The 63,057-nt window shown below is 42.2% G+C and overlaps 1 protein-coding gene across 1 annotated transcript; it reads left to right on the forward strand.

The window, feature by feature from the left end:
• Positions 1 to 18,283: 18,283 nt before the first annotated feature.
• NDRG1 (N-myc downstream regulated 1) lies at positions 18,284 to 59,050 on the forward strand. The gene is made up of 16 exons (XM_087745601.1): positions 18,284 to 18,361; positions 32,014 to 32,092; positions 34,857 to 34,892; positions 42,163 to 42,268; positions 43,956 to 44,076; positions 46,133 to 46,195; positions 47,882 to 47,942; positions 48,401 to 48,487; positions 50,068 to 50,124; positions 51,075 to 51,178; positions 51,565 to 51,621; positions 52,568 to 52,619; positions 53,390 to 53,437; positions 55,007 to 55,042; positions 56,397 to 56,448; positions 57,192 to 59,050. The coding sequence occupies exons 2-16, from the start codon at positions 32,030 to 32,032 to the stop codon at positions 57,455 to 57,457; spliced, it is 1,209 nt and encodes a 402-aa protein (XP_087601727.1). The 5' UTR covers positions 18,284 to 18,361; positions 32,014 to 32,029; the 3' UTR covers positions 57,458 to 59,050.
• The last annotated feature ends 4,007 nt before the right edge of the window (positions 59,051 to 63,057 follow it).

Consider the following 63,057-nt stretch of genomic DNA (forward strand, 5'->3'; position numbering starts at 1 on the left):
TATCGTCTTTATGAAAATTTTCTAAGGCCAACACATATGAAGAAGGATAGCAGATGAATCTGGGCTGCAGTGTAGTTTGATTCCGCTCTGTAAAGCAACAGACGTGTAGGAAGAAGTGTCACTATTGTGACAAATGTTTCTGCAAATTAACAAAAGTTATTTCTAATCAATACATTTATTATAATTGATTCTTTTTACACAGAACTATTCCAGGGTATTTCTGTTTTTTTTAAAACCAGACATATTTGCAGAGAGTAAAACAAAAGACCTTTGCAATTTTTATTTTATTACATGGAATATTCATACTCATTAGATTTCTGCTTTCTATTCCCAAAGGGAAATCCTCCACTTCTAAAGATAATAAAATATCCAGCTGTACTTATATAGAACCTAGACAACAACACATTTTTTCTCTGTTTTTTCTCTGGCTTCTTCCTACCTCATATGCTGCATAGTCTCCTCTGTCTACCAGCCCTGATTGCTGGGATTGTGCCTGGCATTAAAGACTTAACAGAGACCTTTTGTTGCTAACTGCATAGTTATGACAAATGGCAGATTGTTAAAGCAGGAGCTGTGTTATCAAAAGTCATTCAAGAGTGTGCCAAAAACTCTAGCTCCTTGTGCAGAATTCAAATGTGGAATAGGGATCATCTAGGTTGGAGAAAGAGGCAACTCATAAACCCTGGCCAAATAAAAACCTTAGGAAGAAAGAGGAACACAGAGGTGTGCAACTGGAATCAGCAAGAATGTCACCAAGTGTGTTCTTGTTTACTAGCTTTTACTAGAAAAATCCTTAAAAGAGGGAACCTTTAAAAGTTGACCGCAGTAAGATTAGCCCTGAGGACTTAGGGGAGGTGAATGTCCTATCTGTCTTTATGAAGGTGGAAGTAAAGAAGAGGAACAAATCCAAGGAATTCAGCTGAATGTGGAAAGCTACTGGAACAAATTATGAAATGGCCTGTGAGCACTTGGATGATAATACGGTGCTAAGAAATGGCCAGTGTGGTTTTGTCAAGAGTAAAGCATGTCAAGGGAATTTTGTTTCTTCTCTGACATGGTGACTCATTGTACAGGGTTCATGTGGCAAGGTTTTGGTAGCGGCGGGGTTGCAGGGGTGGCTTCTGTGAAAAGATGCCAGAAGTGGTGCTTATGGACGTGGTTTAGTGGTGGACTTGGCAGTGCTAGGTTAATGGTTGGACTTGATGATCTTAAAGGTTTTTTCCAACCTGAATGATTCTATGATTCTATTCTGTGATTCTATGTCAGACGGAGCCAGGGCCAGCCAGCTCCAAGACAGACCTGCCGCTGGCCAAAGCTGAGCCCATCAGCAACGGTGGTAGCATCTCTGTGATAACATATTTAAGAAGGGGAAAATCCTGCTGCACAACAGCAGCTGGAAGAGAGGAGTGAGAATATGTGAGAGGAACAACTCTGCAGACACCAAGGTCAGTGAAGAAGGACAGGGAGGAGATGCTCCAGGCGCTGGAGCAGAGATTCTCCTGCAGCCCCTGGTGAAGACCATGGTGAGGCAGGCTGTCCCCCTGCAGCCCATGGAGGTCCCTGGTGGAGCAGATATCCACCTGCAGCCCATGGAGGACCCCATGCCAGAGCAGGGGGATGCACCTGAAGGAGGCTGTGACCCCATGGGAAGCCCACGCTGGAGTAGGCTCCTGGCAGGACCTGTGGATGCGTGGAGAGAGGAGCCCAGGCTGGAGCAGGTTTGCTGGCAGGACTTGTGACCCTGTGGGGGACCCACGCTGGAGCAGTCCATTCCTGAAGGACTGCACTCCGTGGCTGAGACCCCATGCTGGAGCAGGGGAAGAGTGGAAGGAGGAAGGAATGGTAGAGACAACACGTGATGAACCCTCATTCCCCTGCGCTGTTTGAGGGGCAGTAGGTAGAGGAGTCAGGAGTGAAGTTGAGCCTAGGAAGAAAGAAGGATGAGGGGAAGGTGGTTTTAGTTTTGCTTTTATTTCTCACTGTCTTATTCTGTTACTAATTGTCAATAAATTAAATTACTCTTCCCCAAGTCCAGTCTGTTTTGCCCATGATGGTAATTGGTGAGTGATCTCCCTGTTCTTATCTCAAACCACAAGCTTTTCATCTCGTTTTCTCCCGCTGTCCTGGTAAGAAGGGGGAGTGAAAGAGCAGCTTGGTGGGCACCTGGCAGCCAGCCAAGGTCAATCCACCACACTCATCCAGCTGATGACAGGGAAGCAACTGACATAATGTACTGCATTTGTAAAAAAACTTTGGGTAAGACTTTGCCATAACAACATTCTCATAAGGAAAGCAGGGATGTATGGTCTACACAAACTACTATAAAGTAACCACAAAATTCCATGGCATAACTCAGAGCAGGGCACAATAATTGCTACCCAACAGGGATGGCACATCAAATAGCCCCTTTTAGTTTGTGATTTATATCACTGTAAAATAGAATTCCAATTTACTTGAGCAACTGGCACCAACCTGTGCAGGCAGGTTCAACACTCAAAATGATTCATTAAACAGAAGAAATGGCCTAAATTGATCAATTTATTAAAACTGTAGAAATGAGAAATCATAGACCAAGTAGGAAAAGAAGAGAAGCTCTCAAAGCAGCAATAGCACAGAATAGGATCTACAAACTGAACAGGAAAAAGTATGATACTTGGGTAACTAAGCAAATGTCAACCTGGGACGTACTAGCAGGACTGCTGTAAGACAAACACAGGAGGTAAACTTTGCCATTCATTTAGCCCCCTTTGAGTAACAAATCTATAGAGAGACCCTTCAGCACCTCTGAATTCCAGATTTCAGTGCCAGCTTTGGTTACTGCATGTTAAAAAAGATGTAAAGAAAATAGAGACACTTGAGTGAAGATTTATGAACCAGGCAAGTGCTTTAGGAAACAAGATTTATGAGGAAATGTTTTAAAAATAAAGTTTGTTTTGCTTTTCAAAATACTAAAATGGGAAGACAACTAGTAAAAATGCCACAGAAACACACAAAGAAGGAAAGCCTCAAAACTGCTAACCTTCCTGTACGGGGAAATGTTATCAGGAGCATTAGTTATTAGAAAGAAAATTTGTTCTCCAAGTGCCCTCAGTCTATGATAAGAAAGAACTAACAGGAAGCAAAAAATAGAAAAAAAATTCTTAAAGTAATGCATCTCAGAAGACATTACCTAGAGAACACCCAAACTCTACTGCTGGAGGATTTTAAAACAGGTTAAAAAAAAATTTATAAAGAATGGCTACATTACTTGATCCTTTTTCCAAAGAGGCAGACAGATTTCCATTTCAAGTCCCCTTCAACGCTAATTTTCTATAATTTGATATGAAAATACAGGTTCTGTTCTTTCCACTAGAAGCTGCTTGGCAGCCTTCTCACTTTAAGGGGAAAAAAAGTAATATTTGGAACATGCTGTGAATTTCTTTCCAACTCTGATTTCCTGTCAATAGAGGAAAGCCTTGATTCTTACGCAAAGCCTTGAGGCTAGTAGCCTGTTTTTTCAAATGTATACAGTAAGTCAGTACTTCTAGTAGTATTTTCATCTAGTGTCTTTTTTTAATCCCTTTTTATGCAGCACTGCAGTGCTTTAGGTACATCTTTTTTGAAGTCTTGTGCTGTTTAAATGGTTGCAAATACAAGAAACTGCCTAAGCTTCTCTAATCCTCTTTCTATAGGAAGCTGGCTGAAAACCTTTCTTCCAGTCTCTTGCACAGTCACATCCCGTTTTCCAGTCTCTCTGCACCTCCCTTCTCCACGTGCTCCTGCGATGTTTATGCCGTTTTTCTTCTCCAAATATTTACACCATCGGTAGATTAAGCACAAAGCAATAAACAGAAAAAGATATCTTCAGCTTCCAGAGTTACTCGGTTTGTGTCTACTTTGTACAGCGACATATGCCCATCTTGAGCCCAAAGCTCTTGTCATTTGGGCTACCTCCTTCCTCAGTGGAGTTTCCTAGACTTAAAACCATCCTAAATGCAGCTTAACTTTCTCAAAAACAGCAGCTATTCCTTGCATTTATCCTTTAAGTGAGAAACAATCTGAAGAACACGAAGTTGACTTTTACGTCAGCTACCAGATCCACCCCCCCTTTTTTTTTTTTGCTTCTTCTACTACATCCCTCCCTCTTCTGATCAGGAAAACAGGGATCTGTCCCCATCCAAAAAAAAAAAGGATTGAACAAAGTACCTGATACAATGTTCAGGTTTTCCTCCTAACGGTAAGCACCTCAAATCTTTGGTCAATCATTCAGGCGAGGATAGGTATGTCCTTCCTTTTCCACTTTTATAAACGTCCTATATTAAGGAGCTGATTTAAGTATTTAAACAGAAACACATGTCAATGACAACAATGAATCATTATTGTTATTTAACTGCAGGAAGGACTTTGGGTGTCACAGCATGAGTGAATATTTATCAGAAAAAGGTGTTTTAAAATAGTGCCTAATCCTAACCTTAAATATTTACCAGATCTGCAGACTCAGTATCACACCTCTGTGCCCTGGCTCAGCGTTTCTGCCGTACCAGGGAACATACTAACTGAGGCCCCTTAAGATTATTCCAGGGAGGTTTGATACTTCGCCAGGAAAACTCTTGAGTACATAGCTGCTGGATGTTGGCAATGGGCACGCAGACAATGTGGCTCTAAAAATGTCTAGTTCAGTACACTGCAGCTGCTGGAAAAAAACCAACACTTCCCCTTTTGGTGAAGAAAGTTCTGTTTTGACAAACTTCTAAGATGAGGCACTGGCAGCTGCTCTGAACCCAGGACACTTTTGGTACCAGCAGTTATCATGAGCCACATTGCTTGGTTTTTGTTTTTTTTTTCCCTTGGGCTTTTAGTGTGCTGCTGGTCCTGTGTACAGGCAGGGAGTACAAGTTACTCTGCAACGCTGACAGTGGCTGGTCCCCAACAGCTAGACACTGCTTTGAAGTCACTTGGATATAAGTGAAGATCCATTTTCTGCAGCACCTTCCCTAGACCAGCAATTCTGATAAGCTGCTCTTGCAAATTTGCGTGAAGGAGGATCCAAGCCAAGGATGTGGATTCTCTCATCTAGAAAAAGCCCTGAAGGATTTAACTTCACCATAAGGCTGTTTTCCAGCAGCCAAGGTCACAAATCTTGTCTTTTGGGCGTAGAATCCACCAAATTCCTCCATCACCCAATTGGTGAGCACACAAGCTTGTCATTACATGAGCTCTTGCCTGAGCTAATGAAGAGGTGGTAGATCAGAACTGGGTGGGCCTCCTGCAGGTAGCAGGGACCCTTCCTGGAAAATCATCACACCCACAGAAGGAAGGGCTGAGGTCTGGCTTTCATGTCTGCATCTGGAGCTTTTGGCTTGACCAAGTCTGGTGTTAAGCTAAAAACACTGACTTGATGAAAGGTCAATCAATAACAGGTCTCAGGCAGCTCAAGTCTGCTTTCAGCTTTTGTCTTGAGTTTCTAATAGTGACAGACAAAAAGGACCTAGAAAAACTCCTTTCACCATTGAAAATAAACTTCTGTAAAGCAGCTCCACAGCTGCCCGGGGCAGGCAAGATCTGTCCCTTCTCTCAGCCTCCATCAAATGCCACAAATGATAGAACATGAGATTAAATTTGGCTCCTGTGGGCTTTTGTGTCATGGAACTAATAACAGTGATAACTCAGTAGGAAGAATCAGATATGCCAATGGTTTTGTAGACAAAGAATCTAGTTAAAGGTTTTTGATTTTGTCCATGCTACGTAATACTATTTTTTAAAGCATGTTCCTCAATTTACTGTAATTTACAGTTTTAAATACTGCTGCAGACAGAGTTTTACGCTTTTCACAATGTGTTAACTAGTTATGATCAAGGCCTCCTTTCTGAGTCACGAAATATTTTCAGGACTTATTTAAGTTTCCAACAAGGTGTCTTTGAAGTTCTGTCCAAATATGGCTTGAGATATCACGTTTGAAAATTGACCATAAAAACTGCAACAGATTTTTGTCCTCTTAAATTCTGATAATTTTTAAAGAGCTTCTTCTGAGATGAAAATAGCCTACGATGTGTGGGACAAACAAAGCAATAAATGCATTCCGGCAGGGAAAGCATGCTAAACAGGAAATCTTACATTCAGTAACAAGTGTTCTTCATGTCATCCCTTATCAGTTTGCTCAGGGTCTTTCTGAGCTGAAGGGACACAAAGTGTTGTACAGGCAGTCTTTTCATATACGGGGCCTCAGAGCTCAGAATGTTTTGTTTCAGTACATTCATACTGTTCTCTCAGGGTGAAGTCAGTATTAATCATCCTTCTCAAATCTCTGATCTTGTGGCTCAGATATGTTCATCACCAAAGGTGAGGCAATCCAGTGAAAGCTTCATGATACAGGGTGCTGTTTTCTGGTGGTTAGATTCTCCCTTTTCACAAAGCTGTCTGGTACCACAGACCATGCATAGGTGGATTACTGCATTCAGGTCTTTCTAAAAAGGGTATCTACATATGCTCAAAATCTACTCATCCCACAATACTAATATTTGTGCTAGCTCCAATACTTGTAATTACTAATAACCTTGAAGTATTCAAGACTTAAACTCTGGCCTTGGTCCCCTATCTAGAAGATGATAGAGAATGTCCTCACCGTTTCAATAATGAGTGTTCTTGCCACAAACTGTCCCTCAAGATTCATTTTTAGTAAACCCTAGCAAAGCAGGATGCCTAACCTTATCTCTACCCAGCAATGTAATACCAATGCTAATGAATAATAATTAGCCACATTTGTAAAGCTTTGCTACACGCTATTAAACACCTGTGGCCTTGCATCCATAGATGCTTTATCTCAGTACTGAGTGATGAAAAGCTAAATTAAATCCTCAGTTATGCTGGCAGACACTTACAGAGTTCAATGAGGTAACAGGGGTAAACACAACCTTGCTGCCCAGCCTTTCTGAAAAGCTGCTTTTTCAGTTTGATACCGGTGGTGATCAGCCCACTGGACTGAGGATACGAGAAGCAGCAGCAGCATGTGTGCAGAAGTATTTCACTACAAACTGTGGAGCTCATGCCCACAGAGCTGTGGTCACTGCTGGGCATTACCAGCTATGTAGTACGCTATGTAGTAAAGCGAAATTATATGTCTGAGTACTGTATCTTCTACCAAGGCTATTTTAGGATAGAAACTGGAAGGACTTAGGCATCCTAGCTAATAAACACAACTAGGCTTTTAAGATGCATTTTTTCCAGCTACTGTTAACAGTGGTTTCAGTTGTTCCTTCTTACTCTGCTTGGCCTGTACTTTTCATTGGACTTTTTGCTATCTCTGTTCATTGAATACCCCCAAAGACAGCCCTGAGAGTCTTCAATGGTTGTGACATCCTTGTCCTCAGCATATTCAACTGAATTTCTTCCTGCTCCAACTGGTGCTCCCCAGTCTGGTGCCCCTGAATCAAGTTCTATTCACCAGTGAGCTCTTCCCCTTCCAGTGACAACTGGAGCTGGAAATAGGCTGTGCAGCCACCCCCTACCAATAACCTTAATCAGTGTTTTCCAATCTAAAGTCCACCCTTAGCTGTGGCTCTGCCAACGTTGATTACCTATTTGTTCAAAACAAAATATGATGTTTGCAGGTTTTAAGTGAGGTTGACCCGCTCACATTAAACCTCAGCTGCTCTATTAGATACTTGTTCTGAGCATTAAGACATGGGTTGGCAATGACCATTGTTCTTCCAAAATTGCCTTTGATTTTTAATTCTTAAAATTATTCGCTGAATTTTTTTGGTAGGGTCTAGTTTGTTCAGTCTAGCAATGACATTAAATGTCATATGTACTAGTCTCCTATAGACAAAATCCTGGAATTTTCCACACCCAGAGCTAAACCTAGGTCATTCTTCTCTCTTACTACCAAAACTCTGTTTGTTCTTGCAAGGTATATCTTTGGTCCTTTTTTAGAAAAGCACTAAGTCCATCTGCCCTTTGGGCATGGGATAAGTCCATTTACTGCTAATTGAAATATTATAGTAACTCAAACCTTATGCCTCTTTAATTTCTGCCTTAGGTTTTTAAAACTCTAAGCCTGCATCCCATATCCAGGGGACATGCTGCACTGTAGCATTTCAGACCAGCAACTGGTTATTTTGACTAGTTAGATGAAGTCTCCAGAGTTCACCTTTTTAAGCAGTCTTGGCACCCTTCATTGTTCACTCTGTTTTATGGTGGTAATCCCAATGTTGGTGTGAACTACCCTATGCCTTCCTGTGTTGGCTTTCCTTTGGGCCTGCTACTTCCACTGAGAAGAACTTATTTTTGTTTCCTTAGCTTTATGTTAGTGTCTTAAACTTCTGTCTAATCTCAACCTCCCAAGCCACAACTTGTAGTTGTTGCTCTGCCACCACTGAAAAGGGTTTGGCTTCATCATCCCTCCAATTTCCTTTCAAATAGAGGTAGGCTGCTATTAGACCACCCCTGAGTATCCTCTTGCCAAGACTAAACAAGTCCAGCTCCCTTACCTTATCCTTGAAGGTCATGTGCCCTACCCCCCTAACTATCTTTGCAGCTCTTTGTTGAGCTTTTTAAGGTTCTTGACATCCTGGTAGGTCCAAAACTGGTCTCACCAGGGAGCAGTAAAGGAGGTAACAATTTCCCTGGATTTCCTGGGCACACTTCTTCTGATGTAACTCGATGTGCAATTTGCACTATCTGTAATGAGAGCAGGCTATTGCCTCTTACTCATTCTGGCATCAACCACAAGCCCCAAATTCCCTTTCGTCTAGTCTCAGCCATTCAGTTCCCAACCTGTGCTGATGCGTGGGGTTATTCCACCCCAGGCACAGAACTCTGCACTTCTCCCTGCTGAATTTCAGGAAGTTCTTGTTGGCACAATTCTCATGTTTCTCAAAGTCCTTCTGGGTTAAAGCTTTGTCACTTAGTATAGCAATCACTTTCCCTCACTGAGCATCATCTTGAATTTGCTGCAGGGTGTACGCCCCTGGTCTCATCATCCAAATCATTGATGAAGACACTGAACAATACCAGACCACTGTGGCACTCCACTTGTTGCTGGCCTTCAGCTGGATATTAAGCCACTGATTATTACACACTTTAACCCTGGCAGTACAGCCGTTTTTCAAGCCACACTTATGCATCCCATACTTCCTCAACTTGAAAATAAGAATACTGTGGGTGATGGTGTCAAAAATATTACCAGAGACAACGTCTATTATATTTACCACTCTCTCTTCATTCATATAGCCAGACTTTTCAGCAGCAGCCCTTTTCCAGTTGTCAGGAACCTCCACTAATTGACATGATGTTTTGCAGATGACAGACATCAACCTGTCAATCACTCATCTCTGCTAGTTTCACTAGTTGGATGATTACCTACAGCAAGGAGCCTCCCTCCTTCTTTTAACCTTAGGCTGAAGAAAGCTTTCTCGAAGGTATGATTTGGATTGCAGTTCGTCTCTCTCTATTCTATTCTGTGGTATCTTGAGAGCTCCTTCATTTTCCTTTCACTTTTTCTTTCTGATAAAAATACAATAGTTATGTTTTCTTTATGGGAGTGTCTGTATATTTGTTAAAAAAACTTTCAGAGTTGCTCTTGAGTTAACTGAAAGCTGTTTAACACACCAAAAATTTCAGCTGCTGTGAGAAATAAGGCTACTGTCTTCCTTTTGGCACCCAATTTCAGGCAGATAGAAGCTGAAATGCTGGTGAAATTTCCCAGTATTTTCCACCTACCCAGACGCTGCCAGCAGAGATGGTGCTTCACCTGCTACAATTCTTCATTAATGAGAAGTTTTTGAGGAGCAGCTAGGGCTTGAGATATTTGCAGGGGCTGTCCTCTGTGCAGTGTCTAACTCCAGTTGGATGCATAGAATCACAGAATCGTTAAGGTGGGAAAAGACCCTTAAGATCATCGAGTCATGTGATAATAAAGCCTACAGAGGAGCCTGCTCAGATCCTCTGGATATGTGTAGGCTAAAAGGGGATAGGGCATGAGCTCAACACCCAGACCTTTAACTGCCCGCATACTTAATTACTATTTTGCTCCCTGGCTCTGGTCTAGCCTCTTCCCAGCAGCTGTCACAAGGCAGTATGGAGAAGACCACGTTACAGCAGTCCCCCAAGGCTGTCCCATTAGGCTCTGCATCCTCCTGCAGGCTTATATGGCCACATGCATACCCTGGGGTATACAACACATCCATTCAGCTTTGTGCCATAAAAATGTCACTCTTGTGGGTTGCAACACTGCCCTCAGATTATTTCAGAGCCTTTGAAATAAAAAGCACATTAAAAAAATAGTGATCATGTCTTAGGACTACAGGGACGCCACTTGTAGTACAGAAGAGAGCCAGGGCCAAGTGCCATACAATGTGTATGGGGTCAGTCCGCCACAGAGGGATGGTCCTAAGACATGAAGCCTGAGCCAGGCCACGTCACTTAGTGTTGGGGCCAGAGGCTGGGTTTTGGCCCTTTTATATTTAGCAGTATGGACACAGCATCTGTTTGAGATGCAGCCCATACAGGCCAAAACTTAACACCAAAGTGGGATTTTTTTGTGACTCATTTAGTTTGCTCATCTGAAACAGATTTACCATGTCTTGTTTAATAGGGAACAGCCTTTAAAGCTATTAAATGAATGAATTACTGATTTAGCGCTGGCTGTTTGATTCTCAGCAACTGTTTTGAAATGGCTGGCAAAAAAAGCACATCCAGTTTTGCTGCTAGAGCTACAATCAGCTTACCTATTGCTCTCTTCTTCTGTCCCTACTCCCTCCATTACTTTGTCTCAGGGCTACACACCCAGTCTTTGTCAAATGATGCCTAAAGTGACTCCTTAACCAGAATGTAATAAAAATTTGCTGTTTGTGTCCTATCTCCTCTGTAGCACCCTCTTCTTTAAAACTTCTGTAAGAAGTGAACCAACCTCCATCTTTTCTGCCTGAACACAGGGCAGGGGAGAAACCTGAGGTATTTGTTTCATAGTTGTTTGTATTTTACGCCCAGGAGCCCAAGATCATGAACGTGGTCCCAGGTAGTCCTAGGCCTGTTGGCGCGGTGAGCTCCGAGTACATGGTGCCAACCAGAAAAATTACTTCGTGCTTCCCTGACTGGGGCTTCAAAGCTGTAAGAGCAGCATTTATAACCAAAAACTTTAGAAAACAGCTGTAGACATCTAACTGATCGCAAGTGATACGTGTCATTCAGGGTCTTGCAGAACCAGACTTTCTTTTAGTTAATTGCTTGTCTCTGTTATTGCTATGTAAATGTGTGCTCAGGGCAAAAGGACATATACTTTTAAGTGCATTTTCAAGCAGAGGGCACGTGTCATTGTTACGTTAGGAAGATTAGACAACAATCAGGCCTTTTACTAGCTCTTCCTTATCAGACATAAGTGAGGACAGAGTTCTGACTTGTACTTGCTTAGGTGGTCCTCAAACCAATAGGCACCGGCCAGCCTGTTTTGCTTGAATTCAAGCCATCTCAGCCCTGGTGAGTTCAAAAGTTCAGCTGAGATATGAGTTGGATGTTCCTTCAGAGAGGCTGCGAAAAAGGGAGTGGGAAGGATCTGGTACACACACATGTATTTGTGCCTATGTATTTGTGTGTATAGCAACGCCTCGGCCAGACTGAGTGGGAGGAAGAGGTGAAGGACAGGGAAATACTTTCCAGATTTCTAGCTAGCAGAGAAACTTCTTTAAAAATATAGTAACTAAAGATGGGGACTAAAGGGAGACAGGGGAGCAGTTGTACTTCAGTTTTGGAGCAATTTTGCTCAGCCAAATAATGACCACGGAGAATCAAAAAGACATCAGATTGCATTTGGTGCCTTCTGCCCTGATCAGTACAGGAGTTGCACACATGTTGGCTGATGTGACCCACACCAAAGTGTTTGGAATCAGGAGGTTTTCTGGTGGCTTTGAAGTCCTGTGATCTCTTGCTCCAAATGGCCTAACTTATCAGAGCACACACTCATACCCAGCACCTCCCTGGTCACACATCTCTGCAAAGTCTGTTTTACATAAATGACTTGAAGTCTCCCAGCTTGCCACATGTTGCTTGTGTAGCCACAAATTAATTCAGTTTGAACGTCCCTAATGCTGTGCCTCTAGGGTGGATGTGTGGAGGGTTTTCCTTGTAATGCTCAAGTATATAGCATCCCCATTTCCTAGTATGTGAAAGTAGCTTTTATGAAAAGACACTTACAACTTAAAAGTACATCTTTGAACTTTGGATTGAATTTGCAGCAGAGGACAGCAGTTGCAAGTAACGGTCAAATTCTCCCCACTCAGTGAACGGGGATGGCGAGTCCTGGTACCCCAAGGTGTTGGCTAGGCAGACTGAGGGAGGATTACAGCTGCAAGAAGTTGTAGATGACCAACTGTGGGCATCAGCTGGGCTCTGTTAAATTCTCTACCCATCTAATGCTTCAGAAATGTAATTAGTGACCTGCGTAGCTTGTCTTCTTGCAGGTCATTTTGGGAAGAAAACTAAAGATGCTACTTCAAGAAGGAGGAATGGCAAAGAGTAGTTGTTAATGCTGAAGGCAGTACTTTCTAACTGGTTTCCTTTAGCCAGAGTAAACCCTTTCTGATGAATGCAAAGTTTCTTGTTTGGAATGGGATGGAGAAAGCCACCCAGCTCTGAGAGAGCTGAGAAAAATCCCTCCTCATTTACAACCTTGCAGCATTTCATTTCTCCTACCTCTGACTGCTATGTAGGGTTATAGTGCTGCTTTTAGTTCACAGTTAAAACAGGTCTCTCTACTTCCTTGCCTACTCATAGTTGACCACAAAAAGAATCAACATGAATAAAAAAAGAATAATATCTTGTGCCAGCTTGGTAAAGCTACAGCTGCGTTTATCTGTATGTTTAGTGTAGATCCCTAAAGAAACAAGCTCTATGCGATTGTACATACAGGTGTGTATGTGTGTGTTTAACAGGTGGACAGGTCTGAAGAGTGCGATATTCTTCCAGCAGGCCTAAACTAACTTGTGCAAGGGGCTATCAGGTATGCATAAAACCAATTCTCTGCTCTCCCAGCAGACCCAAATAGCTTTCTGTTTAGCCCATTGGGCAAAGAAGAGGGCAGGTGAGTAGCTGGTCACCATGCATGTCGTGCTGGGGACATCAGCAACCACAGGGCTCTTCACAGGCCATGATGCATGGCGCTGTACTGCTTCTGCCCAGTGGCAAGCAGATGACAAAGAAGCAAAACACAAAGAACCCACCTGAGTAGACAACTTGAGACTACATCAAAACAGACAATTAGCAGCAGTGCATTACACTCTGATTGTAGTGAATGTGCAAGCTGAATTCACCTGAATCTCTTTAGTCTGAAACATGGGTACTACTGAGATCTTTAAAACCCCTGTTAGGTTGCCACCAAATCAAGAAGCACTTTTCTTTACCACTTGACATTTGTGAAACCACTGTCATCCTGGGAAGAGGAGTTGCTCTAGATCCTAACTGAAACCCCAGTTGCGATTTCTTCCCCTTTGTCTTATCCTGTGCAAGTTTCAGAGAGTCCCTGATGGCTTAATCCTTGCACAAAAGATAGCTTTGAAAATGGAGGCTGTCTTCATGAGTTCTTGGTGTAAGAGACAGGTTTTAATCTAGAAATTGCAATTTGAGCCTTTTCTGTTTGGAGGAGGAGTGGAAGTATGAGGCAAGTCCCAATTCCCCTACCAGCTGTAGCAGGGATACGAAACTATATCTCCCCACCTTCACAATGACATCTGTGAGCTGCAGAACCAAATTCTTCCTTTTTCCTGTCTGGCTTGATGAATTTTCGTTATTTTTACAAAATGCATTAGCTCCAACAGGAGAAATTGCAAGCAGAATGTTATGTAATGGGTATATAACAACCCTGTAGACTGTGGTTAAGACTTTTTCCTTCCTGGTAAGCAGAAGAACTGTGCTCAAACACAACTGAGAAAGTATGGTATCTGAAAACAAGTCTCTCAGATGCCTGCATTATCTGTGGGTTACAGACTGTGAGGCAGTACTAGAGAAAGCACTCACTGACCATAGGTATTCATCGCTCGGAGAGAACTCACAGTGAAAAACCTTATGTGGAAATAAACATAAAATCTATTTTAGACTTTGACCCTCTTGGCTTTTTCTCTTGGCTAGCTTTAATATTTACCACTCATCATGTTGACTTCTCAGAAATCCAGTTCTTAGGCACTTAGCTGTCCACATGCATTGGACTGAAAGCCTGAGTGGCGAATGTGGGGCCAGGCAGCCCTGTCACTTGGCAACTGAGTCCTGCTGTGTATTTAGCTCATGGATTCCACTCCAGTTAACAGAACTTCCTGCAAAAATGTTCCCTGTTGTAAAACGCTACCCCAAAAAACTCCTGAAGGGACATACATATTCAAAGCAAAACAAACAAAAAAAACCCATCCCCTCCATTCATCGAATGAACTTACAGATAAATCCTGGTCTTCTGAAATACATTTAAAAAATCTACTTCCTTTGCAAATGGCGGGAAGTTCACATTGCAAGACCAACTAAATGACTCACCCCACATCCATGCTTTTGCTGAACCAGATAAACTTGCCAAAAACAGTTTCCAAACTGGAAATAAGTACTTATGTGGGGATATGAATAATATCAGGCGAACCTCTGGCAAGTGCATGTGAATCTGCAATCCATGGTGTTATTTATTTATATTTTTTATTGAGGTCAGTGCCCTTGGTTCAAAGCTGCATTGGATAATTTTTGGAAGGACAACCGATCCATATGGCTACATGTCACCATCATTAAGGGATCCAAAGGCAACAACAAAAGGCTGTAGTAGAATAAAATTCCCCGTGGATGGGGTGTGATATTTGATGGGTCACACAGGGAATTCTTTTGACATTCACCAGCAAACATCAAGTATATTTTTCATAAAACATGTAGCTTAATCCAAAATTATCCCTGCTGTATTAGTGAGAACAAGGGAACACCCAGTTACTTTTGCAGTGACTAATAATATTACCACTGCTTAAATGTAAACAGTGTGCAGAGATCTTTCTAAAGAAATGCACAATATTTTTTGCAAAAACTAATGCTGTGCTCTTACTTTATTCAGCTCTTTTTCCTTCTTTGCCACTGAAATTTCCTGTGTTAATGCTGGCATGGCAAGAAATATTATGTCAAGGGAAAGAAGAATAGTCTCATAATTAAAATTTGTTTCCATAGCATTGAAATAGATGGAATTGCTACCCTTCAGTGGACTTTGGATCAGGTCTCTAGTCTGGTGGTTGTTCATTTGCACCATCCTTTCCCCTGGAGCCTTGTAAGCATTGATTAGTTAATGGCTTTAAAGTGTTATTTAAATACTGACATATTGTTACTGCCAGGTATTGGAGCACACAGGCAGGGTTCTGCTCAGTGTGTAAAATTAGTCTTTCTCTAGCATGGAAGTATGCCATTTCCTTTCTTTGTGCATAGGTGTCTTTTTGTGTGCGTATACCTACAATAACCAAATTTAGTAAAACAACCTAAAACAGTAAATCAAGGACTTGTTTACTTTACTCTTAAAAATCTTGGACACCTATGCTGCGATCTCAAGTGAAAGCCATAGACAGGACTGGAGAGGATGGTGCTTTCAGATTAGTTTGAACAGCCCATTCACTGGTACAGGAATGGACATCTGTGGCTGGGCAGCCACCCTCTGTAGAGATGCTCTTCTGAAAAGGAGAAGTGCATGCCAGCTGCATGAAGCCAGTTTATTAAATAAAATAATATTTATAGTAGAAGCACTTATTAGCTTTTCAGTGGGCCCATGTGGGTGGCAACTTGTCTTGTCTCCCTAGCACAGTGGTTCCTAAAGTACACACGTCTGTACACGTACAGATACTGGTATGGGAGCCACTCAGCTGCTACGGGAATGTGGTGTGAGCAGTTGTGCAGCCCAGCACAGGGTGAAAGCTCACAGAGGCAGCGGCTGTTGCACTGTCAGCAGTGCCACCCTGGCAAATTAAGCCTTGAAATTCCTGTTTTCCCTACCTGTCTTCTAAGTAGACTTTTTCAAGCAGAGAGGAATGATGTTCCCCGAGCCTTCAGCTGTGCTCCTTTCTGGCATACGGCAAGATTTGGCTTTCTGAGTACAAACTTTAGCAATTACATCTTCACATAGTAAAATACTTCCTAACTTGGATTTTTGGAATAACTTCATTTTCTTTTGCAATCCACCAGTCCCCTCAAAAGACACTGTAAATCATCATGTTATTCTCAGTCATAACTAACAAAATATCTGGGAAGAGTTCTTGACAGACTGAAGCCTCAGTTCGGATGCACACATTCCCAGGCTTTCCTACTCATGTGGGCTAGCAGCTACTGACTTCTGGGGGCTTCTACCTGCCTGTCTCCAACATTTTTGAAGGTCCAACACTACATATAATTTAAATAACAAACAAACTGCAAAGGTCAAAGCAAAAGAAAACACTTCATTCCAGTTCTCCAGTTCGTTCCAGACTCAGTACTTGTTTTTACTGCAAAAGTCTGCATTTAGTGCACAGGGAACAGTTCATTCCATTTGAATCTCTAGAGCTTTCAGCCCCTTCCCCAAAAAGCAGCCAAGCACAGCAGACTGAAAAACTGCTTGAGGATGGGCCAAACCACACAATTCAGACACTGACCCAGATCTGTTTTCCAAAGGACTGAATGTTTCTGAGCTAGGATTTTGTTTCACGGTCAGATGCAGGAAGGATTAATCCCTTGGAAAATTAGTCAAGCCCATCTTCTTGTTCTAGAATTTGCACTGGTTCCACAAGTTTAGGAGCCACTGAGCTAGACAGATCTTCCATAACAAACATAGCAAGCCAGTGATTTGACACCATAATTTTGAAGATGTGGCTTCAAAATAGGCTCAGTTGCAAATTAAATTATTTGTGATGGTTTCATTGGTTTCCTGGCCTCACGGTTTAAAATGAGTATGAAAAAGGTTAGACCTTTTATGACAAAAAACCAAAGAAAGCACACACACAGCGGCACTGTGTCTTAGAATGACAAATGCTTCTCTAGTGTTGTTTTAGAAATACTTTTCATCCTTGCAGACATTAACTAATCAAAGGTAAGAAAACATGATAAGAAATTTCCTTTATAGTACACTTAGTAATATTCAGAGTTATTGCTGAACAACATGGTCTCTCGCCATTTTGTGGTGAAAAAGGAACCAGACTTCCAGGGTTCTTTTTCCAAAGGCAGCACTTTCTGACTCAGGTGCAGAAGCTGGGTTAGGAGGAGAGAAGCTAATATGCATTTGAACAGCAGCAAGCTTGTATAGACTGGACTTAATAAGCTTATTATATAGCCAAGAAAACAGAGGCAGAGAGTTTAACAGTTTCAGAGTTTCAGGAATTTCTGATTTCCTCTTCAGGCCACTACATGAGGGAGTATGATAACATGCTGTGGATTTTATCAGTTTGGGTCACAGTAACCTGCCATAAAAGTGAGGTTGTTAAGTGAAATCACACAATAGGGCAAGTGTGCTTTACAGAAGAGCCACAGAAAAAGCAGCTCAAGCTGTCACAGTTTAACCCGCCCCTTAGCGGGTGGCTATGCACAGAACTGTGTATATAGAGATATTCTTTACTCAGCAGGCTAGGGCCTCTTTTTGGAATAAACGATTAGCTGCGCTTCTTGCCAAAGAGCTGTTCGCTGGGAAACTCACGCAGCACTTGCAGCACCCGCTGCACCCTCTGAACTTCATCAGAAATGTGTGAAGGCATTATTTGTTTCTAGTGCAATCAGAGTTCCTTCCTAGTGGTCACGTTAATATATGAGCATAAGATTTTGCAATTCAGGATCTGGTAGTAGCACATATGTCTGCAGATTTTTGACACCTGTGCCAGGACCGCGCTGTCACCGCCTTTCCCAAGACTGCTACTTTTTCGGTCCTTGGGGAAACACCTTGCGCACACGCGCCTCTCTTCACCAAATTGTGCGAAAAACTTTCTTCCCAGCACGGTAACGCTTCGGGAAGCAGGGCGGCAGGTCTCAGCCGTTCACTGCTCCCACAGCTTGCTCGGAAAGGGGATGTCAGAGTGCGCATCCCGCCGCCTGGGCTGCGCGCCTGGAAGAAGGGGGGACTCGGGATTGCGCCGGGGTTCCCCGCTGATATTTAGGGACCCTGTGCAGACGGGGCATCCGGGGCGAAGCCGCCGCAAACGTCTGCGGCCGACGTGGGGAGCGCTGGGGCGCGGGGACGGCCGGGCGGAGAGCCGGAACGGGTGGCGGCCCGCCCCGCGCTCCCGTCGGGGAGGCGGTGGCGGCGGCGGCGGCGGGCAGCGCCGCCCGGCGGGCGGGGCGTGGGCTATAAATCCGCCCCGCGGCAGCGGGCGGGCGGTGGTTGGAGCGCGGCGGTGGTAGCGGCGGTAGCGGCGTAGGGAGAGCGGTACTGCAGCAGGTAAGCGAGGGTCTCCTTCGCTCCCACCCACCCGTCCGTCCATCCATCCATCCATCCACCCACCTATCCATCCATCCATCTGCCCACCCCCACGGGTCTTGCAACCCCTTTGAGGGTGCATCCTTGCATCACCCTGCTCCTTTTTCTTATCAATAAATCCTTTTCTCCCCCTCCTTCCAAGCAGGGCTTTCCTGGCTGTCGGTGGAGGAGCGGGTGGCTCTTGGCGGGGTGCATCCTTGCATCACCCTGCTCCTTTTTCTTATCATTAAATCCTTTTCTCCCTCTCCTTCCAAGCAGGGCTTTCCTGGCTGTCGGTGGAGGAGCGGGTGGCTCTTGGCGGGTGGTGGCTATGCGCTGGTGGGAGGGAGCAGCAGATGGGATGTTTTGAGCTGTACCCTGGCCCTTCTCAGTGGTTGGGGCAGCTGTTGGATGCTGCTGCCACAGTCCAGGCTCCCCTGGCAGCAGCTGACTGTGCTGGAAAACAGCTGTGAAATGAAGGCACATACTTCTCCTAAGGAAGTTGACTACTGGCGCTTGTTGCTTGTGTCTCTTTGCTCTCACAGCTCTGCCTTGCATTTGGAGCAGAGGACAGACTTGACTGGTGTCCAGTCTTTATTAGTCAGTTGTTTCAAAGGGGTCAAAGGGGTTATTGTCTTCATATGTGATGATAGGTGCAGTTTGCCATCCATGCTTCCAGGCACTGCTCAGGTTCAGGGCACTTCATGGTAGTGTTTGCAATGGAGGCACAGCTGTGTCCTGGGTCTGATGAAATAAGTGATTTAACTTCTGCTAGGGAGGATGTTTTGGTTAATGCTTTCCACTGTGTTATGGTTTTCCTATGAAACACTTGCAAACTGGCATTGCTCACTGTTTTACCTACTGTTTTATAAAGACCACAGTGCCTGATTTTGCACCCTATCCTCAGAACAGGAGTCCCTTTAGGCTTCAGATAGAAGTATTTACCAACTATGTTATTTGGATGTTTTTCTCCTCAGTTGTCTGTTTAAATAGGAACTGTATTTTGAACCTAGAAATTGCAGTTGCAGTGGCATGGAAGAGGTCAAAGACAACCTGAAGCTTTCTGTCCAGACTCTCTGTGAGGCGTTGCACTGTTTTGATGCCTTCTGGCTTTTTGTCAACTATTTTTTTGTGTGACCAAGTGTGTGAAAGATACACAGCTGCTGAAAAACTCACCATTCAGGGCAGGCAATGGAGATAGCCTGTAAATAGGAGCTGTCAAATGCTTCAAGTAAACATGTGGGAAGCCTGCCTTGCTGTTTTTAGTCTTGGCTGTTACAGGCATAACTTACATCAAAACTTCAGCCAGTGGCATTAAGCTGGTGCACTTCGAACTTGGCTCTGGGAGCACGGTTTCTAAAACTTTGTGCTCTTTTAACCAGAGTCTAACATAGTTTGACATAGAATGACTTTTTATCACAAGTACTTGAGTAAACAGCAGGCAGCTAATGCTGTACAATGTCCTGTGCGCAGCCAGAATTTAATGACTATGGATGCAGTGGTAAAACTCAGGAGTAGGTGCAGCAAAAATAAAGTGTTCCTTAAAGGTTTGTACTGTCCCCTGACTACTAATAAGCTCTATACCCTTCAAGAAGAATAATGCATGAATGTGTTCAGGAGGAACTGGTGTGTGTTTTGACATGGAAAATAGAGATGCAGGGAAACAGGTTTTAATGTAGTAATGAGAGACTACTTAGGGTATGTATGGTTTCTGTACCTAATATTTTTCACTATAAACTGAACAGATACCATGGCATGACGGTTTGGGGAACTGGATGCCCCAACTTCTGAATCTGAGTTCCTTGCACTGCAATTCAGCAGATACCTGAATGGTCTGGATTTCAACTCTTAAAACTTTGAACCAAAATTTCTACAATCAGTGAACTGAGAGATTAACTCATCCCCTTGAGAATGGGCACTCTGCAAAAGTGGCTGGCCTTGAACCAGGCTGGGGGAGAGGGGTCTAGAAGGTCTTGACAAGCTGAGGTTTTCATTTGTTTCCCTTAGGAAAAGGCTTTGTGTACTGATTCCCTACACCCATTGGCCATTTTACCCATGGTGACAGCAGGATAGAGATGTCAAAGTGTCAGGTGTCCATAGAATTTGGCAGTAGCCAAAGAAGTTACACCCACTGCTGAGGGAGCACTGCCACATGCGCCTGCCTGTGTTTGGGAACCAGCATCCACACCACCAAAACCAGACTCTCTTTAAGTTTTTCTGTTTCTCCCCTGCCCAGTGGCTTTTTTGTTCTTGCCGAAATAAAAAGGAATGCTAAAACCATGACAGATCATCTGGGTAGATTATATGAATGCTCAGTAAAAACAGCAGGATTCCCCAATTTTCTTTACTCCAGTGGGAGATACTCTGCTCTTTGAATATTCCTTTTTTGCACTATGACAGTTACATGGGGAGATCACAGTGCATCTTGGGAAGCACTTTGACATGGCAGTCTGGTCCTTAAAAGTGCTTACAAGCCAGTTGAGTAATTTGCTCTTGTAGTTCAGGTGGGATTAGCAGTGAACTGTTGTGAGAAAAATTCTTTCATTCAGATTTTTAAACCTAAGTGATTAATTTGTTTGACGGAACTGCAACATACATCTTCTCATGACCAGCTTAAGGGATTTTGGCAAACTTCTAACTTCTCATAGAAAATACTGTTTTTTTCACTTAACCTCATTAGAGCCAGAGAATCTGTTGCACAAAATGTGGAGTGTATAAGTAATGAGACATTTCCTGCTCTTATTGTCTCAAAATAGACAAAGTGGAAAAAAAAGATGCAGAAGGGGTGAAACTGGCTTGAAGCTCGTCAGAACGAAGACAACTAGAAACTGTGAAACTCTCAAAAATAATACAAATTCTGATTGTGGTGGATCAGCAATGTTTACATCATGCATAAAGCTGGAAGCTTAAGGCAGCAAAAGCCTGTTTGCTGTCAGGGGAGAGTACAGCTTGGGAAAGCAATGGCCCGAACCAGTTCAGTCCCAGCAGCATGCAGCAAGAGTGACTTTCTCTAGTTACTCTGGCTTGACCACTTGAAGGGAAACCTTCCGAAACCCAGGAGATGCAACTGCTTGTTATTAATAGTGACTGAAATGTTGGTTCTTGAGACCAAGTACAACTTCCAGCTGACACTTTGTTTACATCTAACTTCCACATTGTGTCTCAGCACCTAGAAATCTCAGGCAGAAGTACAGAAAAGCCCACTTTGTCCTGTCACTGTTTCACTAAATAAATGATGTTGTATGTAGACTGCCCTTCAGCTTCAGCTTTTAGGTGTAAATTTGTAAGTTTACCTAATGTGCGATGGTGCTGCCCCTGCAGCCTTCTCGGTGAAGAGCTTTCCTGGACTGTTGTGTGGGGAGTGGATCTCCACCTGTCAGCAGGTCAAGGAAGCAATAGTTACCCCTCTGCCATCTGTCAAAAGCTCTGTCCCAAAAGTTGCAATTGCATTACTTTCTAGTACTGGAAAGTCATGGGAAATATTCTGAAGCTGTTTAAAAGGCCGGGAATAAGGCAATCCCATTTTCAGGTTTAGTGGTGTGTGTTGCTATGGATGACTAAAATCTGGGTTAGGCCTCTTGGAAATCAATGGCTATGAATATAATGGCTATTGAACTTGGTGTTTCTCTCAAATGCTAGTGGGTTTTTTTTTTTCCTATCTGTGTCACTTCCAGAGCCCTGGGTAACTTCAGCAGGAGGTAATCCCTGTTGTTAATTCCCTTTGGCTGCGGAGATGGAGCAGCAGTAAGGAACCATTTGAAGCTTCTCCTGAATATGTGATCATATATCATTAAAGTGTTACTATGACATAATTAAACTCAATACTGAGTGTCCATGAGACTCAGTACCATTATTCGCCGTTTAATCCAGCACAGCAAGTGCTCAGAGAGTAAAGCCTGCGCTTATCTGTTTCAGACTGGAAGGTGCAAGCTCCTATGCTGGCCGATGAGGGAGATGAGTTTAGTTTTACTTTTAGCTAAGGGCTGTGGCAGGATCAGGCCTGTTTTGTTTCCCAGCTGGCAGGAGAGTGTTGTCTTTGGATAATGCCCAGTGGTTTGTTGTCAAATGGGGTATTCGCCATGCAGAGGTGCTCCGGAATGTGCTTGCTGATGCATAGCTGGACTGCCCATGCTGATGAAATTTTCCACAGCTGTATCTGTTTGTACAAAGCAGGATGTATGTCAATTTTACTGCTCTTATTTTGTGTGGCTGATCATGTTTCCTATGTTTCTTTTGGGTTTTGCGCTACTTCCTTTCAGTTAATTGTCACAATTTTAATATATCTTTTTCATCTGTCCGTCATTTTTTTCTCTTTATAGCTGGAAGTTGGTCAATGCAGATCTTCCTTTTCAAGCCCTGTTTTTAAAACTGGATATTCACTACTTTTCCAAGCCTTTAGCTGGGTGCTTCCTGTCTGAACTAAGTATAGCTTCAAACGTATAGCTCTTTTAGCTTCTTTTCTGCCATGGATGCATAAGGTCAGTCTGCTAGTACTGTATGGATGATGTAAAAATTAATGGAAAAAGCAAACCTTAGGAGCTAGTGCAGCATGAAAACCTAACCGACTGTAAAACAAATCTTTCCATGTGCTTTCAACTATCCCTTGTTTTTTGTGTGTTGGGTTTTTTTCTGTCATTGCCATTTCACCACTCTTCCAACTTGACTTCTTTAAGAAATTCTGATTCTTTTAGGAAGCAAAAGCTAAGGGCTAAGGATCTTAATCTGTAACGCCCCTGACAAAAGCTCTGTAGGTGGAGGCACTGGTGTCCAAAGCAAGAGTGGTAATGTATTTTATTTATATACCTGTGTTTATTGGTAGGCATAAGGTGAAATGGAAGAGTAATCAGCAAAGTAGAATGCAACTTTTAAAGGAACCTTTATTTGTGAACACAGTAAGCAGACATCCAGATGGGAAATGCACTATTAGAGGAAGGAAGGATTGCTCGTGCTGTGGGTTTTTCATTTGCTTCCTTCAGGAAGTGCATGTGCACCCTGTCAAACTAATGATGTCATTTTCCTACTGTTAAAATTCTAGAGTGCTCTAAACATTTTGTATATATTGTATGTTACATATCCCTGCTAAATTTTCAGGTGCATTTGTGTCTTTGGACAAAGTTGTGACATTATGTTATGTGACTATTCTATGAAATAGAGGCATTGCAGAGTTTTATGATGACCCTTTGTATTTTGGCAAATTCAAAACACTATTTTTTCCTAGATGATATAATTTAAGAACATTTGCATTTTTTTTTTTCATGTGAAACGTACTGAATTTTATGGAGTTGTGTATAAAATCCCAGTCTTAAATAAAAACTTGGGCATGAATAACTCCAACCCCTCTTGTAAACAAAGCCTGGAAAGTGTAAAATTTCTGTAAGTTCTCTGCCAGATGTAATAGATGCTAACCTGGATCATGGATGGGTAAGGTTTTGAAAAAAGTCAGCTGAGGATGAAGAGCTGCTTTTTCCCCACTTTGAAGGATTTTTGAAAGGCCTTAATTTGAGAAGCAAGGAGTTTTCTGGCACTGGATGGTGCTGACTTAGACACTCCCTCACCAGCCCCATCTGTTGTGATACAGGCAGGAGTGCGCTTAGCCCTTAGGAAGATCATATTGTATCCCTAGGTGCTGAGGCTTGCAGGCAATGGAAGACTGTTACCCAAATCTAGTCCCAAGAAGTTCAGCATGAGCAAATGCTTAAATTTGGGTAATTTTATAATGGGACTTTCTTGGGAAGAATGAAAGATGTGTCCATAACACAGTGGCCATTTGTGCAAAGTTTGAGTCCAGATACAGATCTAGAATGCTGAAGTTCATCCTAGAAAAGGGGACTGGGAGCTCACAGGAACAAAAACTCTCTGACACTTGTCATGGAAAACTTCAGCCCAGATATTTTGGCAAGAGTTATAAAAAGACCTTGCAACAGCAATGAGCAAGCAATTTTAATAGATGGTAGAACAAGTTGTGTATGTACTCAGAAGCTGTAACCCATGTAGTGTGACCTAATGAATAAATTGGGTCATGTAAATTAAGGTACCTCATCAACCTTAGCAGTGTTGTTTTGTAACTCATCTTTGCAACATAAACATGAAAATGCAAAACATACAAAAAGAAACCACTATATACTTGCAAGGGTGCAACCTAGAGAGCCAGATAACATTCCTCATCTCTGAGTATACTACAAGCCTGTACCTTCTGCAATAATCTCAGTATGTTTTTGCCTCTAACTTGCACAGAACCACCCACTTTCTGAAGCAGTTGCAGCTGGGCAGAAGCTATGAACTATTAAAGCATGGCAGACTGAGAATAGGAGGGGGTGGGGAGCATGGCCTGACACTGGTGAGCTGCAGGAACAATAGCTTGTTTCTTGTCTGTTTAGACTGCAATCTTTGTGGCAGAAACCGTCTCTTCCATGTTATGAAATGCTTAATGCATCTTTGCAGTATTTGTTATTTGATCTGCCCCCAAAGCCCAGCCTAACACCCAGATGCAAGGGAGGTGTCAGGATCTGTACCAATGCATCGCCTTTAATCTCTGCTTAAGACCTTTAGCTTTGCAGTCAGATGAAGGAGTGGGATGGATGCAGAGAACGATGTTGGGAGGATGCTAGGAGGGTGCTGGGGCAGTGGAAGGAGGCAGGCTGGCTTGGTGGGGTAAAACAATGAAGCCTGGGAAAGCAGCTGATTGCTCTTCACTCTTTCCACCCTGTGGTGCTGACACCCACAGCCTGGAGTTGTTTAAAGCCAAAGGACAATATTGGCAGCAGTACAAACGGGCATCATGTGTTTCCAAATAAACTTAGGCTGCTACCCAGATGTTGGATTTCTTACGAAAGCCCGGGGTTAAAAGTAAACCCTAACTTTAACCCCTGGGTTAAAATTAAACCCTACCTCCACCCTGTGCTGTTGCACTCTGCAAGGACTGTTTGCAGCCATGTCGGCCGTGAGCGGTGGTACTTGAGGAGGCAGGTTGGGATGACAGCAGTCTTGGTAGCTAAAAAGTCCTGGGAATAACTAGTATTTTTAATCTCTTCAAAGAAACTTCACATTATTGGAGATAACCACTTTTCACAGAGGTATGACCGGAAGCAGTTTCAGGTGCCAGATGCTAAAGAAACCTGAATTTCAGATAACTTCATTAGGGCTTGAAATTTGTCCCTCATGGAGTTGTGATGATATAGTGTAAGTAGTATCAGGGATTGTTACAACAGGAAAAAAACCCCTAAGATATTGCCAGCTCTCCATTTCCCTGCTAGCTAGGAATAGAATAGATGCTTGTTATATTGGGAGGGGACAACAGGGGTGTCCAGCATAGGGGAGGTGGGAACAGCAGGCATGTCCTTTGGCTAGCACACCAACCCTTCCCACAGCCAGTTTCTATTCCCGTGAAGCATGAGAGGACCCCGAGCTTTCCAAGGAACATTTCTCATTGCATCCCACAGCGAGAGGATTGTGCAAACTGTGTTGCAGCAGTTTTCTTGCTCAACATCTGCAGAGTAGACAGAAGGGTTGCTTCCAGCTCACTTTGTTTTGATGCTACTATCAATGTGCAGCTGCCAGAGTGTATTATGCATTTGAAGAGTAATCAGTTCCTGGTCTGAGGAACGGGCAGTTGAAAGGCTGTGTCCGATCCCAGAGATTGCAGCTGAACAGCTCTGCGCCTGTACGGGCACCGGCGCCAGTTCCACAAGCAAAAAACAGATCAAAAGGCGTGGAGATGAGCCTGGAGATCTTGTCTTTCTAACTGCACAGGTATGCCAATGTCACAGGCAAGCATAGCTGCAGGAGATGCTGTGGACCCGCACCTGTGTGTTGTTCATGGGAGCCCAGTGGAATCAGCTGCTGGCTCTGTCCTCGCAATCATCTCTGTGTGGCTTCACCTGGCTGTTACTTGGCACAGGCCTCCAGTTCTTGGCTAAAACGTTTCATTTTTCTACTCAGATTGATTAGCACATAGCATAACTCTAAACTTAAAAATGGCTAAAACTTTAAGCCCTTCCTGTTTTTTTGGCTTTGAAAATCACTGTTACACTACATTGTGCTCCTAAAAACCCACTTTTTTCTTCTGGATGCCAGCCTCAGCTCTTATTTTCAACTACAGCCTTCACTAAAGTTTACAAAGGTGGCTGGAGTAGCTCACAAAGGAGGTTGAAAGGAAATAAAACCAAACTGGTCAGAAAAACAAAGTAAGTAAATTGAATATCGACAGTGTGCTGTGCTTGAAGAGGGCTGGGTGATGGCGATTCACAGGACATCTGTGAATTGGAAGCCACCAGGCAGCATAGTTGTTTCAGTTGCCTGATATTATTTAATTTAATGCTTTGGTTCCTGACCTTTTCTGATTTGAAACTTTGGGTTATTTAAGAGTTACGCTTCCAAGCTTCCTTTGTGTCAAGTTATTAACTTTCAGTTGCAGATTGAGATAGTCACATATAACCAGAGCCTAAGGAAACCCAGAGAGTCCCAAGCAGTTGAGTGTCTTCAGCTTTTGACACTTGCTGCTCAAACTGTTTATTCAGATGTTACTTAACTGTCAAAAGTCATCTGTTTTTTTTGTTTTTTTTAAAATGGGAGGAACTTCTATTAAAACCTCTTTTTTGACTTATTGTCTGTAACTGTCAGAGAAAATCACTAATTCTGTACACAAAGGACCTTGTGACACCCGTGCCCGTAACAGAGTAGCTTAAACAGGGCATGGTGTGGGCAGATGCTTATGTGTGAACTGTTTTGGATGCTTGCAAAATGAGTAACTTTGAAATTAATCACAAACAGGAAGATTAGATTTGTCAAGTTTATTGTAAATTATCTGAAATGTAAACTGCACTTAATGACAGTACACATTGTGGACTATAACCATACGTGGGTGCTATTAACTGATGTCCACTTGTCTCTGTTTAGTGGAGACAAGTCTCTTAAGCTGCCCTCCAGTTCACAGTAACCATCATTTTTTATTTTAGAGCCAAACTATTTTACAGCATTTACTGTTAATGACTGGAAGAGGTCTAACTGACTGTATGTAAGGCTCAAATGCTGTTTGAGCATCACAGTAACTTTCCTTGCTTCACTGTCAGAGGCCTGAGCTGCTTGGTTATTTTTCTGACCTGGAACTGATGGGGATCTTTGCTAATGAACTTCTGCAGAGCTCTGGAGACATCTTAGTTCTCTCCATCCTTGCCTCATGCCAGCTTCTTTAATAGTGCTTTGAGCTGCTGCAGATGCACAAAGCCTCAGATTGCTACCCCTGTTCTTCCTACCTGCTTTGGTGCCTGAGATCTGAAGGCACTTGGTGGCTTTCAAGGGGTAAAGTGGCTGTGCTTGTGGATGTGGATGTGCCTGGCTTGGAAACACCTCCCATGTGTGGCCCTGGAGCCCAAGTCTCATGTGGTCCCCCTCTCCAAAGAGCAACACCAGTGCTTGGGAGCTTTGTCCGTCAGCGCCCATGGCCTTCTCCCTCCTCTCTTTGCCATTAGACACTCATGAGTATTTAATTCCATGTGTGAAGTGATTGCTGTCCCTCCTGCTTGCTCAGCCTGCAAAGATGGAAATGCCATCAGGCTGCTCTGGTGAGGTTACCCTTCTGTGTATCAGTAGTCAAAAGGAGAATAATCTCTGCTGCCAGTGTTGAAACAAGCTGTTTTGAGGAAATTGCCTTCTTTACGAAATGCTCAGGCAGGAGCCTTTTCCTGTTCTTTGTTTTCCATGATAGCATGTAAATAAAAAACAGTTGGGTGTGAGGGCAGAGGTAAATCCTGTAGTGCTGGTAGCAGTTCCCTTAGCCCTTCATGGACGTGAGACCATCACACTTGATGATGCACCCCATGGCACAAATTTGGACAACCATATGTGTGTCTTCAGAAGAGTAAAGTTTGAAATGAGGGATCTTTGAACTTGTTTCACTTCTGTGCTTGGAATAAATTCAGTCACGTATATTAGGATTACCTAATGTTTGGTACTTATGATTGCAACATTGCTGGTGTCTGAGGATGGATGGCCTGATGTGTGGCTTCTTACCTCCTTTGTTGGGATCCCTGTTGTGCAAAGCTAGGCTGCACATCCATGCTGTACCCCCTGCTGCCAAAACAAGGCTCCAGCAATGACTGTCCCTCCAGCAATGATGCAGAGGGGCAGGGGATATATTCTGAACATTTAAGAGTAATAGAACCAGGCTCAGTAAAATGATTCCTGAGCTACTAGCCTTGGTTATGACACTTGCTCTGGTGGTTTTGGAGCAGTGGGTTTGGGCTGGAATGGGTACATAAAAACCTCTTTGAAATAAATTAGTGAACACAGTGTTGCACAGATGACTTCACCGTTCCCCACGCCTCCCTTGCTTCGTAGATGTTGGTTTGATGCCTTTCCTGCTAGTTGGCAAAGGTAGATGTGATCAGTTTTAAAGCACTTTGCCAGCTGTAAAGGTGCCTTAAACCTTTATTTTTTTCTTGGTTAGAAGTATGGTTGTTTTGAAACTTATTCATCTGAACAGCAATTGCAACTGATTATCTGGGTGCAGGGTGGTGGGTGTACACTGGGTGGAGGTGGCTTGGCCCAGGGAGGGGAACGTGGGACCTCTTAGCAGGCTGAATCGGCCAAGTGGAGTGAAAAAAAAGTTGTTTTTCTCCAAGGTGGCAACTTTACACTGCTGCTTGCAGAAATGAACTTTGTCTTTTGAAGACTTCTGTGAGGCAAGTGCTTTGAAATGTGTATAAAGGAATGCTTGTATGGTTATCTATGTATGAGAGTTATGCAGTTACATTAGGTTTGAGCTACCCTGTCATGTAAGGGGGGGGGCACAAAGCACCTATTTAGAGATTATAAAATTTGTGCTGAACATGGGTGGTACAAAACCACTTCCCCAGCATCTTTCTCTTTGGAAAATAAGATGTTTTTTACGGTGCTGTCAGATAGTGGGGCTTTGTTTGCTAGCTCTCGTGAACAAATATCGTGTTGTTGTGCCACCTTATCACAAGGTTGTTTCTTCATAGGAATGTTTCAGGTATTCCTGATGCAGAGAAGGAAACCCCAGAGCTTGGAAATGCCTGATCTGAAAACATTATGTGTCTCCAAGATCTGGTATCTTTCCAAAAGTGAGAACTTGGTACACGTTGGGCTTTTGTTCAGCAGACTTTATGGCAGTCGTGTAATCTGCTGGTCAGCACTTCTTTCGGAAACATCGAGCAACAACTTTGAACTATTATGAAAACAGGATTGTTTTTTAAGGCTATAAAAGGCATCCATCTTGTTCTTTTTGGCAAAGTTTTTTTGGTCATTTGTAGTCAATGCTCAGAGTCCCTGAAAACCTGAAACTATCCCATGTAAACAACTTTTCTTCCACAAACACTAACTGTGGCTTTGTTCCCTGAGCCACTTCTTACTGGAAAACTGCAGGGGACCTGGCTGCTTACTTTCCTCCCCTATAGGCAAAACATGGAAAAATCTCTTGCACTTCTAGTACCTATTGCACCTAATTCTGCAACATTAAGGTGCTATTTCTGTCTCAACAGAATTTGCTGAATTGCAAAAAAAAAAAAGCCATTTAAGTTATGTGCAATTGCATGTAAATATTTTTGACCTCCAAATATTTCAGCAGCATTTATTTTCCCTCTCTGCCATGCACAATTGCTCACTGTGTAGAGTGGCAGATTACATAGATGGCCGTAATTATGAAAATATGTAACACTATTTCTAAAATGTCACTTGCAGTTGCTTGAAATTTTGGGAAACTTGGTTTTTGCTTGTTCTTTATGATTAAAATCTGTAACAGGCAAAACTTACTGGAAAACCTGGAGGAGGGTGAATTGGAGTGACTTGTGGGGAATTAACTCTGTCTTGACTCTTCTGACTAAGTATCTCCGTCGCCTTGCTGTAAATTTGGATTACAAGTTACTGTCAATGGGGTTTTGTTCCTGTCCCCATGCCTGAAGTGGTGGGGTTAAATATTCATGAAGCATTTCTCTAGCTTAAAACCCCCGGTCTAATTCTTTACCAAAAATCCACCCAATTGCATAGCTAGCAAGAAGGGTTCCTAAAATCTGAAGCTGTTTGCACATGCATGGACACCAGTGTTTTTTCAGCATTAACTTTCTTAATCTGTATGTGCCACTTCATAGCTTCCTGCAGCATCCAGCCGTCTTGCAAACTTTCTCACTAGAGCATCTTTGCCCAGGGAAAAGTGCATCAAGTTAACCCATGAGGCAGAGTAAAAATGATGCTGCTGCCCCTGCCAGCTCCTGGTTACTTCCGTGGGCTTCACAGCCCTTCTTGAGCACCAGGTCGTTTATGTAGACAGGGTTGATTGGATTAAATCAGATTTAAGGCAGGAGGTGGGAACCATGGTTTCAAGAATCAATTTAAATTTTGTTCTGTAGTTTTGTGCTTATCTTCAGGAAAACTGTTAATAATCAAAATGTTTGCAGTTATACTCAGTCAATAATTCCTAAATGTGTTTCAGCCTTTTGGATTGCTTTATGAGTACACTTACTCATACGCTTCACTTGAGACAGTTCTAAACTTTTCTTAAAAAGTAAATAATTGATTTGTTTTACAGTTGTGTAGTTAATAAATTTCCAATTTTGTTCAAAGATGCCCAAAACTCACATGATACTAATTTCTCCAGCAGGCCAGAGGATATGTAACAAACATACTTTGACTTTCGTATTTGTCATCTTGTTGTTAAAACAGTTCTGGTATCTCTTTTGAGAACCATTTCTGGCCATTCATTAGAGCTTCGCAGGGAACAGCCCTCTGGCACCTTATCTTTGTCAAGAGAATGAAAATATGCCGTTCTTTTTAACTCCTGGTTTGGACTGATATGGTTGCTGAACTTAGATGCCTGTTGGTCCAAATGCAAAAGGCGCACTGCTCCTGCAGCACAGCCTGCTGCTCCATCTGCCTCGGCAGTCACCTCTTCTGGGGTTTGGCTGTACCAGTGTTCCCAGTTAAGCTTCCCGCAGATGAGGGCTGGGTATTGCAATGCTGGTCCTTTCCTAGACCAGGATACAGAAATCTTGTTCCTTACTTTGAAAGTTTTGAAAATAGCGTTATTGCATGCACCTTGTTGGTGTCCACTTAAAGAATATCTGTTTTACTTGGTACTGTTTGTTTGTTCAGATCAAGGAAGGTGTTTCTGTCCCAAAGTGGAGCACATTGATCTGAGAGTAAAATGATGCTAATGAGTGTCCAGTTCAGTTTTCTTACAGTATGGAGAGGGAGCCTGCATCAAAAAAAAAAGAGGGAAAAGGAGGGAAAAATCAGAGACAAGTATTCAAGCTACTTTGAGAAGCTGGTTGCACAGATTTGGCTATGTGTCCTTTCACCTGTGAAATGACAGTTTCCATGACTCATTCTGTACTGGTCCCTGCCCTGTTTCCTTCAGCATTCCCTGTTTTGAAGCTGCCAAACTTTTGTTTGATCTTGCAGCCTTAATATTTATTTGATCTCGTATTGTGCAGGCGTGTGTACATAAATAAACCAGGGAGGCATTTTACAAGAGATTCATAACCTTCTTGCAAAGGTCTTTTAAACTATAACCTGAGACAGTGGGTCATTGGCGGGGGAGTTGGGTGGAGCAGGATCTTTATTTGTTCCTGTATTTAATCTTTGATGCAAGCTGAGAACAAACCTTTTTTTCATCTTTGCAGATATCAGCTACTGACCATGTCAACAGAGTTCCAGGATGCTCACCTTGCAGAGGTGAAACCTCTGGTGGAGAAGGAGGAGGTAATTATTTTAAAGCTTTTTAGAGCGTGTGTGTTTTATTTCAGGCCTGCTGTTGGAACTGCACATGTGTTCTTAGATTAGTTCTAACATCGTATGGAAGAAACAAGTAAGAGAAACTGGAGATGGAATGAGTAGGGTTGTTTTTTTTAAAATAATGAGAAACTGAGCCTTAATTATTTGCTCTTGGTCTTTGTTTTTTACTCTTCTCTAGTGTTAATCTGGTGGTGACATTTTTTTCTTTTCTGAATAATGACAGCTCTGGGTGTCTTGAGCTATTTTGAACGATGCCAATTGGGCAATCTCACGTACATCCATCTATACCTATAGACTTCCCAATGTAAAGATACAAACTTTGCTCTGTCAGCTGCCTTTCAAGGAGGCATAGCGAGAGCCTTTACTTTTCCTTTGGGCACATCTGAGTCCGGAGGTATGACTGTGCCCCATCTAGTCCTCTCTGACTGCACTGAGCACAGTTACAGTCAAAAGACTGAGTTACAGTCAAACTGCTACCAGGTCTACAGCTGGCTGGGTGTGCACAAGCCACAGCCTTTCCTCTGGGGTTGCAGTGTAGAAACATCCTAGCCTTTTTTTTCTTTTTTTTTTTTTTTTTTGCTTAACCTTGTTGTACTTATTCCCATTTGTTTTTGCACCATTTTCTTCAAAAATATGCCCATGGCATCTGGGTTCAGCAGCTGTCTGACTCTTTGGTGGTAGCAATACTCTGTGCTTTGGTATGTTCATGGCAAATAGTTCACTGTAATATGTGAAAGAACCTCTCAGCTTTTTTATTGAATCAAAACTAAGATTTTTCTTCTGTTCCCAATGATTGTTATTCTTGACAATGACGTATATAAATGTGTTGGGTTTTTTCCTGGTTTTCTACACTAGAACGATTCATTGCTCTATCTGCTACTTTCTTTTTTATTCCCTACCTCTTTTGTGTAAACACTTCAGAAAATCATTTCCACTTGTGACTGCAGTGAAATGGCTAGAGAAACTTTAAACACAGCTCCTTTGCCAAGGACATTGCATGAAAGCAGAGCTTGTTTGGATACCAGTGAATGCAGCACTCAAACTTTTCAGAAGCTACGATCCCTTTTTAATGCCAATATTGTTCAGTAATAGCAAAGCAAAGGAGATACTAAGCAGAAGTCCTATGAGCACTGAAATGCCTTTGCTTCAAAGTTCAGAAATATCTTAAAACACTGATTAACTTCCTGGGTTTCTGTAGCACGTAGATCAAAAGTTGGAATCTTGACAATGAACCCTATATGCTTTTATTCACGATGTTACCTTAAGTTTTGTCTACGTGGGGAAACTAACACAGAGTTTGATTTTTCTGTGGCCATTCTTAACATTAGATGAAGGAAGTTACTTAATGTATTTTGAGAAAGTGGAAAAGATTGCCCTGAAGGACACAACACTAGCTCCACTGTTAACCTCATTATGTGCTGAGTGGCTGATGCACTTGGAAGTTGCATCCTGGCTTGTTGTGCTTAAGTTTCTTCTGCAGCTGAGTCTTCTGTTCCTGAACAGCTTTATTTCGTATACTGTCTGTACAGATGCCACATATACTTATTCCTTTCAACTCTAGATCCCACTGGAGCAAGTGTATGAAATTAGCTATGTTTAAGAGGTGGTGAGACCAACAGTATTGTCAGATTAAAACCCAGCATATTTTCTAAAGCTAAGGCTGTGTAAAATGACTTCCACAAGCTCAGTCAGGTCCTTAGCTACTTGTTTGTATGTACAAGACACTGCCTAATTGCCTAAAGATCACGGCTCTAGAGTCCTGTCATAATCACAAGTTGGACTGCAATGCTTTGAGGTCCACCATCTGAGATGATATTGCCTAAGACAGCAGCTGTATTGCTTCTGACATCTTCTGTCCTTAATTTACCTGGACTTCTGGGACTGAGTGACCTCCTTGCCGGGATCCTAAGCTTTGCTTTTTATTTCAATACTTTTTTTCAAGATTTGGCTTCTCTATTGTATTCTGACATGCAGAAAGTTTTGGCTTGGCTGCTCTTCCCTCTGTTTTCAGCCCTCCAGTGTAAATACAAGTTTGACTTCTTTATCTTTTTATTAAAAGGAGGTGACTGTAAGACAATTCTTCCTTTGAAGTTATAAGCCTCTTAGACTATTGGAGGTGGGGAGGATGTCACCTTACTCCTTTTCTGGTGGAGATCCTTGACAGGTGTAGGAGCTTGTGAGTGATCACGATGGCTGGTCACAGGTTGGAACAAACCTTTCTGTGTCCAGCCATCCTCCCAAACATAACAAGGCCTAATTTTGGCTAGGATAAAACCCTTCCCACCTTCCAGATCATGTAACGAAATCACAGTAATGACCGATTAACTGAGTTGTAAGTGCTCAGTTTGTGCTCGAAGAACAGCTTTCCATCCTAGGCAGGACTGAGGTGGGCTGTTGGCTGTCCCACGGCTAAAATAAGCAGTGAAGAAAAGTTCAGTGTTTTACTGCTCCAACTTGTCCAGTGATTTAACAATTACTCAAAATGCACAAGTTTTCGTGCTTTATTTTGCTGGTCTCTAATCTGGTATTTTACTGCTTTCATGTTCTCCGTGAAGATTAGTGGGTAAAAGCTCTTGGGTGAATTTTGATGTTCAGCAAGAGAGCTTTCATTGAATGAAGGGACAGGACAGCTCTTGGCTGCAGAACTGGTGGGCTAGAACATATGTGTCCCAGTGCAGATTTCTGTAGCTGCCAAAGTTACCTGCATTAATGCTTTAAAATCTCTTCACAGGCTATCACTCGCCTCCTTCCAGACTTTGATGTTCAGGCAAGTAAAGCTATTCTTACCTTTTTTTTTTGGTAAAAGGGGAAACTGAGTTTACATTTGAGAAAACAGCAAAATGTGATCAGAAATGACTGACTGCTCACCAGAAATACTGTTACTGTGGGAGAGGGGTCTGAATGGGGCTCTAATGTAGTGATGTGAAGGGGACTGCAGGAGGTCTTTTCGGACTGAAGCTGAGAAAGTTTCATCCAAAAGAGGTGGCTGGGTTGCAAGCAGCTCTATTCTTGCTAAGAGAATGAGGTTCCTCAGCAGTGGCAGTGAAAGCAAAATATTCGCCTCCCACATGGACACACACTTCCCCCAATTAATTTGCTTTCATTAGTGGTGTGCGTGCATTTCCTCAGAGGAAGTGTCCCTCTCGATGTATCCCGTTATGCCATTGAAAGTTTCCAAAAGATTCGTGAAATCTGTGGAGTGGTGGAAGGCGCTAAGCTATCAATTTTGCCCCTAACAAGAGTGATGGTAGTTTCCATATCTGTATTTATAGCCAGAACATAAGAGTTCATAAAGCGCACCACTAGGTCAAATGGTAACTTTCCACTTTGCCCATGTGTCATGCTTTTGAGAGGTGACTTTGGAGGTGACTTTAACTCTCCTAGCTCCTCTTGTGTATTATTTTATTGCCATATGGGCTTCTGACTGAGAAGTTTGTCCTCGCTGGTTCTTAAGCTGAGACTAAGGAAATGCACTGCTGTTGGAGTGAGGCTGGGTTGAACTGGGAGGGAAACCAGTGAGCTTGTACCTTCCTTGACAAAAAGAGCGAGTGGTGATCCTCCATTGCTGAGGATAGGAAGGAGTATGTGTTGGGAAGAGGCTCGCCAGGTGTCTTATTTTTATCAAGGGTGCGTAGGGAGGGAGGTAGATTGTGCAGGAATAAGGAAAGCTATTAAATTGTTCTAGTATCCTGAATGTGCAGGCAGAGGTCCTTGGAAGAAAAAACCCTTCTGTACATGGTGGCATGTTGCACTTTATTTGCACCTGTCTATATTTTTATTCAATGCTGTGCAGATTGGTTAAAAATCCAGCACAAACTCAGCAGTCTTTTCCCTGGAAATGGAGACAGTTATCTCAAACATCTTTATCATCTTTCAATGGCTCTTACTTTTATAGTAAAACTGTAGTTTACATTAATCATACATCTTCCCCCTTATCCTTTCTAATGAGGAAATCCACTGCCTGAAGTCTTGATAAATGTAAGTTAAAGTTGTCACCATGTGGCTTCCTGCAGGACTGCACAGCATGGGAGAAGCTTTCTGTTTGGGTCCAGATTGATCACTTGTTCTAAATAAATCTGAATCCCAGATTAAGTCTGCTAACAGGAATACTGCAGTATTTTGATTAAGAATCCAAAAGTGACCCATATTTTATTTCTATTCTTGGAATAAATTTGCTTGGTTTGTAAACCATGTGTGTATATATAGATTTTTTTTTTAACTTGCAAGATCAAATTCTCTAAGCCTTTTTGTTTTTTTTTCCCATGTTTTGGATTAACTGTCGCTAATCCAGACCAGTGGTTCTTGTCATTTAGCCCTGTTCTGCCAGCTCTTGCTTTTTAAATGATGTTTCTTTGAGTTTAATCTTTGGTGGTTCTAGTTCAGGAAGGAAAAATGTGGAAGAACAGTCTCAATCAATTATGTTAAGGAATGCCGCTGCAAAGGAGGCTTAACTTTGGTCCTTAAAACCACAAGTACCCTACCTATGTGTCTTTAAGTTCTTCTGTGGTTGATTTATGAAAAAGGTGGTTTAGAGCTGTTAAGAGAGTCTTGATTACTTAGCTCATCAGAGAAGTTCATATGTGGCCCTGGAGGACCCAGGTCACTCAGGACTGACACTGAAACTCATGTGTGCTCTTAGCAAGCAACCTGTCCCATGAGCCACGCTTGGGAGGAGGATGGACCTGGCCAGGGAAGGAGGTGGTAAGCGCTTGGCAGGATGGAGCTCCTTACTTAGTGCCTGTGTATGGATGTGGGTGTCCACCATATCACTTGCAACTTGCTCTGTCCTTTTGAGGACAAGTTATGCAGTGTTCAGTTAATAACTGTTTCTGCCACTAGTGGAAAATAGTGACTGCCTGGGAGGTGTGTTGGTTCCAAGAATAAATTGTATTTAGTTATTCAGATATGGAAAGAGAGAGACTCTTATTTCACATGCAGTTTTAGACAGGCTTGAGTTAAACATACTTTTCCATTTTTGAAGTAAGCCACTGTATAGTGCAATATTGCCCTTCTGAAATCACACATTGCAAGATGTGTATGTGGTTATTCTCTGGAGGAAAGGTTTCGTGAGTTACTAGGGGATGGCCAAGACATGTCTGTCTGTGGCACCTACCTGAAAATTCAAGTGAAGGTCCCCTGCTTCCCGAGAAGGGGAGTGTTCCTGACCAAACCTGTTTTAGCACAATTAATGATAAACTGGTGCAGGGCAGCGTGCCCTGTGCTGCTTTATGTTGGCTTAATGCCAAACACATTTTAATTGTGTTTCCAGTTTGATGTATTTGCCTACTCTCTAGCTTGGTAGCATTGGAGCCAAGGGAGACCTGACTCCTCATCACTGTGTATGATTCTCTTAGCTTTGTGTTTCAGAAGTGAGCAGTCCATCAGGAGACTGCTTTCTCAATAACTAAGCAAAACTTTCCAAGCTGTTTTGCAGCTGTAGGTGGCAGAGATGAGTTTGTCCCTTGCAATTTGTGGCTCATGGCCACATATATCCACTGGCATGCAAGGACCATATCTTCTTTCCCTCCTCCTCCTCCTGCATGCAGAAGAGAAGGAAAGAGCCACCTTGCAACGGGAGACAAATCGGCTGGTCCTCATGGTGTGATGGGGTGGGTTTCCCACTGGCATCAGTGGATGCAGTCTGGGGCTTTGCAACGTGTTACACGAATTCCCTCATCCTTTTAGGTCTCCAAAGGAAAGGGATGAGGGTAGTTGTGGTTTTCTGCTTTTGCAGAGCAGCATGACCCAGTGCTAATCGGACTAGGAAGAATCCCTGGGCAGAACTATCGCAATAATCTGCTTCAGTTCCTGCACAAAAGTTTTTGTTATTGGCTTCCACCTTAGCAGTCACTTACACTTACATCTAAAGTCATCATATTTACTAATGTACCCAACTCACAACCTGAATCGGGGAACATTTTTCTTAATACTGCTAATTTAAAATAAAAGTCTGAACAAAAAAAAAAAAAGAAAAAATAGCTGGAAAGGTGAGCATTGGGGTTTTAGAAGAACATAAGATCAATTGAAGTAACTATTTTATAGTAGAAAAAGCTAGGGGAAAAATGCTAGATAACTTCAGGGCAAAGGGGATTTGAAAACCAACATTGCCATACCATATTAAAAGCTCAAATATTTTTGATATTCAAGATACTGAAAAAAAGAAGTGAAAAATAACATACGCAGGTATTACTATATTAAATTCCTTAAGTAATATGACCTTAAAATATACTGTCTCCTAGCAATTTAAAAGTGATTTAAATCTTTAAAAGCTCTGAAGCTTTTCCCTCAGTTCTGAGACAAGAGAAGGGAGGTGTATTTAACAGGCATAATATTATGAATTAAAATAAAAGCATGAAATGGTAATTGAGGATTCAGTATATTTGAAAGCTTTAAAATAATCTTGATGGAATGCAGTATTTTACTTAAATATAAAACACGGCGTTTTTAGCAAAATGTGCTGTGTGCGTGTGGTTTTCCTTTTCAGATATCTAAAGTGTTTTGGTTGCATATCCCATACTTCAGAAAACAACCCATTCATAAACATGTTCCTCAATCTATGTCTGTCTTAGCCAAGGTAGAGAGGGGAAGGAACAAATGAGCTCTCATGTGTTACGGACTTACAAATTGGCTCTAACCTCATGACAAAATGTCAAAAAATGTCACTTGGCCCAAAAATAAAATCTGCTTTAGAATGGATTAGCTCCTTCAAACGAAGATAGCCTCTCTTAAATTGCATGTATCAAAAGTATTTTTGTGTCTGTTTTTAGGGCACTAAGATAAGACTGCACCTCTGTGAAAGTGAGAGATGTGAACAGATGGTGTGTTTGTCTTTATCCTTCTATCGGATTAGTGTACCTTGGATTTTTTTCCAAGATAGTGTTTTAATACAAATCAGTTGAAGAGCCTCTTACTATAACATTGACGTTGATTGGGATGTGCTGCCATCTGTTTTCAGTGCTCTGCATTTTGAAAACATCCATCTCTACATCACGTAGACAAATCTCTTGATCTTTAATAGGATCAATAGGGATGTGAAGTTGTTGATTTGATGTTACTGAAGAAACTGGTTTGAATTGACTGGTTTTTAGGAGAACCTTTTGGGTATTCGTTGTTAAGAATTCGTGCTAATGGAAAATAGCACAACCCTCTTGAATTAGGGGAATCTTATTTTGAAGATAATGATGAATTAAACCAATTGTTAAACTGACTGTGATTTATGCCAGTAATTAGGAGTATGGTTGCCTGTCGTCTCTGAAATATTTTTAGTTGACACTGAGTTTGAACTAGACTTAGGCTTCTAGTGCCAAAAGAATTAGCTGTGGAGGTCAGTGGGATGTGCAGGTTCAAGGGTCTGGCTTTATCTACCATGAACAGGTTTATTTCTTTCATGCACAAAGGAAGAAGATCCCCAAACTTAGAAGGTGGTCCCTCATAAGAAAACACATTCTAGGTTTTAAGTGCGGTTGCTGGAAGGATCTAGCAATAAAAATCTGATGATAGGAAATGCCTATTAGTGTCTAACTTAGAAGAAGATAATTTCTCTATTCCACACTCAGCAGGAGGTGTGTTAAACAATATCGCTTGCTGTCCTTACTGGTGTTAAGGTTGCCGAACTATCAATTTTTATGCTTTGCATTGAAAATTATTTAAATACTGAAGGAAGGTAGAATGTGGAAAATATTAATTGCTGTTATTATTAATTGCTATCTATTGCTACTGCAAATCTCTTCTGGAGCATTGTATAATGAATATACCTACAAGACCCTATTTTCTGCAAAAATGAAACTTACAGTGACATTAGTATGACTGATGTAGGAATACTTTAGGCTGTTGCTTATCTACTTTGGAAAATACTAGATTTCAAATATATTCAAAGTCCTTGTTTTTGCTTGTTGTGGAGAATCATTCTGACTTACACTAATTTTTCAGTCTTTTGTGTTCTCACTGGAAACTTTAGTCCTGGCTTTTAGGAAAGAACTTGCTTCTGATTTAATTTAGAATAAGTTTGGTGTGTTCTAGCATTTGAGATAACAAAACCTGAAACGAAACTAAACTTATCAAAACCTGATGGAAACAGCAACAGGAAAGACTGTACTAATTCCCAGCTTTGAAATTTGGCAGTTTGTACATTGTGTGGCAGAGACTTAGTTCATCTTTGTCTGAGCTCTATTGAGTAAGTATTTCTCCTGGTCAAACCTAACTCAAATCCTATTTGAGAATGACGTCCTCATGAATTAGTCTGTTTTGGGTTTTCTAGCTGAGCATTATGGGAGTGATAAGCCTATGCAGGATAGCAGCTTGTCTGTATAACCCAGTTTCCTACTTGGACAAAGTAGAAACCAGCTACTGTCCTCTGACTTGCTGGATTTATCTCCCTGTTTTGCCTAAAGATGGTGTTGGATGTGGAAGATACAGCTTACCTGCTAAATAATGCAGTGAGTATGCAGAGGAATGAATCTCTAAGGAGACATAAAATCTGGAAGTTAGTGTTTCAGTGGAGTATAGTTCAGATAGCGGTGGTGCTCAGCTCACCCAATGTACGTGTGTGTGTGTGTGTGGCGGGGGGCGATCTTGATTCATTGCTGTAACTGTAACTTAAAACTAATGTAGATGTGTAATTTCAAGGTAAATAGGTGAAATGTGGAATGGCGTTGCCTAGCATCTTTATTTTCACCTTAAATAGGTGAAATGTGGAATGGTGTTGCCTAGCATCCTTATTAATGTGGTGTATTCCATGTATCAAATTAAGGAGCTGAGATTTAGGTCAAATTACTACCTCAGCTCTCTGAAGAACTTTTGGGTTTTGCTCTGTAAAGGTTTTCGCAGAGGCTGTATGCTCCTGGTTTCTACAGCATAATTCTTAATAGATTTGAATTTAACTTGGGCTTTGCCTCTGGGCATTACGGCACGTAACAAGTCAAGCAAGCCTGGCAGCAGCAGACAGTACACTGTACTGAATGACATGGATATCTGTGTCCTGTACAGTAAATAAAGTATTCTGGTGAAATGCTAAGACTGGCTACTAACCATATACTGCCTTGACTGTTATGTGAGTGTAACAGTACTGTAAATAAGTGTCATAAAAAACTTTGTTTTGTGATTCCCTTTATACATGTTGGCAAAATAACAATTTGTTTATACCCATCTGAAGGTGAAGTGCAAAAGAAACAAAAATCTGTTCTGTATGTTGTGGGTGTTAGTATGACCCAGGTCACATCTGACTTACATAGACATCCAATAAATAAAAGATGGTACTCAGGGGGTGTTTGATTTGATAATAAAGGTGTTTGTAGCTTTAAGATCACTAAATAGTACAAATTCCTGTTACGTCAAATAATAGCAGTATGCTCCTTAACATTATTTCTCTGAGAATTACCACAACAATGTTGTGGAGATGCTGCTCTATAGCAAACTTTAGACAGCTGGGTTTATGCTCAGGTCTATGTATAGCGAGTCATAAAGCTAACACGTGGCTGTCGTGTTTATTGGGGAAGGCTACTATAATCACAAGGCCCCACAGTGTGATAAGTCTTCATGGTGAATACAGGCTACTTAATACTGCTTTCTTTGGGGAATAGTAGTTATTTGCTGAGTTAAAGTTCTTTTCCTAGAAAACAGAAGTATTTTATCTTGGCAACTTGCACTTTTGCGAATGTCGACAGTCATGGTTGTAAACTGTTGTTATTTTAGGTGTCATTGCATTGGGCTGTTTTCATTTTTTTTTCTTATGCTGCCTTTTAATGAGGTTAAAAACTATTTAACTATTCTCTCAGCATCTGGTTAGAGCTAGCAGCTTAAGTGCTTCTGTAGTTGTCTGTGGACTGGAATAGGTGACAGCTGAATGTAAAATGTTAGCAGAAAGCCCCCACCGTGGGGGAGAACAGGGTGTGTTAGCACAGGAATTGCGGAGACCCCCGGGGCTGCGGGCGGACCCTGGGATGGGGCAGGACCTGTGCTGATGGTCAGAGATTGCTGCTGCGGGTGTTCAGTGGAGCACTTGGACAAGCCCGTAACAGATTTCTCCTATCCTTTGCCAGGAGCAAGATGTGGAGACTGTGCATGGCTCGGTCCATGTCACCATGTGTGGGACTCCCAGAGGGAACCGGCCGGCTATCCTCACCTACCATGACATCGGGTTGAATCGTAAGTAGACCTTTTATTTAAAAGCACAGGTATGGCCTGGTTTCTTAACACCACTGCCATAATCAAAGGTGTGGAAGTGGCGATGGTTAGGAAACCTTTTCCAGGACCTTGCTCATTTATGTGCGTTGCAACCTGTTAGATGATACCTCATTGCTCTCTTACAGTGAGTTTAATTCTCAGATTTTTTTATCCTCTTGAAGTAAATAATTGGGATATTTCACTTAAAGGAGCAAAAGTTCTCTGGTAGCTCACAGTGACCATGTATAAATGCTGTAAAAACACCTATAGGGGATGGCTGAGGGTGTATTACCAGCAGGATTGAAAACAACATTGCTGGTGCTTTGGCTGAGGTTTCTGTCTGATAACCAGTCTTAGGTTGCTGTGGGTTCATATAAATCATATAAATTATCAAATCGGGATGACAAAATGAGTGCCAGCATTGTGTCCTTGGCCAGTATTAAGAAAATAACTTCAAGTGCCTTTTATCTTATCTGTCAGATCCAAGAATATAATGACCTAATATCCAGATCTGCTCTAATTTGTTCTTTTCACCAGTACTGTTTGTTTCACACAAGTTACTGTTTCTTAATCAATATTTACATTTTAAAACACCTGCAGATCTTTAGAGTCTGGCTATTGCTGGGGGGCAGATATTACTCATAAGAAAAAAATCTTTTTTTTCTTGCCTGTTTTTTGTGGAACTGCCTTACTTTATTTTGGATTTCCAGTGGATCAGGGCAGAGCTTAATCTGGGTCCCGTCTTTGGATAAGACTTTTTTCTTTCTGGAGTTACACAGTCTATCTTTATGGTGAATGAACTTCCACTCCCTTTGAAAGGGGAGGAACCTTCTCCCAAACTTGCATATTCTCGTAAAGCTGATTTTAGCTAAAAATGTTTTATATTCTGCAGTGATTTTGCTTGTATGTTGTAGTGTGAGGACATTCAGAAACACATACAGAATATTGAACTGTTTTCTAGGCATCTCAAAGATGGTGCTACAGAATTCATGCTTTCCACTCCAGGAGGAAAATACGCTAATCCTCTCCCTGCATTAATATTCCTTAAAAATCAGAAATCAAATCACCTCAAAGTTGGGAGCCTACAGCACTGAGTATCCCAGAAGGATGCTTTTGTCTTGAGCTGCCTGCAGCAGCCGATCATGTAATGTTTATCTTGTAATATTTGGGCAAAAGCACAAGTCACAACCTCAGCCTTGGATACTTTTTTGCTCCATCTGTTTTGACACAATCCAAAGGAAAATGGCTGGACAAGTAAATGGATAATTTCATTTAAGCCAAAACCAGGGATGAATACTCCTGACTGCATTTTATTAGTATTTTAACTTTCCATAAAGAAAAAAATTTTGAGACTTTGGTGTACCAGGCAAGTACTTCTGGCGGGTACCAAAATAACACAGATAAACCTTAGTTGGCCATGAGGAAGGAGCTGTTCAGGTTTTTTCTTCAAGGAATTAAAGCAAGTTGGCACAGGTTGCTTTTTAGCAGGGCTTTACTGGTCTTTCCTCCTTAGAAATAAAGGGCTCCCACTTTTCCCAGGCTATTACTCATCTGATAAACTGACTTTTCATTAGCCTGCAGGACAGGTTAATAAATGATTTTTATTATAGCTGCAAACTTACTATTTCCCTTCAGCATAATTATTCCATATTATCTTTTCCTTCTCAAGATAAAACTTGCTTCAATCCTCTCTTCAACTTTGAGGATATGCAGGAAATCACCCAGCACTTCGCAGTCTGCCATGTGGATGCACCTGGTCAGCAGGATGGAGCACCGTCTTTCCAAGCTGGGTGAGTTGTCAGGGAAACACCCCATGCTTTCAGAGTTATCCTCTTTCTGGAAAAAGCATCTTGATCTGCCGTTTAATTAAAAAGCACTTGCAGCAAGCACAGTAGTTGGCTTTTGAACTTAAATCCTAAGATTTAAGATACTGGAGCTCTGGGAGCTCTGTTGTGTTGTGCCAGTTTGCAGTAGACTTTGGGGCTGTAGTTTTGTGTTTTATATCAGTCTAGATAACTAGACTGCTTGTAAAGCAATTCCTTGACAGATGTCTACATCTGTCAATTTAAATATTGAGTTACCTTGTTTTATAATGACATCCTGAATACAAATACAAAACTAAATTGTTACTATAAACAAGATAGGCATTAGCCACTATATGATGTCATAGAATCATAGAATCATTAAGGTTGGAAAGGACCTTTGAGATCATCAAGTCCAACCATTAAGTCCTTCCTAAAGCCATGTTTTTATGCAATGGCAGCATGGTAGATGTTGATAAGTAGACTTGATAACCTACCTGGAAAATCCAAGTTGTTGGACAGTAACAAAGTGATATACCCCCATAGAATATCATAGATAGCTGCATAGTCCTGACTGTGTATCGTGTATGATGCTGTAACTCTTGGAAACCTTGTGTACCATGAGCACTGTCTTTGCCAAAATGCTTGTCCCATTTAGTTCAAATGAGACAGGTTTGCCTTAAGATGCCCCTTGCATAGGAGTCAGCTTGGTTGAGGAAGGGAGCAGTCAGCATGCCAAGGGGAAGGTACAAGGCAAGAAACAGTTGTTCTGTAAGATGTAGGTATTAAGGAGCTTATATGTACCCTTATTGCAGGAGCCAGTCTATTTTCCTTCTTAATTTTTAAGCTGGTCTGATGCTGAGGAGGTCATGATGGGCCAGGTTCTCAGCTAGTGTTAACTGCAATGGCCCAGTTGTCTACCAGAGCAGCCTACAAAGCTATTTCAGTCACACCCCCCCTTTGTATTTGTTTGAATCACGAGCTTTTAAGTGTCTTAACGCTTTTTCAGGACATGAGGGTTAACGATTCTGCGTTGTCAGCTGCATAGGGCAGCCATCATGATCTATGCTAGTAAAGACCGCTGCTTAATAACATAATGATGACAGCACAAGAAGCTGTATTATCTCTCTCAGCCCTCAGACTGGGAGACCAGCATGCTTAAAAGTTAAAAGTCATAGCTGTTGTGGTGACACTAGGTTTTGTCATGCCAAGGTTTAGTTTTCCAACAAAAAAATCGAAGAAAATAACTTAAAGAACTTTTGCACTGTTTGGTTTTTGTTTGGTTTTGTTTTGGAGACTAAACTAGAGAATCATTAGGTGTAGTCCTGATAGGAAACAGATTTGGATATATCCTAGGCAGATGTTCTCCAGCTACTTTGGGTGGATTTTTTTACCACGTGCTGCTCAGTTGAGATTTTGCTCAGAATTTCCTTCCCTTAAAATTTTGTTTCTACTCTGTAGAAGACCCGGAGCACTAACTGACAGCTGTTTTTATTGAACTTCCTCAGTAGCTTCATAGCCCTTCCTATGCCTTCATTTTCTCCATCAATATTAATAGAGTTATCCTCATTTATCCTGTAGTAATTTGTGTGTCCCTGAAAACATGCATGCAAATTATTTGCCAAAGATCTAGGTCTCATTGCTGTAGTCTGCGATTCTGTAACACAGGGAAACTCTTTTGTGGTGGACCAGAAGTACAAATGTGGTGAGTGTGGCTGGAAACTCGCCTCTCAAGTTCAAACTTTTTCATAAGTTTTAAGTGTTAACTTTTCTTGGAAGAGATTCATTGTGGTCAGTTTTGCTCTCAGCCAGATCAGACATCTATCATCCTGTAACTCACACAAAGTACCATATAGATTATGCTCATATTTCTGCTAAATTACTTACTTGTGCTTGCCCCTGATTTAAATTCAGCTCATACTGTCAATGATCTTGTAATGAGCACATTTGGTATTGAATCTACAGTGACCGCTGTGTCTCTAAATATCCCAGCCTACTCTACTGAAAGTGGTGTAGTAACTCCACAAACACATATCTGTTGTAGGTACGTGTATCCCTCCATGGATCAGCTGGCCGAAATGCTTCCTGGAATCCTGAAACAGTTTGGGTGAGTGCAGAATTATTTACTTTTCCTCATTCTTCTCTCTATGTGGCACACCAAAAAAGCAAGGCAGAGCAGATATTCACCTTACTGCCCCTGAATCTTTGGTCTGGCTATCTGGTGTTTTGTTTGCTAGAATTACGGTTGTGGTTGTTTTTTAATGCCTCTGTTATAGAAGGATCACTTTTGCCTTTGTTTCTGAAAGAGCTTCTTTTTTGGCCTTTTTTGAAATGTCTGTTTATTTTTAAACAGGAAGCAACTTTGAGTGAAATCCCGTGTGCCTAATTTAGGGGCTTTCTCCAGTATTTTCTATGCGTCACCCTCACAGGGGCAGGGCACAGACAATCTGTTCTTCCTACTGTAACAACCCACGTTTTACTGTGTGGTTAGTAGAAAAAAAAAAAAAACATGGTCCCTTCTGAAGACACTTACTGTTTTTTCTGTGGCTTGAGTGTCTTAGGGGGTCAGTCTGACCTCCTTAAGCCTCTTCTACTACCAAATGCAGATGCCAGATTGCCGATGTTGAAGGACCTGGTGGCAGTGTTCCTCTGTTGTCTACCTGCAACAGGTTTAGGTGTTTGTCCTTCCTTAAAGCTTAGCTTTAGCAAGAGCTGTAGGTGAGAAGAGTACGTTCTCTGTGGAGTTGGTGCTCCTGGTACACAATGAAGAGTGCGGGCAGGCACCTCCAAGGGTTTTTCAGACCAAGCAGAGAAAACTTGGCATTCAGGGTTAGGCAGTCTTGGAGAACAGACAGGCTGGACTGCTGGCAGGGGTTTTAGTCTCGGACCAGCACCCCAATTTAGACATTGTTCAGTTGTTGTAACCAGCTGTTACAGTACCCTGGACCAGTTTACCTCACTACCTTCTTAAGAGATTAGTTATTTTTAAATGCCTAATGTAAGGCACAGGGTTGCCAGTTCTGCTCTTGCACTGAAAAAAATGCTTACATAATGTTCGTACCTTGAAAATCAATTAAACTGGAGTGTATTTACAAAGCCTTGATTTAATATTGCTAATGAGAATGAAACCTATCCTCAAGTATTTTCCTGAAAGCGTTGTATAACCTGTTTTTCTGAGTGGTTTTGTCTAGTCTTCCCTTACATTTATTTTCTAATACCTTGAAGGCGATGCTTTAAAACCAATTTCAGTTAATGCAAATATTTGGTTTGTCTCTGCCCTGTTTGGTTATGAAGTTTAAGCTTAATCACCCCAGCGGCTGGATAGCATGAGAGGTTTCCCTGCCAGCCCCCTGTTAGAGAGGAATCAGTGTCCCCGTTGGATAGCTGGGAGATAGGGAGGGCAGGGGAGGCCTGGGGAGGGGGGAGCTTTGTCTTTAGGCTGTAGATTTCAGGACTGTATCTTATAAGTTTTTCTGGCAGAGACTAACCATTTCCTTCCAGAATGAGAACAATGCTATGGTTGCTCAGTATATTTACTTAAAGATAAGTGAGAATTGCTGCTGCCCTGCAATACATGAGGACCAGTGTCCTGCTAATCTGCCAAAAACAAACCAGCTGCTATGTCGAGTTCCTTACTGAGGTTGGTGGCATTGCTGAGGGTCCATGGTTTGCCCGAGCTGCAACCCACCCTTCTGTAGATACCCACTGGCATGTGAAAGAGGAAGGCTGCTGATGCGGGTTTATTTATGTTCGGTGCTTACTCATTTGTCTCTTCCGTTTTATTGCTGTGCAGGCTGAAGACCGTTATAGGAATGGGAACTGGAGCCGGTGCCTACATCTTAACCAGATTTGCTGTAAGTTTTGTGGAGCTTCCCTAAAGCCTTGAACCTGATTTCCCTAACGTGTTGTCATCCCCATAGCGTTTGCAGAGAATTCCTGCTCTGCCGTGCCCATTTAAGTAAGCAGTTAGGCTTTTAAGTGAAATACCACAATCTGCGGGATAGCTAATCCAGAAGACCTAGATTTTCCATTTTAAGGCCTGGGCTCTACCCAGTTAATTCGCAGAAGGTTTTTTTAATGGGAGTTCTCTATTTAAACTGAGGGTGGAGGAGAAGTTAAATCTTAATGTTCTCCAGCTGCTCAGTTGAATTGCTTTAATGAAAATTTTTTTTCCATACATACGCTTGTTTTGTGCAAGATAAAACTAGACCTACTGCCTTCCTCACCAGGAGCTAATTTGCTAATTTAAATTTTATGCTGACTGTCAAATTGCAAAGGATATGCGATGAATCTTAAATCTTTTCTTCTGCAGTTGAACCATGCAGAGATGGTGGAGGGATTAGTTCTCATTAATGTAAACCCTTGTGCTGAAGGTTGGATGGACTGGGCAGCAACTAAGGTAAACATTTTTAAGTTAGAAAAATAAATTGTACTGTGAGCCTGTTGAGCATGAGGAGCTGGGCAAGCTTGTGTGTCAAGGCATGGCTGCAGACACAAAATATCCCAGGGTAATTTGTCTGGGGTTTATTCTTCCATTTGCAAACATACCTCCTGTATGTATCAGGGCTACTGATTAAAATAAGTACTTCTAGGAGACAGATACCCATGGCATAATAGAGCTACCGGGTATGGACAATTCTTAAGAGCTGGTCACTGCTGGGGAAAACCTGGTTTACCGTGGACACAGGGTAGTTTTGGAAACAACTTTCTTTCAAGTAAACTTCAAGCATAGCGTAACATTCAGTTTTCTTGTCCATGGCTTTGTTTACCAGCACAGTCCAAAATGTGAACTAGAGCACAGAAAAACGTTCAGAACAACATCTTCCAGGTTTCAGTCATCTAGCGGAGTCTTAGATGCCAAAAAGATTCAGAAAAGGGCATTAGCTATGGTAACTGTGGACAGATTGTCCGTACAACCAGACTTTTCAGTGAAAATGTTAACATACAGAGAAGCTCTTGTTAACTATATTCTTTTGTAGCTGTAAGAAATGTGGGAATGTGGGAAAACAGATGCTGAGAACTGGTTTCAAAAATCTTCCTGGAACCAATATATATAAATAAGTATAAATGTTACGTTATGTGTCACTCAGATTTAACCTGTTAAAACTTTTTTCCGGGTAAACTGACGGAAGGCACTTTGTATCATTCAGGGTCACGTTTAAGTGAACGGCAGTTGTTACAAACACTGAGAAGTACAAAAATCAGTGTGCCATCTTTTAACCACACATAGTCAACCCATTGTAAGTGTCCAGGGTTGCATTAAATATAATGACAACCTTATAATACTAGGAGAAGCTTTTTCAGAGCTGGTATGTAACATTCTTTCAAGGCTTAGTTACTCATTTTTTTTAAAAATGATTTTGCATACCAGTTTATTTTGGTAAGTTTGATCTGGAAGTATATTTAGTAACTCTTCTACATTAAGATGTGCCAGTTGACCCTATTTTGATTATCTCACCCAATGTCTCACTGTAATTAAATTCTTCCATATCTGTGCCTCTGCCTTCCACCTCTCCTAAGTATTGCTGAACTTAGAAGTACAGTGGGTGCCCCGTATCCTTCTGTCCTTATGAAACAAGAGCACATACTCTGGGACATGAGCTTTAGGTACCTGCTTCAACATATTGTCAGTGTGGGTTGTTAGGGAGGAGATTGGGCAGTGAGGTTAAATGATGACACCCATCTGGCTGGTTTGTTTGTTTGGCATTCTTGCAGGGGGTGATTCCATATATATCTATGCCACTAGTGGTATGTTCCTTATATATCTGCATTAGTAAAGACATCTTATGAGAATGACTCAAACATAAACAACTCCTAATGGTGTTTTAGTTGGATTGAGGGGAAAAAATATCAGTCCAGGATACTGTACATATAAGGACAGCAGAGAAACATCCATTGGTCTACTTATGGGTATTTGGAAGGTTTCAGTTGTTCAAGGATTGTTTTAGTATCAGATACTTAGATAATCTTTCTGTTCAGATTTCAGGTTGGACAAATGCTTTACCAGACATGGTCATCTCACATCTTTTTGGAAAGGTAAGGATGTGCAAAAGATTCCTCTGATGTATTCAGTCATTTGTATTTACCTCCTGGGGTTGGGAGGAGGAGCGAAGCCTTCACTTAAACAACAAAGTCCAAAGTTAAACTGTGAGATAGGATTCATACTTGTGTTCCCAGTATTTTGGAGGTGGTATGCTGCCATGGGGCTTGCTGTGTCCTGACAACCCAAGTGCATCTCAGTCATGACAACTCAAGTAGGAGCAGCTCCCTGTTTAGACAGCAAACACTTAAACATGACTATAAGCATTGTACATGCTCATGTTCTGAGCAGAATTACCTCACAGATTTTTTATACCATAATATACTTGTAACTCTGGGAAAGCTGGTTATTAGTACCAATGGTGCTCTTCAGTGCAAGCCTACTTTAATGGAAAGTGCTATACTGTTTTCTGAGGCTAGTTTCCTGTGCTTGAAACTGTTAGTAAATGCAATGGAAAACTCCACTCCAGCAGAACAAGGAACTGATCTATAAAGACTTTAGAACCAAACTGTTTGAAAATGTTAGTGAGTGAAGTCCTTGAAGCTTAGTTATTTACTATTGTGAAATTGAGTTCCACATTACATGTGTTTAAGCTTTCAACATCTGCTTTACCCTGGAAACATTTATTGAGCTTCTTACCCTGAATCTTTTTTCATTTTAAAACCTCACACTTGTCTGACTGTAACCATCTGCACTACAGCTACATGTTTTGCAATCCTAAGATCTTGATATTACAACATACTGAAGTTTTAAAGCAAAACATGTGGTACTGCAATCAGAGGCTAATGTTAATTCTGGGTGACACCACTGGGTACTAGAAGTTGTCCCTTCCCTAGAGGTGCACTCCTGTTGTGTAGATATGAGTCTGAAACACAACTGCTGTGCCATGTCTTCAGATCCTTTCAGAAAATAGCCCCTGTTCTGAATAATTCTGTCTCCACTGTAGGAAGAGATTCACAGCAACCATGACCTGATCCATACTTACCGCCAGCATATTATTAATGACATGAATCAAACCAACCTTCATCTCTTTGTCAACTCTTACAACAGGTAAATACATTTACCTGATTTCTAACTGGAAACTGTTTTAAGAGGCTGTCCATCTCTTAAAGCCAGTATTACTTGTGTGGTGGAGTTGCTTGTGTTCCCCCAGTATAAAGTTCTGCTTGACAGTGCCTTTAGGGATCTCAGGTGGTTTGCTTACGGGAAAAGGACCTTGTGCATTTGTGGGGAGATAGATGGTACACTGGGACTGAACTAAGACACTGATACTTCAGGCTAAAGTGGTTCTCCATCAGTTGTGGAGGCTACAACATGTATCAGGTTAAATTAACATATGTGAGTGTCTGTGCTTTCTCTAAACTGGAAAAATATGGAAGTATCTGTAAAATTTCAGTGTATCAAGAGCCTTTGTCCTCTCCATTTTTTTTTTTTAGTCGGCGAGACCTAGAGATTGAGCGCCCTGTTCCTGGAATAAATGTTGTCACCCTTCAGTAAGTATTTTATTTCCTACCAGTTCACCTGTACATGATGTGAGCTAAGAGGTGTGATCAGTGGGTGTATTGCATATGTATTGCAGAGCTGTAGCTGGATGTGCTTATGTGCTAGAAAAGGATCTTGTAACTTTGTCTAGGAGATAAAAGGTTACTGCAAGTCAGGGACTGCCATTAGAAAGACTTCCCCTCTTCAAACTTCAGAGTCATATTAGCTGAAATGGAAAGCTAAGTAGTTCCTGTCACTGTGTATCTGCAAACTTGGGCTTACAGAGTAATTACTTGAAAAGTAGATGTACTTAGCTTCACCTGGAAATATGTCCTAGTTAATGGAAACTATAGGTCTGAATGCACTTAAGCCATGCCTATGCAACCAAGGGAACATAAAAAACCCAATTTAAAAAAAACCATAAACGAATCTTCAGGAAGATGGAGCAGGTATGAGAATGACTAACTACCAGATCTTCTGCTAATAGCTTTTCACTTATGCTGCAACTTGTACAACGAAACAGTTGTCAAGTCCTTCTCTGCTCAGCTGCTGATGTTTACACACAGGAGACTTTGAGACTCTGCTCTTATGCAAATCTGGTTGAAATTGGATGACAGGTCCAAAAGTTGGAGCTCAAGGGGCAAGGGGGTGGTGGGGGTGAGACTTTGATGCTGATGCCCACATTCGATTTCTTTTAAAAGAAGGAATAAGAGCACTGGGAAGGGCTGATTGCTGCGAGCGGGGGAAAAGGACAGGTTCTTAGGCAAGGTATCAGAGCATGTCAGTAGATCTGCAGCTAATACAGTGGATTTGATGTATATTTAGGGTGTCTGGAATACAAAACAAATCATTTTCACACATTTAACTGTCTTATCCTTCCAGCAACACAAAATGCAGCTTAGGGCAAGTCTGGGCCAGATCACAGAGATAATACTGCTTTTGTGTGCTTCCTTGCAGATGCCCGGTCCTCCTGGTGGTTGGTGACAGTTCCCCGGCGGTGGATGCTGTGGTGGGTATATCGAGTTGTCTTTGCCACCGTGCTAATGGGCAGGCGAGCCAGGAAGCTGCGCGAGGCTGACAGAGCTCACACCCGCGCAGCAACCTCGCTGGCTATCGATCCAGCCCAGCTGGCTCTCCTCCTTCAGACCACGGGAGAGCTGCCATTAATTCCTTGCTGTTTGTCCCCTCTGTCTGTGCACTATTATTTAATAGCTACTGCGTTAGGAACAATCGCCACAGCAGTTCCAGTGAACCGCAAATATTTTCCTTTAGAGAGGAATCTGCTGCTGGTATTTTAGCTTGTTCTGTGGTGTTGGAGCTCTGCCCTGGGTCACTATGGAAGCGAAGAGCTTCTTTTTGACCATTATAACTCGCCCCAGATGACTGGGTGACTTCAAATGTTATGCCTCAACGGGCATGCCCAGTTTGCTGGCCTGTGGCCACATGGCTGCTCACTACTTGGGATGCTACCAGATGACCCCAGATCACAAGATAAACAACACTTGTTGCCACTGGAGTCCCAGAAACAGATTAAAAAAAAAAATATCTCAAATTCCCAACTAGTGGGTTTGCACATGAAAAAGAATACAGTCAGAAATGTGAACTGACCTACTTGAGTTTAAAGATGTATATATGTACACATAGTCTTTGTACAGGAGCCCAAGATACCCAGTTTAGTCTGTATTAAGACAGAAAGCAAGATATTTAATCTGTTTTCACCCAGCAGTTCATAAGTAAAATCTCGTATATAATGCCTTATGCTGCTGTTCTTTCTTATAGGTTGAATGCAACTCAAAGCTGGACCCAACAAGGACCACACTTCTGAAGGTAATAACAAAAGCTGTTCTTTAAAATAAACATTTCCCTCATTTAAAATCAGCTGGATTAACTAAAAAAGCAGAACCACACTGATGTGCTGCAGTACAGGTAACACGGTGAGGATCCAGTTCTGATGTGGAAGGGCAGTTCCTTCAGGGTAAGAGTATTTTACTGGGATAAAGCAGACTAGGGCCTTCTTGTCTAGGTTAGCAACAGGGAATTTCTCAGTGCCTCCATTTTGAAACACTAGGGGTGAGTCTTGAAATGCTCAGTATTTCACATACCCATAATGAATTTAACTAGAGCTGGCAAAGTTGATCTCGAGGTATTTGGAAAGGTTTGAAAAAAGCCATCAGCGGAGTGGAAGTGCAAACCAACTTGTTCTGTTCCTGTGCTTGCCTGTCCCTCAACAGTAGTGTCAGCTGAGTAGACAGCTGATCTATCAGCCATGGCTTTGTTATCCTGCCTTTTATGTGGACACAGTCCAGGACATCTTACCATTGGAAACGACTCTCTTATTTTCCAAAAACTTGATAAAATGCACTTCCAAACAGCAAAGCATTGTGCAAAGGCTTTGGCTGATACTTGGCATTCAGAGTATGGGTGGAATCTTCAGCTCATTATTGATGAAGTAAAATGCAATGAGTGGAATAGCATGCAAACAGTGAAACAAGTTGGGTCATTCTTCTGCTGGGAACTTTTACTGTATCTCTTTCTTTAACTGGTCAGTGAAAATTATAATAAACAATGATTTTTTTAAATGCTTTTTCCTCTTAACATTGAGGAATTACATTGCTGACCTACCACATGGACATGGCAGACTCACCCTAAGAAAAAATGTGACACTCTCAGATCCTCTATCAGTGGCCAGCCTTTGCTCAGTCCAGGGATGCGGCTGATGCCAGATCCTGCTACAGGCCTGTTTTGCTGCTAACTAATCCTAGATAGGATTTGGGGTTTCCTGTAATTCACAACTCAACTGTTTTCAGCTTGTGGTGTTCCTTGGAACAGGACTGTTTTTGTTGGGTTTGCTTTGAGGGGTGGAGTGGCAGGAAAAATGAAGTGCTCCAAAAATATTGCATGCACTCAAGATAGCTTTTCTAATTTGGCTTTCCCTGCTTCCCTTGGCAAGTCAGGCTGATGCTTGCCATCCGCAATCTCAGCAAATTGTTTTTCCCTCTCACCACTGAGGTTTAGGTGTTTGTTCTCTCTCCCCTGTTGGTTATTCAGGTCAATACCGAGTCACATTATTGTAATTCAGAGCTGAACTTGTATCCAGGACTAATAGGCTAGTTTCTAAGAAATTGGTAATCATTTCCTAGCAAAAAACATTTATTTGTAGCTCCAGCTGATGCTTTGCCTGAGGGTCAAGACACTTCGGGGTTTTCTGGGGTGCAGTTGTAGCTTTTATAAACGCTTAACTGCTTTCTTTGATGCCTTCATCTACACGTATGTTACTCACACAACAAAAGGGAATTTTTTTTCTGCCAGATAGCGAAAAGGTCATTTTAATATATCCTGAACATAAACGAGTTCCTCTGGCATTACACTAACTGGCTGTTCTCGTCCCTGTTTCAGATGGCTGACTGTGGTGGGCTCCCTCAAGTTTCCCAGGTAGGATTTGGCTGACGGAAATCCTACTAATCCTGTTCTGCAGCATGTCAGACTGCAACAAATGGATGTTTTCCTGTAGGGTACTTGCTGTTCCCAAATGTCAGCCAAAAGGATGGTTATGATTTCACGAATAATGACGTCAGTCAGTCATCTGAGCTTTTTTTCTTTAAAGACCAATGAAGCGCAAAATTGAGATTGGGAGGGGATATTATTTCCACTAATTAAGTCTTAACCAAGTAAAGGTCTGAGGTGGGAATGCGGAGGTATTATTTTATGCCTATCTACTAAGCTAACATGGATTAAGGATTGAGCACTAGTGTTTTAAAACCATATTATTCTTTGGACTATTTATAGTATAGATCAGGGAAGTGGGAGGCAGGAAATAACAACGCTATGTTCTTGCATACACTGACCTGGCTTGATTGAGAGTGAGCTGGAGTTTCTGAAATATATTTAGGCATAAATTCCAAGGCTGCTGGTAAAATCAGGCTGGGAAAGTTAAAATTTACCTATGCTCTAGTGTTCCTTCACTAAAACAGCGGACCTGTAAATCAGCTTTAGGATGTGATGTTTTCTAAACAGATTTCTAAGCAATATAATGTGGTGTTCTGAACTTAAGGAAAAAACTGAATTTGTAATAACCTGCAGCTGAGAAGTCCCTGGAGAGGCAGTGTGTGCTTTTACAGTGGGAGAGGGGAAAAGGCTTTTTAAAGCTACAAAGGAGTATGTGCATTGCTCCTCTCTGATAGAGTCCATTCCCTGAGCTGATTCAGATAAAAATTATAACAAAAATATAGGCAATATTTGCAAGGTCAGTAATTGAGGTTGAGGCTTATTTGGCCACTGTGTCAGCATCAGAAAAAGAGTGCCTCATTGCAAGAATGTCAGTCGTATGCAGTTGTGCTTGTGTATTCCTGTTGAGCTTTTTTGCCCTATAAACATAACGTCAGCTCTGACTAGCTGAATTTGTTCTATGCTGGCTAGGAATTGCTCAATTACTGATGCTGTATGAACTGCCTCGTATATTTTGTGAGGCCAGTTGTTTTACTTTGGTTCATCTGCCTCAGTAACTGCAAGAGCAAAGTTTGGGCCAGGCTTAGACCACTTGTAGTCACTTCTCTGGAAATCTCATGCTCAAATGTGTGTGTCCATTTGGGAAAATAATGGGGCAGGGGAACAGACTAGGGAGGGGAATGGTGGAATTTTCTCATGTAAGTCAAAATTTCAGACATTCAGTAGAACCCAGAGAGTATTTAAGATGTCCCTATTCAGAAAGGGCATCTATGGTATCTATAACATTGCAATGTAACTAACTTGCTGACCACTGCATACAATAATACTCTTTCTTTTGCAGCCTGCCAAGCTTGCAGAAGCTTTCAAATACTTTGTTCAGGGAATGGGATACAGTAAGTATCAGTTTTATGGAATGGTTCACCTGGCTACCAAAGTTTGTTGGGCATCTAAGCACCCAGAGTCTTATGATCCCATGTGTGTGATCTTTTCCCTGTTGGATATGCATTTGCAAGGGGAAAAAAAAACAAACCACCACCTCTGGTGTCTGGGCAAAGGGTTTTCAGACCAAATTATGTTACTAAATAGTAGAGAACTCTGTAGATGGCTTATACCCACAAATACCTGCTTTACTTTATCTTGATATTTTTAAAGTGGATATTTGTAATAGTGTCCCCTCATTGCATCACAGGATATGACTGATATGCTGCACACAGCATTTAAAACCTCGTTAGTTCAGAAACTAATTAATTTGTAGCTGTTTGTCCTTCAGGTATGTGCTTCTGACAACTGTTGTGTAAATGCATTGCTAGCCTGGGCTGCCAGCAAAGGTTAAACACCTGAAAGTAACGGGAGGTCTGATGAGTCTCTTTAGTTTTCCTCTGGCTTGTTGCAGCCACAGCAACATGCCATAAAGCTCTGTCTTGAATCCCTCAGCCCTGGCCACCAATTTTGCCTTAGTAATTTGGGATCTTTAACTGTATGCCTGGAGCAGTGGTACTTCTACCCGTGAAGCTACCGTGAAAAGTATATATTCAACCCTGAAGGCTTTTCCAAGGGTGGTTAGGGCTGGAGAGGAAGGCAAGGGCTTCCTTCCAAGCCCATGAAGCAAGGCATTAAGAAAAGACTCTTTTTCCAGTCCCCTCTGCTAGCATGACCAGGCTGATGAGGTCCCGCACTGCTTCTGGCTCCAGCGTAACCTCTTTGGAAGGCACAAGGAGCCGGTCTCACACCGGGGAAGGCACAAGAAGCCGGTCTCACACCGGGGAGGGAACGAGGAGCCGATCCCACACCGGGGAGGGTGCCAGGAATCGCTCCCACACAGACACGCGCATCGAGCTGACGCCGAACTCAGCAAGCAACGCTGAACAATCAAGCCCCAAGTCCATGGAAGTGTCCTGTTAGATGGCTGTGGGAGGTTTAAACTGGTCACAGTGTAAAAAAGTAATGGATGCCCCCTGTGTATCACAAAAACATAACTGGTATTAATCTCAAGCTATTCTGTAGGATGAACTCTGTTCACCAGGGTCTGACAGGGACCAAAGAAAAGAAGCATCTCATTTGCTCTGTCGTTATTCTTGTAACTCAGACAGTTGCTGCTATTGTGCCCTCCTTCAATGGATGCCAAATTCTAAAGGATACTTGCCAAAAGCTGATGTGGTTGTAAACACTTCAGAGTCAAACCAGACTTGCTTAATATCCTCCTTTAAAATCAAAGCTATTACGTGCCCCTTTATCTCTTATTCTCTTGAAGTAAACTGGCACAATTTGAGACAAGTTTCAAAGAGGGGGAGAAAAAAAATCACTATTATGGATGGCTTTTAAAGAAGGAAATGAAACAAATGTGTTATGGCCTCATGTTGAAGCTGGAGTTGAATTCATTGTATATAGCTTGACTTCAAATGATAAAGAAGTTAATGTATCGTGCATTTATAGGCCTTCTAATTCATTAGTATTCAAGCCTGTTTTCCTATGTACAATAATATACTACTAAAATAGACGATTTTAATGTGACTTTGAGATGAACTAAATCTTTAAGCTTTTTTTATTTCACTTTTTTGAGATTTAGTTCCAGTCTTCCTTTCCTTCCCCCCTCCCAGACCCTAAAACCTGCTTAGCCGAATGAGGACAGGATTTAAATTTAATGAGCAAGGTAGCATTTCCTCTTTGGGATCTTGGGCCAAAGGGTTTACCATACCGCAGAAGTTGGTGTAGTTGTAACAAGTAGGGTAGTCGTACATGCCAGCAAAGCAGAAACAGCTTGATTTTTTTTTTTTCCTTCAGACAGCTTCTTATCTTTGCAGCTCAAGTTTTTGTGTCCAGCACAATTGTGATAAATTCAGAATTCTGTAAGCAAAGCCAGATCCAGCTGTTCTTTGTCAGGAGAGATGAATAACTGTGGGATGGCATGTAATTAGATACTGTATGTTCAACTGCCACTAATTACTAGATTTGAAACTCTGAGATCTCACTGGTGCTGAGAACTGTATTCCACAAAGTGGTGGAGCGGCAACACTGTATCTGTGAAATACAGCGTTTAATGACTGCATAAATGTAACGATCTGCTGGTTCTGCATCTTTAGGTAGCCTCCCGATATCTTGGGTTACTTTCTTTGATGCTAGTGGCTTGATACCTTTCCACCAGTCAGATTTTCACAGTTGGGTATTCTTAAGTTTGTCCTTCCGTAGGTAGTGGGTCAGGATTTCCTGAGCTCCGGTGCATACCTGCTGCATTGCAGTCCTCACACAAAGAAAACTCAAATGCCGAGCAGTTAAATAGCAAATGTTAATACTTTGGGACTGCTTGTTCAGAACACCACCATCTAGGTTACTTTATATTGACTAACTTCAGCTCTTGTGTAGAATATCCATAACAGTTTGTGGGAAGAAAAGACAATTTCCAGAAAGAATAAAGCTATTGTGTAAAGTCTATCAAGAAAAGTTTCTTAATGAAGTATTTGTATTTATTTCAAAACAAATAAATTTGTAACTTTGCAATGTCTGGTGTCTTAATGTTTTACCAGGAGTACAATAGTCTTTCTCAGTGGGAGTATATTCTTGTCACCCCTTTGTACCAATGAAATATTTCTTCTGCTCATATCTCTGCTCTTCCCTACTTTTTTTTTTCCACTCCAGACTACTATTTATACTAAGAAAACACAGCACACTTCAGTATTAGGTATGACTGGCTATTCAAAGTACTGAAGGATAATTTTGCTCTAACAAAGGCATAACAAAATTGAGGGCTTGGTATGGAGTACTATTTGTTTGATGTTCGAAGCTTTCTTTTTCCCTCTAGATATAGTGTCGTCTAGTGCACTGATCTGTAGTCTGTACACTGACTTCCTGGCTGGAGTTGGTGCCATGCTCATTGCATCCTTTCTGTTCCCAATCTGATCTGTAAATCTGTTGATGTGTGACATGTCCCTCGCCAATCTCTGGAGGTATTTGGGCCTCTTGGCTGAAATTGCAGATGCCACTTTGAGTTTCTAAAAGCTGCTCTTGGACCCCTTGCAAGAATCTAACTTCAGAAAAGGAGAGAAAAGATTAACCCTTAACAAATAAGTTTTAAAAGGACTCCACAAATACAAGAGGGAGAGGAATCTAAAGGTGCAGGAAAGAATTAAAACATTTTTATTTCCATCCTTAAACCAGAGTACAGTTGTCCTTCACCTTAAGCTTCTATTTATCTCAGTGGTTTCTTGTGAAAAGATTGGGGCTTTTTGTAACTTGAGCAGTATTTGCCCTTCATGGGGAAGCATCCCTCTGTGGGTTTGGAGGCTCCCTTCCATGTGTTACAGGGGGGCTGGGAGTACTGATGCTGTTCAGTGGTGGGGAAGGAAAATAACAGAGGAAATAACATTAGGAAATAACAGAGCCTGGGCACCAAAATGGCTCTGCTGTGCTTTCTGTGTTGGGACCCTAGTGAGGATGTGGTGCTCTTGCCTAGTAACTGATTTAACGTACTGGGGTTTTCAGGGACAGGTGGATTTGTCACTTTGCTGGAACTATTTTGGGTTGCTCCTTCCTCCTGTATGTCAAAAAATCCTGCAATAGGAAGAGGCAAAAGCAAATATTTAGGATGTCTGAGTCAAGGCTCTGCTAGATTTCATGATTCAGCAGTTGCAATTGTAGTGATACTAGCAAAGGCCTTGATTTGGTTAACCACAGCCTGTGCCAGTGAAAACGGGAGGAACCTGTGCCAGCTCATCTTACAAAAGAAAGGCAAAGTTATGTTCTTCGCTGAGCTTTCCTGGGAATGGCTAATCATTCCTTCCACAAGGACACCATGGTGTGCCTGTCAAGCCTAGGCAGTTTATTTTTGTTTAACGGGGAGGAATGCATCCAAGCGTTCTTGCAGCACAAAGGGATCTGTGAGCACTTCGGAGCAGCAAGGAGTTGCTAGGACCACTATAAATGTCAGCTTTGCAACAAAAAGTATTCATTTGGCAAGGAACAGTGTGTACCTGTACAGAAAAGCTGGAGGACCATACAGAGGAGTGGTGTCTTACCTTTTACAAGGAGTTATGCCTCCTCTTTCCCTGCAGTACTGGTCTCCTGGCATCCTTCACTTGTGCTGTAACTGAAGAGATGCAAGTGGCTTGCAAATTTTTGTAAAACCTCTTCCTAGAGGTAGCAAATGCTGAGTTCTGCATTATTCTTGGAGGCAGAGTTAGCCTGGATACTGTAGTGTCGTTAAACCAGAAAAGATGAGGTGGGTTTTCACCCTTTTCTCAAAGGATGAACGGCCACCACGGAGCAAGGAGCTCCTGTAGCATAGAGGAACTTCAGGTTGGATAACAGGAGGTTTCCGGAAAATAAACAGTTCACACTTCACAGTCCTTTTGGGGTTATAAAGTGTGGAAGAGGAGAATGGGGGTCTCAGGGACCAACAGGCTTCCTGATTGCATTAATGTATCTCAATACCAAATCTTTGCTGTAGTGGTGCTCTTCAAAACCACTAGTAGAAAGGATGTCATTGCTGAAATCTCAGTTCTTTCCACCTCTGCCTGGGCCTTGACACCTACTGTACAAAAATCTGGCTAAACTTCAAGATGGCTTTCCCCCTCCCTGTCCTTGCAGAGGAGGAGAGAGGATGTGCCAATACCATGTCATCGCAGCAGGACTTTTGTGCTGAAGGATGCTGCTTTCCTCTTTAAAAGTCTCTAGAGACCAAACAGCTGGAAACTTTAACCTAGATACGTTTTGGGGGTTTATGATTAATGTCATGTGTTGCAAGCAATGGACTGAGCTGGAGAAAAAACAGTTCAAAGCAAAGCTGCTTATTTTTTCTCTCCAGTGCTGGAATCCTCTTGCTGTCTGTTTTTGCATCTTGGGCAGAGTATCTGTTGCAATTCTCAATGTGCCAGTAACCTGGTCTGTTGTTTCTATCAACACAACACATTGAGCAGTGTCTCACAAGTGCTGCTTGCAACTTGCTCCTCCCCCTTCCCACAGGTTGTCTGCTTTTTTTTGCACTATTTTGCACTATTTCACATTCACTGGAACTGAATGTCTATCCCGGTCTCTATATATGAACAGCTGTTTTAATGTGTGGATTTAGTGTTTCCACTGAGCCAAATATAGGCTTTATGTTGATGGCTGGTCATTGCTGTGCCTAATGTTTAAATAACTGAGAGAAAGGATGTCAGGGTATTTTAGGAGATCAACCCTTCCCCCTCAGCCCTTTGTAACAGACAGACACAGCCTCTCACTGTTTCTATCTATTGCTTCATTAAGGGCTCCATTCATTTTATAAACAACACAGCTGTTGACCAGTGTTGGGGGAAAAAAAAAAGGAAAAAAAAAAAGGCTTCTGATTGCAACTGCCAAACAGTTCAATGTCTGTTCCCTGCAACCCAGTGAGGGGATCGTTTGCTCACCCAGCACCTCCTGGGGGCTTGACGAGAGTTGTTATTTGGATGTAATTAAAGAGGCAGCCCCCCACCTTGCATATTTTTGGCACTGGTGGCTGTTGGGTGCATCTCAGACACTGGATGCAAATATCACTGGGCATCTCCAGAAGAGCCCAAGGGTTGGCAAAGGGGATAGCAGGCAGCTCTTCCTTCCCAAGCAGTACCACCACGGTGAGCTGCGACCCACAGCAGAGCTGGAAAAAAATATCCTTGGGTGACCCGCCACTCTCTGCAATTGCTTATGGCTGAAATGGATTATTGTATTCAGGTCAAGGTCAGTGCGCAAAGGGGGCCGGGGGAGAGAAGGGCTGTTTGCTGGGTGGTTGCACTCGGGGAGGGCTAGGGCAGCTCCAGGCGAAGCCTACATGAGCAATGGCACTCAAAACGGAGCAAAAGCTGCCACCGGCCTGGACTTTGCAGTCCTTGGCTCTCTGCAGGCGTGTGTGTGTGTGTGTGTACGTGTGTGTGTGTACGTGTGTGTGCACAGGTCCCTGTGAGGCTCAGCACCCTGCACGCAGCAAGATGGGCAGGGAAGATGAGGCTGCTGAAGTATGGTTTTGCCCCATGTGGCAGACCTGGCATTGGCACAGGGCATGGCCAAGCTGCTTGTAGGGCTTGGCGAGCCTGCCCTGAGCAAAGGTGCCACCCAGTGAGATGCACGCAGTCAGGCCCCTTTGCCTTACCTCAGGCCTACACTTGCATCTCTCCAGCTGGGAAATTGTCATTTATTGATTGAGTGCAATGGTTTTTCATTTATTTTTAATGATAACCAGTGACCAAATTAAAAAAAAAATCATAGTACTTTACCACCAGCCGCCAATGTTGAACTTCGATCCTGTGGTGAGTCTTTCCATGCTGCTCATGCAGGCTCAGCAGGAGGAGATCTCACAGGGGTAGAGCCTAGCACGATTGCCCCAGGATCAGCACTTTATTTGGAAGTGCAAAGCACTTAGGAGATGACGGATTTCCCAGCCTAGTCCAAATGCGGTAGCTGAGAAAGTAGCCAGGAAGCCCTTCATGCAAGATCGTGTGCTTGGCGGCTGCCACGTGCAAGCAGAGGATGCAGAGGCTAGATGGGACTTCTGATGC

Source organism: Nipponia nippon, unplaced genomic scaffold (assembly GCF_047370975.1).
Source record: "Nipponia nippon isolate SJK-2023a ecotype South Korea unplaced genomic scaffold, ASM4737097v1 scaffold_1, whole genome shotgun sequence".
NCBI lineage: Eukaryota > Metazoa > Chordata > Aves > Pelecaniformes > Threskiornithidae > Nipponia > Nipponia nippon.

Coding starts and splice junctions, on each gene's coding strand:
- NDRG1 (XM_087745601.1), top strand. CDS start 32,030: ATGTCAACAGAGTTCCAGGATGCTCACCTTGCAGAGGTGAAACCTCTG. Junction 44,077..46,132: donor GCACCGTCTTTCCAAGCTGG/GTGAGTTGTCAG, acceptor TATCTGTTGTAG/GTACGTGTATCCCTCCATGG. Junction 53,438..55,006: donor CAAGGACCACACTTCTGAAG/GTAATAACAAAA, acceptor TCCCTGTTTCAG/ATGGCTGACTGTGGTGGGCT.